We start from the raw sequence: 71,938 nt of genomic DNA on the forward strand, positions 1-71,938 counted from the left end.
CTGAGGGACCTCACGGTAGATCCCCGCTACTCAAACCCCGCTGGGAACTCGTCTGACTTTAGCTGTTGACAGTCAGGCTTTGACGCGAGAGCCACAAAAAATAGCAAGCAGTCAACAGATGAGGCGGTGATGATCCCCGTGACGGTCTCGGCATGAACTTTGCCTCGACAAGAACCTAATTTACATGCAGACACATGAGCCACCGATTCCTGGTGGTGAGCATTGATTGTCATTTCGTCTACACTCCTCGCGACATCACTGAGATCTCACGAGCACCAGTTGCATTGAACAACCTTAACTTTCTGTGGTGTGTGTGCATGTTTAGCATTATGCTACTTGCTAGCAGGTGCTGCCAAACCTCGAGCTGATCGTTAACGCAGGAAATTATCCTCGAGATTCCTATATTCGGGATTCGTTCATGTCAGGGGGATCGAAAGTGTCTAAGACCTGTGGGTGCTCAGATAGAAGAACGTGTTTGAAGATTTCCATGTGTGAATTAATTTTGTTGTTGCTCGGCTTTGTGCTACAGAATACTATGGGTACTCGGCTTTGTGCCACAGAATACTGTGAGTGCTCGGCTTTGTGCCACAGAATACTGTGCGTGCTCGGCTTTGTGCTACAGAATACTGTGGTAGTTCGAGCGCGCACAGAACCCGCATGGCTCGACGCCACTGACTCATGTTGATTGGACGATTAGAATTACACTGAGCGCTTAGTCTATCTCAATCACCTCCTCAAACTTACGATGGAAATGACTGAATATGCTGCAGTAATGGCCGGTGCAGTTGCATGGGTTATTTTTCTACTCCAACTGTGGGTTAGAGTTAGTCTTCACGTTTACCGTCGCATAAACACGCGACTGAATTTCAGTCCAGTAGCAAAATCTGAAATAATAAAATAATGATCTAATGCCCTTTTCGAAAAAGGATATGATTGAGGGATAGGCAAGCACTAATGTAGTGACACTTGTTGGACGAAGATCTTCCAGTGCGAGAACGAACTCCCAAGAAAATGTTAAAACTACTACCAGGAAGTTGTAGTGATCGGGAGATGGCTTTTATATGAACTTATATATGCCCCTCTCTCTTACTTTTCATGAATATTTTTATATTATACAGCGAAATCATCGAGTTCGACTCACTTTTTTTCACAGACATTGTGCATCGTTAAATAATGTACTGAAGAAAAATATAATGAGCATTGATAATAGTTCTCGGCTTATCCATTACGTTATGACCACCAACCCGCCAAGACTGTATTAGCGCCAGGGCGGAAGCGGGGTAAGGTTGCTGGAGTATTCATGTTGTCGGAGTTGTGTTTGTTTCGTGTTCTTGCTCGTGCTTGCCATCTGTCTTCTATTTTTGAAGTGAAGATGGTAAATGCTTGAATTTTCATGCTACGTTTGTGTCGTGTTGAAGGTCTTCCTGCTCTCTGCGGAAAGACTTGTCAAACAGGAGACAGAATCACATTCGCGCCTCGAAGTCGGAAAACCGCAGAAATGCTAAAGCGAATGATCATCAACGTCAAACCTTGTGAACGGCACAGATACCACACTTTGTCTTATTATTTAGGTGGTCATGATGCAATGGATTCCCCGAATCGAAAAATCAGAAAGCATGAAATTGATATAAAGTCAATAGGGTGCTCACTCGTTTCTGTCGAGCTTCCTCGACCTTTCCTCGACGCAGCAGTCCGAATGGCCGTAGGTGCACTCTTTCGCCTTGATGCTGCAGGCGCTTCCAACACCGTCATCATCGCGACCGAAGAAGATCATTCCGTTACTTGGAGCGCTCATCACTGAGAAGTACAATACACACGCACAATATGATCCATCGTTGAAGATAATCTACTTAACAGGAAGTTTACGGAGTAAAGTGTTGTACAACTAGATGACAATACTGCTAGAAAGATTTTGGGTTCCGTACGGCGGCAGGCACTGCACATCAATCTCACTGAATCAGGGTTGGGGTTTTGAACAGGTCACGTGGATTTTACTGTCCGAAACCTCGAAAAACCAACATATTGAAAATTTAAAAAATTATCAAAATCCAAATTTAAAAAAAATTGTAACTGGGTAGAAGCACAACAAACTCTCCTTAACGTATAATATGGCGTCAAAACAAATACATTTTCCTTTGGTTATATTAACTAATTACCCCATCAAAATTTTTAAAAATTATCTTGAAATATCCAAAATGTGAAAGACTGGTTTGTCAAGGTTTCGGAGAGTACTTTAAAAACTCCGGTAAATGAAGTCAACGCTCGTCGTAATGATCTCCCGTTATAGCAACCATTAAATTACAACGACCAGTAGGCCAAGTCCCAAAAGTTTTTTAACGGCTATCCTTATATTTTTCTTACGATATAACGACCACCCGATATTACGTTCGTTTTTGATGAAACGATGGAGGCCGTTATAACGAGCATCAACTGTGTATTATAATACCCCCCCCCCCCACTCTCCAAAAACTGTTAAGACTTCCTTCATTTCCAGATAAAGGATTGCAAAATTGAACACGGTGCTTGTGTATTAAGAGTTTACGCGACTAATATCAATTTACTATACAGATTTTATCAGCTTTAAACCACTAACACTTACGGTTTTTTGGAGTATACCTCACAAAATATACCTTTAGCATCATTAAAAGACGCTACTGTTTTCATGACAATACATTTTCGGGTCCTGAAATGTTCCTATTGATTATTAGACCGGAATTACACTATAAAAGTTTGATGGAAGGTACTTTATAAGACTTGAAAGGAAAAACCCATGATGTTGAGACGGCCGAGCATGAACCCCCCTCCCCCCCCCCCCCATGAAAAGGAAGCTCAGTAAACTCTATCCCAGGTAAGTGCGGACCCCGGGTGATGTGTCGGGAGCGTCGATTTATTGTATAGATTCGCTGGATCGTCCCGTATTTTACACAAACCATATGCTTTTCCCATAGAATTCGATCTTGGGACGGATTATTACCTATATTCTGGATCCGACCCTTACCCAGGGGTTCAAAAATCAATCTTATTATTAAATTTTTATTTCTTTAAATTTAGTTTTTATTAAGTTCAACTCTACAAGTAGAAAGGATGAGAACGGTGGGAGGGGCTGGATAAACCTGGACTGCCACGAGAAGAAAACATGATCCAAAGGGTGCCATGGGCAGAAAAGTTTGAAAAACACTGAGCTAGACAAGGGATGCACAACTTTTTCAGTCAGCGGGCCAGATATGTGATACTTCTGCCGTTCTCAGGTCTAGAAATTGATCCCTTATAGGGTAAACTTTCTTTTTTTCTTCCAAACCCAGCACAACTCAGGTCTATCGCCATGGGCAATTTACTACACTAATGAGTTGCGCCGGAAGTCTGCGTGCACCCAGGGCCTGATGTACCTAACTGTCTACGTATCTAGTGTTGTGTCTAATTTTTCAGTGCTGCCATCTATATTTCAGAAGTGAAGTGAGTGAACTGTAATGGCTGAATGTTTGTACTGATTGTAGGCCCGTTGCTCTCTGTGGCGAGACTTTTTAACGGAGAGATCGACTCCTCGAAGTTGGGAACCACAGTGTAGGGTGATACCCAGGATTTTGGTCGTGGTTCATTCTCGTGATTTCGGCCATCCCGACTTTTATAAATGTTTTCCATCTCAATGCTGGCCATACTTTCCCAGGAAAAACTACGGGAAATCGGGATCCCAAATACGGCAAATCGCATATTGCCGCCAAAAACGATGCTCATGGGGTAATTATGGCGGCAATATGTGATTTACCTCTGTTAGCAAAGTTACCGATATTACTGATCAAATCACTTGAAATCGCCAATGACGAGGAATGGAGCACTACTGTGAATCGCAGCAGATTAGAATCAATGCAATAAAAAACTTTTCAAACATGACAAATATATGAGATGAATATTCATATCCACACAATCATGATTATCATAATATCTATAATTGGCGGAGATCCCGATACATGAAAGAAGTATAGTTATCTTGTTTTGCTACTGATCAACTTGTTTGCTACAAAACACCTATGCGGAACATCTTTCGCGGGCTGGATGGAACCCCCTCGATAGGTCACGTTTGGCCCATGGGCAGGAGGTTGTGTACCCCTGAGCTAGACGATTTGATAAGGACCCGAGAGGTTGCTTATCTGAGTCATGCACATAGGATGGGATTTTCGGTGGACCCCGCATTGTGACGCCAATTCGTATGAGGTGTTTAATTGGAACGTTGACCAATGTGCTCGCTAGCACGAAATTAGACACGGGCATCGAGCACTCTGGGTGCTTCTCGGAGCAAAGTGATGCTCGCGAGCAACGGATTGAACATGCCTGTCCTAGAGTCTATCTCTAGGAGGTAGTAGTATCTAGCAGGCTTTGGCACGGTCCTGTGAACCTCAAGTCACGTGACATCGATTGACACCCTATTTCCCCCCCCCCCTCCGTATTATTATGACATACCGGTTCAGCTCAGCACCTAAGCTACTGGGCATCAAATCGTTCGCGCTTGGCTTCTTCAGCGTTATTCGGAATCCCATAAAACTGAATTTTAAGCGCCAAGCGGACAAAAAAAAGAAACCGATTCCCGGTGAAATGGCAGTATATTAGCGACCCCTCGGAGAAACTCTTCGCAATTAGAACCTGCTAATTTAGACCCTCACGCTAATTTTACCTTCACTGATGAACAGTGCCATCTTAACTCATGGGCCCGGATTGGGGGGGGGGGGGGCGCTCATGTAAATGGCGTAAGATAAAAACATTTGAAATGGGCAAGCAGATTGCTAGACAGGCATTTCTGGTCGGGTAGGAGGCTTCAGAAAAATCACTTAGACCGGGGGGCCCATCATAGCCCTGACACAAAAAAGATTCATACACATATTGCAACTGCAAGAAATGTCGCCAAATACGGAGTCTTTCGTTTCGAATCCACAAGTTTCGCTTACTGGGGAGGGTTATGGGGTGATAAACCGCCAAGAACGATATATTTAAGGCGTCTTAGGTTAAGGTAGTCACTATCTAATGACTCTTTTAATAATACTGACCCTCATTTCACATGCCAAAATAGGGGAATTTAAGAGGGGAGCCCAAAAGAATGTATTTACCGAATAAACCGAATCTTAGGCTTAAATTATCTCGACCCTATTCATAATGACAACCATAATCGGAGCCTTCGGTGCTCGACCCAAAAAATAATTCAGACATTAAAATTTCCTACGTAAAAGCTCAAGCTGAGCACCTCTGAAAGATTCCTTCTTTCCCCCCCCCCCCCCCCCCCCGGTAGCTAGGGCCGCAACTAGATGTTTGGTCAGCCGAGGCAAGCGCGCATTTCGGCCCCCATATTTAATGATGAAGGAGGGGTATTGATTGGTGAAGTCTACGCCTCCTCTGGTTTCAGTGGCCTGGGCACCAGGTCCGCCTGCACCCCCCCCCCCGTAGTTGCGGCCCTGCCCAGGGTCCACTCAAGTCAATATCAGATGTTATTAGCACGAAAAACTTGGCGATTTTTTTGTTTCCAATTCCGCCATTATCGTCGTGAAAGGTCCGGGATCTTGCTCGAAATTCGAACCTAGGAGCGGGAACCTACTAAGAGCAAAGATGGAACCTAAACTACATTTATAACCAAAAGATTTAACTCTGTGAAAGATATTATAACGTGTAGGGAAAATATAGAGCTTACTCATAACCAAGGCCAGGGTCAGCAACCACGGGCGACTCATCTCCGATTTCTTGTCGTGCCGTCCTTCGCTGCTCCTCGTCGATGTCTCCTCGAAGTCGAAACGGATGTCTGTGGTAAGGATGATGTAGATCTGGACTAAATCGGGACGTCACTGCTCCGGTCGTAAGTGAGGAAAGTACAAAAATCAGACGAGATGGGAGGGAGGGGATAAATGGAATCCAGTAGGAGATCTCGAGGAATCTCGCGCACATCTCTCGCCAGGAATTAGTGTGCACGCCAGCCGTTCCAAAGTCTTAAAGATTTCTTTATCCGTAAAAAGATAGACTGACCATATTTTATAGCGGGGAAATCGGTATCCTAAATACAGGATTTTACCGATTTTGACAACAAAAAAAAAATTGTCCCAAAGTGAAAAATGAAAACTGCAAATATTATGGATGGAATTGCCGAAAATTGAAAGAATTTTGCAAATAACAGGCAATTAAAATGTATTTCTCGAAAAAAATAAAAATGAACATGTGAGCTTAGGCAGAACATATTTGCTCTAAAACAGAGTGATGCACAACCTCCGTCCCGCGGGCCAAGTGTGGTTTCCCCCAAGGGATTCCGTCCAGGCTCCGAAAGGTTACGGTAAGTAAAAGTATCGATATGCTCAACATGATAAATGCCGCCTAATGCTTACAATATAAAAATCCTTCCATATAAAAATACGGGAAAGAAATCGGGATCCATAAGGGAGGGATATCGTCAGTTACCGCAAAAAGTTACTAATTATCTCAAAAAAAGTTGTGGAACTCAAGTAGAGTTGCAAATTACAGCCAAAAAAAAAGTAGTCAAAGTTGTCAATTGAAGCCCTAAAAGTAGTCAAAGGCGAATAAAGTTGCTAATTACTGCCAAAAAGTTGTCAAAGGCAAATAAAATTGCAATTTATCGCTAAAATTGCTGAATTGTTAATGGCGTAAAATGATGGGGGGGCCCCTGCAAATCGCAGTGGGTCAAAATGTAATTCACCAAAAAAAAACCATTTTTGACAAATACATTTATATGACTTCATAGGGTAATAATTACCATTATATAATTTCTAAGCCATGAAAACAATCTCAATTCTTGACTTCAAAAGAATTGGAATCGGGTGGGGGAATGAAGGCTCCATCTCTATCAGTGGTCGGTAGGTGAAGAACTTGTTTTCGATGTTCTCCGCCCACCCCGTATTCGAACAGCACCTCCTAGAGATAGAAGGCCTCTCCACTGTTTGCCATAAACGTAATTCGGACTACCTAGCAAGTTTGCCACATTTTGAAACACAGCTTACTATTTAATTTCTTCTTATTTTGGCGTAGAATCTTCTCGATTGGCTCACAAATACCGCATAGTAATTGGATGTGGGGCATAGAAAACGCCAATTCTGAGCCCGATCATTTCTTTTCCTCACAACGATGATACTGGCACGAGCAGGGACTCTTCATAGGCCTTCCTGGCCATTTTGTATGCCGACAGGCGTCCTAGTTGGATGGAAATCGGCTCTGCATTCTATTCTGGTGTGGTCTGGCACGAGCAGGGAATTTTTTTTCCCTGAATATTCTGAGGGAAAATGGACTAATTACTGACGTCACAAGTGGAGTGCGGAGGCCTTCAATCGAGGAGGTGCTGATTCGAACCCGTGAATCTCAACGGTAACTTTCATGGTGGAAGCCGAGCATCTTACCACTGAACTACTCAAATATGTCGCAGGCCTCTCAAATCATCCAGGAATATGCCACTTAGTTCATTTTTTCAAAATTAGGTTTGAGAGGTCATGGACTACATCAGAGGACCACATTTGGAACCGTGGGTCATGCATAGAGCATGCATGGCACAGACGGTCTCTCGATAACTCATGCCCACAGAACAGGCATGAGTCTAGACTCTAGATCAGGGGGGGGGGGGGTCTTCAACCTTTCTCAAGTCGCGAGCACTACCTATGCCAATCATTAAACGAAGAGCATTCCTTACGGAAACTAGGGCATTCGTATGCCTGAAATCTGCTTAATTGTAATCCTCCATTATACAATTTTCGCTGGGTGTTTTAACTGAAGAGTTGATCAAGTGCTCGCGAGCATGAGATCGATCACGAGCGTTAAGCACTCTTTGTGCTTCAAAGCACCGTGGTGTTCGCGAGAAACAAGTTGAAGATGGCTTTTTTGGATCATGGGTTTCCAATTAGTGAGGTTTCGTGGAAGCTTCTTTGGGGTTCCACATAATCAAACGCCACGGAACCCTTAAAAATCCCGGAACTCGGTGCGGAGAGCTCTCGAAGAAGAAAACTTTCCTTGTTGCTGGAACTCGAAAAGCTGTTCTTTGTTTCGAATTTTAACGAGATAATGCCGTTTAAAAAATGTCAGGCCACTCTACAGAAGTTGGAAACTGTAACATTACGATAAGATTCTTTCACAATGACTTATGACAATAAATATGTAAATTTACAGGTGGTTCCTAATCCCCTCTTTTATTTTGCTCTGGGGCTATATGACATGGCACTAGGGTGTACTCAATTATTTTTTTTTGGATGAATATTAAAAAATTTGTTTGAGTTCCGTATTCATTATCATCAGGGGTTCCGCGAGAAGTTTAACGTTGGAAACACCTGACCTAGAGAGTGTGAGCAAGCTTATGAGTGACCAAAAGAATGACCAAGGGAGCGACGGACGAAAACAGTGACCTAGAAGGTGTGAAAGCATGTGAACGACCAAAAGAGTGTCTTAGCCACAGATTCATATTTACGGTGAAAGAGGAGGTGGGGGGGGGGGGGGACTAAGCGAGCTCTAGTCTAGGGTGGCTACCTCGTAGGGGGGTAGCCCAGTTTGATAATATACTCGCCTAAAGTACCAAAGGATGTTTAGAGGTGTCGCGAGTTCGATACTCGCTTCGTCCTTGTCAGAAAACTTTCCTGACACGGGGGTACAACAGAAACGGCGACATGACCACAGAAACAGATTGCTACCTCGGGGAGACCCACACCAAAGGGGTTAGCAAAAATCGGTGAGTATAAAACAAGGCTGCCGTTCGGAATCGGTAATAAACTGTAGGTCCCAGTCTAATTAGCCCTCGTGTGCAGGAAATGACTGTTGGTGTGGCAACAGTCATTCTCATGAGAGAAATGAGAGGTCAAAAGAAAACTAGACTTGAACGGGTGGAGGGTGATAAAATTTGTATCGCCCAACAGGCAACAATACCATAAACCCGCCTCCGGAGGGGGTTTTCGGACAAAATCCTAAACGGAGGGACTGAAAATTATGTGGCCCTTGTGAATTTCTAGAATTTCCGCGTGGAAAAATGAGGCATTTTTGCCCTAGCGGTACCTGATAATGGAATCACACAGCACGTAATTCCATTATCGTGGAGTGTCTCTATGCACTCGAGAAGCCCCACCCCACCGAGCCGTGCCTGGTGGGCTCATGCGTTAAGACAGTTCGGGGGGTAATTTATTAAAGAATCACAGGCAAAATCTTTCTTTTTCAATTCAGAAGCAAACAAAATGTACGAAACAACACTCAATGTCTGATTATAAATAGCGTGGCCAGACGTCCCGTTTGTTTTGAAGGGCCATGTACTGGTGTCCCGACCAACAGAATTTATGTAGGTGGTAGTGTATCAGACTGTGAACCTGAAGGTCAAGGTTCGAATCCATCTCGTTGAAGTTATCGATTTTTTCAGGGTGAAGAGACATAGTTGGTCTGGCGGTGTCCCGACCGACTTTGCAGTTTTCCGAAAAAATATTCAGTCGAACTTGGTTGATTCGAAGTCCAAAGTCACTTGCAAAAAAAAAAAAAAGATGAATGCGAATTATCCAAAAAATTCGAATTATCCAATCAGGGTTGGCAAAAATCCGGGATTTTTTTGAAAAAACTCAACCCGCATGGTTTTTGGGGTATTACGGGTTTATGATACTGGATCATTAGGAAAACAAGTTATATATGCTACAGCCTACATAAATACAATATAGGCCAAGTAATATATGGTAATTATTCAAGTGATCATTACATCAGTGGTGGCTCATTACAGGAAAAGTTCCGGGAGGAGGAGGCAAAATCATTTTGCATCTTGTTGTGATAATGGATTTATCATGGGTTATAAAATGGGTTTTTTCAAGGGTTTTCCCTTCTAATCACTATAATCTTGCATTGAATACATAGATTTATTAACGTATTTCTTTAGAGTATGACAATGCAATAATCATCTTTAGAAAGCATACAAGTGCAAAGTGCAGTTTTAAGAAGTAATTTTTGATGGGTTTTTTCACCTTTGGTCTTTTAGAAAAACCTGCCCGGATTGGGCAAAATCAGACCAACCCCATAAAATCTATACTGAATCCGTATAAACTGACTATAAATTGAAGCTTAATCATCAACATTCGCGTAGGATAATAATTTTCAATTATTAAAATTTCATCACCAGTTGTACGAAACTGTTTTCCAAATTTTAACAGTTTGTAATTGATCTTAGCTAATGTTCTGGTATCAGCATCTCTGCAGATTTTCTTGGCCATGATCAAAATAATTGTTTATTTACGAAAACAATTCACGATCATACGTTACGAAACCATTTCCCAAATTTTTCTCATCATTCTTATATATTATCAAGGAAATATATACTTTCATTAACGTGTTACAGTCTGAACTTCTCATACTCTTAATGACGATAAAAAAAATCCAGATTTCAAATGATACATCTGGTCCATTACCTGAACAACTTAATCGGTATCAAGTGGTGAACATTGTGGATGCACCGTGGTAGACAGAAACTCGGTTGCCTGATATACAGTCGGCCCCCCGTATTCGCAGATTTTTTTCCTTTATTGGAATATTTCTTTAAAATACTCAGCAATCGTCGTTCACGTGTTTTGTTTACAAAATTTGAGTTGTGATTGTATAGGATGGCTCATTCTTCTAATGCTACTGATAATGCTTTGAAAAGGTAAATAAAAGTGAAAACTTGACAAGAAAAATTTGATATATTGGCGGCTTGGCGAAGTCAATACCTTCTGTGGTCCGCCATTATGGAATCAACGAATGTTCGGTGAGGTATATCAAGAAAATGAAATCTGAAATTCGTTCAGCCGCAGCTGTAGCTGCACCTGTGGCTGTCAAAACTTTGCATCGCCTATGGGATCCATGTGTTTCACGTACGGAAAATGCTGTTTTTTGTGGGTACAAGACTGACACAACAAGGTATTCCAATTGATTGTAATATTATAACAGAAAATGCGAAAAATTTTACTCTTTCATAAGGAAAGGGCTGATGAAACGTCTATTTCATCAGAATCTTACGCAAGTAAAGGTTGTTTCATAGGTTTAAGAAACGATTCGGATAGCGCAATGTAAAAAGCACTGGCGATCAAGCCTCTGTCGACCAGGAGGCAGCTAGAAAATTTCGAAAGACTTTGTAGAAAATTAATGAAGAGAAGGGTTATGCACCTCAGCAGGTGTTTAACGCTGACGAAACTACACTATTTTGGAAGAAAATTCCGCAAAGAAGTTAAGCAAGAGGAAGAAAGCGAGCTCCTGGTTTTAAGGCAAGTAGAGGTAGACTTACTATGTTGTTTTGCGCAAATTCGTATGAGTACATGATAAAGCCCGCCACCATTTTCAAATCCGCGAGCGTTGAAGGGAAGGATAAACCAAAGCTCCCAGTATTTTGGACGAACAAGGCTTGGACTATGAAAATACTTTTCCTGGATTGGTTTAAACGGTTTTTCGTTTCGGAAGTCAGGAGGTACCTTGAGAGTGAATACATGCTATTCTCAAAGTTCTTTTGATATTGGGTAGACGGAGGAGGAGTTGATGCAGCTAACTGGTCCTGAAACTGAAGTAGTACCAGATGAAGAAGTAGTTCACCACAAGTAACATAGTGGAAGGGATTCGCAAGCTGAAGTCAGCAATACATTATTTCCATAACATAAATCCCTCTATTTTACGTTCTTCACATGTAGAAAAATTAGTAGAGGAAACCTTGTCAACATACTCCAACATACTTAATGATATGAAGAAGACACGGCAAACAGAAAAATCAAAACATTCTTTCAGAAAACATTGCCAACAATCACTGCATTTTACATTCCCTACCTACATTCTACCTCTGCGTCACCCTGCTCTTTCTCATGATATTCAATAAACGAGATATACAATAAAAAACCTATGGTTTCTGTTATTCGCGGATTCCCGTATTCGCGGTCACTCCCGGAACGTAACCCCCGCGAATACGGGGGGCCGACTGTAATTATATTTTGTGTGATAAACCTATCTCCACAAAAGAAACGCCCAACAGTATAAGTTAGCCACGGCTCTCAACAAATTGTCGGTCCCAACAATGGAATGCAACGCAACAACATATAACACTTGTTGAAAAAACGTCCTATATAAAGTCTTGGCGGAAGGTTAGCAGACGTGGGAAGATCCCGAGTTATAAAGTCTCATCGTGTGACAGCTTCGTAAAGTAGCGGTAAGGCGACGCGTTCTAATGAGACAGTGCGATGGAGAAAGTTCAACTTCGCCGGAAAGGGTCCTTGCGTACGGGGTAGCGGTTCTTTAACCGCGTTAGGCATACGCGTTGCCGCCCGGCAGTTGCGCAGACCATAAGTACGGTCGGCAGCTTGAGCAAAGTAAGGTCGTACTGAGGAGTAAACGTTAGTCGACCTGAAACTAGAAAGACGTTGCAAGGCCAACGTTGATCGACTTTCGGTTGCACCTTCCCGCCACGTGGATGGCTACTGAGCGTCGATCCACGTGTTGAACCAACAAATATCAGAATCGATTATAATTAATAAATACCTTCCGGGTGAAAGCACCGTGTTAATAAAACGTTTATTAATATCACACTACATTGACTTTTTCTATGCGGCACATTGATCAGAAATCGGTCACCCATTTGAATCGAAGAATCGCAACAGTTGCAGTTTTTATTTTATAGGTGACAGCAGTGGCTCCAGTTCAGTGATGCTTCTCTTTACTTGTAATATAATACCGTACATGTATACGTATTTTCAATATTTTCTAGAAGGCATATTTTTATTGACAAAATTTTATTTTTAACCTGTTTATTGGTCATGTACAAAAGTATCTGACAAAGGCATCACTTTTTGATGGTGAATAAATTCGCAAAGTATGGATGTTTATGGTCTGAGAATGTGCCCGGAAGTTTAGACACTAAAAATTGTCGAATTAGGCACTAAAAAAAGCATTTATAATTTATAGAAAGAAATATAACTGAAAACCAAGGTAGTGGTTCTCAACCGGTGATTCGCAGGGTCCTTGGGAGCTCCATGTGTATTGTGTACTCCCCAGGGGCTCCACGGCCACTCGGGAAAAATAAAAATAAAAACCAGTAAATTTGAATGAAAAAAATTTGAATGATATATATATATATATATATATCTCAGACCCAGAGAACAGAATGGGAAAATTTAAAGGAGACCTTCATCCAGCAGTGGATTGTAAATGGTTGCTGTTGATGATGATGATGATATATATTGAATAATAAAAATAAATCAATAGTTGATGAATAAATGAAAAATAGACCTACATAGCCATAGGAAAAAACAGGAGCCCAGAAAGGACTCCGCGAGTCAAAAAAGATTGAGAACCGCTGAACTTAGATATTAAGGGTCCAAAACTTAGCTAAAAAATTGGTTGCCCTTTAAATTATATAGTTTTAATAACTACAAAATAAAATGCTCCTGGACCCTCCGGATTAAGTCAATTCCAAGGCCACCATTACCAGACGCGAAGCCCGTAGAGAAAATGATCTGCGGGGCCCCTTCGAGTTGCGGATTCTCGCTTTATTTGTTGTATTTTATTTGGAATAATCACTACCCTTTTTTATAGTTGAAGCATAGCTACCTTTTTATTTATATTACAACATATACGGAACTTCTCCAATCGCTAAGGCCCTATGTGGCAACATTTGCCTTTGACCTTTGAAGACCGGACACACCCCGCTTCGCATCTCATAGGCAGCATCTGCCGCACACCTACAATATGATACTAGTATAACATGAGAATTCAATCATTTCCACATCTTTACTTCAGAAAATTAGTCGGATGGCAGCATGAACACGAAACAAGTGCAACTCGACAACACGAATACGTTAGGGCCGCACATACACTCAGAACACACATTCCGGCATGTGCCGATTCGTTCGAAATTCCGTATAGGAATGTGCACGAGGTGCATGTACGGTTAAGTAGTAGTAGTAATAGTAGCATCTGAAGCATACCCCTCTCTCCTCCCCCGAGGGTGACTAGTCTATTTAATCGAATACTAAATTAAGTATGTATGTAAAATAAATGGAGGCCACATGGTTGTTTGCAGTGCATGTATGGTGTAAAAAATAGAATCGGAACAACATGAGCCCTGTCTGCTGCTAGCCCGCCTTGTGTGAGCCATGACGACCTCTTGGGACAGTCATCGGTCAGCTATGCACACATACAATGCAGTCCAATGCTTGAGAGAGACATGTTAAGTGGAGAAACAAATTTCTAATTTCCTTCTGCTTTTCTAACATGGGATGCGTTCATCTGAAACAAAATCATTCACGTCTAACACTAAAGTACTAAAAGTCAAAGCAAAGCTAATGCACGGCAACAACAACCTCCCTATCTGAGATCACTCTTATTGGAGCTTAAATAGAGCTGGAAGGGGGGGGGGGAGGCTTTCCGATGAAAATTAACACCGAGAGTTGGAAAAAATTTTAAAAAAGCAATTCTTTTGTTCTCATTGCCCAAAATATCCAAGTTTTTACAGATTATAATATATGGCCTTTGAAATTCACTAATAAACTTAAAACTTTGTTAAAATAGGCATTTATGGCAGGAAAACTTCGAAAAAGGTATTTTTACAAAAAAAGTTTGAAAATAGGCAAAAAAAAGGCATTTATATGGTATTTTGCGTGAACTTCCGGGCTCTAATAATGAGAATGTTCCCGTATATATATACAGATTGTTTTGCTGCTCAAAAGAAAATTCCTCATATTGTATAATTTAAGGTAGCATGTTATTTTGTTATTAGGGGGCCATTCAAGTATTACGTAAGCAGATTTTCAACCATTTTTGACCACCTCCCCCCTCTTGTCAGCAAAAGTCAGCAAAACACTGACCCCCCCCCCCCCCCTGCTGTCAGCGGCTTAGAATATTTCATATCTTCAAAAAGGGGTGGGTGATGACGTAAGCAACCTTCAACCCCCCCCCCCCCCACGATGCTGACGTAATACTTGAATGACCCCTTACGCAAAAACAGATATCGAGATACTAAAATTTTGTGCACACAGAAACAACAGGAATCTGTTCAGGTGAAATGACAGAGAATGTGCCTGGGAAGGAAAAAGAACGTTAAAGGGCACATTTTTCATGTGTAAGAATGAAATTTTTCCTTTCCCCGCGAGCATCTCGGTGCTTACCATGGAACCCACAACCTAGACTCGGGCTCCCTAGACTGAAATCTTTCTTGGGCTTCCTCTATAATGAATTTATAGCGAAAAAAAAACAACAAAAATAGTAAGATTTGTCTCGGCCGCCCGTGCTCTAGAGCCCTGCATTCTTACCCATGGGAGGAGGGTCATCGGTGCTCACTTAAACCATTGAGGATGGATGCTTGATTTCGTACTCGGGAGACATTCACTGATAACTCAGATGAACACCCTCCTTCCCCCCCCCCCCGTAAATTCTGTTCAATCACTCGCATCATGATTATTTCAAGTTTCATTCACAGTTCTTGTACGGGTGCTTTTCTTTTGTTGATGGTTACAATCGTGATATGATTCGTACTCTTGATTCGTGAATATGCCTCTTAATAGGGTCCAACCTCGTGGCTACGCATCGACTTAAGGGGAATCTTGATCTAAGGGGATCTTAAGGGGATAAGAACATCGTAAGCATTCCAGGTAAGTGATGTTCAGGGGTCCCTGTATATGGTTGAAATTCACAACCTACCTGTTTATATACTTTCTCTTGAAAATCGTACTGCCGCATCTCAAATAATCATGAGACCCTCCTACGTATGCATCAAGGCCCCCGGGTAAGGGACATGCGTTTAAAAAAATACTGAGATTCCTAGCTCTTATCACTATACAAAATATTGAAAATTCTCATTTTCAAAGACAAAGGAGGGAAAAAAAACATCTTAGGCCGGGATTACACAATAAAAGTTTGATAAGAGATATTTTACAAAACTTGAAAAACACAAACAATAAGCACATTGATTACATTCGGGCGAATGCAATCAATTGGCTTATTGGTTGCATTTTGCAAGTTTTATAAAAGAACTTTAAGCTAATATTACACTATAAAAGTTTGATAAAAGTACTTTTATAAAAGTTGAAACATGCAACCAATAAGAGCATTGGTAACATTCTAGCAAATGCAATCTTACAACAATGCAATCTCAATCAACCTTATTGGTTGTATTTTTCGAGTTTCATAAATGAACTTTTATGAAACTTTTATAGTGTAATCCCAACCTAAGGCCGGGATTACGCTATAAAAGTTTGATAAACGTTATTTTGTAAAACTTTAAAAATGCAGCCAATAAGACTATCGGTTGCATTTGCGCAAATATAACCGGTACGATTATTGATTGCATTTTTAAAATAACTTTTATCAAACTTTTATAGTGTAATCCATGCCTTAGAATAGTTAATTTGAATTCTTACAGGTGGCAGAACATCACCAAAGCTATAAATTTCTCTTAGGCTGGGATTACACATTAAAAGTCTTAGAAAAATTCCTTTATAAAACTTGAGAAATGCAACCGATAAGCCCACCGGTTATTTTCCAGCGAATGTAACTGATGCACTCATTGGTTGAATTTTTCAAGTTTTGTGAATGAACTTTTCTAAATATTTTACAGTGCAATCTCAGCCTTAAACGCGAAAAAACGTCCATGTCTTATACTGCAAATAATTTTTTAAATTTATAAATCACTCAAAATACGTGTGATTATAATTAAATTTAATGCCAAATTTTTAGGATATCTTAATGGGACCATGGAAAAAAGATTTATGAAATTTTAAAAAAAAGTTCTATTTTATGACCACCAGGTGAGTAAAGTGGAGCTTTTTACTGAATTTTTCTTTTTCTCCTGATCCATGTATCGTGTATACCAAGTTTCAATGGAATACGTCCTCCAGAACGGGCGCTACATAGGTCGGAGTAGTGTAAGTGTACTGACAGGTGCTACATTGATCTGAGCAGTGTCAGTATACTGGAACTACTGAAAAAACACCTATATAGCGCTCATTCTGGTAGACGCAATCCATTGAAACTTGGCATATACGCTATATGGACCATGGGAAAATATAAAACTCAATAAAAGAAAGGCCAATTTTTCATCTGGTGGTTGAAAATTGAACTTTTTTTTTTAAATTTCATAACTCTCTTCCCATGGTCTCATTAAGATATACTAACAATTTGGCTGTATCCGGGTGAGCAGTTTTTGAGGGAAAACTACTGAGAGTACGGAAACTTTAATTATAATCACCTTGCATATAATTAATATTGCACGTGTCTATATTAATGAAAAATAAAGGATATTACATAGTTGAATTTGTCTTGAGATTTTCTTTTGGTATTTATTTGACATTTTGTTGGATAAAATCAACGGAAATGCAGTTTTGAAAAATTAATGCTTTCTTAGTGAAGTTTTCAGGTAGAAGGTTTTTTTGTTTCAAATATTTTGTCAAGTTTTCATTAGAAAGGTTTTCCCTGATTGATGCTTGAGAAAATAATGATGAATTATATAAGTATGAACTCATCTACTCGAGCGCTCATTTCTTTGCTTATTCTTTTTCTGCAACTATAAGAAGAAATATAATTACAAGCGTCAAATATATAACATATCGGAGTTACAAACAGGGTTAGGGGCGCGGTTATGATGTTGCTGCCGAGACAGCATTAGGGACACTTTATTTTGGATAAATATTCAAACATTTGTTTGAGTTCGGTAAAAACAGCCTTATTATCATCAAAGGTTCCCCGTAACCGCAAGGCCGAACGCATAGTCATGCGACCACGAGTTACGGAAGAGCATAATAGCGACGAGCGACGAAAATAATTTGTACTGTTTTGTTCTACAACTCACATACTCTCTCGAGCAGTGAGACAAATAAGCGGAAGAGACCACTCAACGAGGTCAGCGACAGCGACTTCCGTTTTGTTTTTACCGCGAAGTGAGGATTTGTGCTATCTGCTGATTGGATCGTTCCTTCCCCCCCCCCTTTCCCTCTCCTTCTTCTGTGAAGGCATCATCATCACACCCTTTACATTTCAGAACCTCTCCGGTCATTTTCGCTCTCCTTCCATGGGCAGACGTCTCTTAATCCATCCCTATGCATTTTCTCTTTCCTCGTCGCAATTCTTTTAACTCGTATCTCTTCGCTCAACTATAACCGCAGCCTTATAACTATCAAGGGTTCCGCGAGAAGCTTTACGTTGGGAACCCCTGCTCTAGAAAAATTCAAAAATTTGGTTGTGAACATTGACAACAGAAACTCAATGGGCTATGAAAGCAGTTTTTATTGTTTATGTGAATAAAATTGCCTATAATTCAGGGTTTTATAGAGGATTGGTCTGGCCCAACAGCAACATCACACTGCCAAGGATTTCTGGTATGATGACATTGCATATCTTGTCCATCAGCTTTTCGGCTGGATCCAGCATGATCTTCACGATGTCCAAGGTCGGTTTGCCACAGCGCTTCTCGGTCTCTACTGTGTGGCATTCGACTTTGTGCTTGTGCAACCTAAAATTCATCGAGGTGAAGGAAAAAAAGAAAGAAACAGTATGAAAAACATTTTAGTGGTTTCGCCATCTATTTGCGAGATTAAAAACGATCGAACGTAACATTTATAGCAATTTCGTTATATTGTGATTTCTGACTTTCGCTGGCTAAAATTTGCGAATGAAGATCGGAAACAACTTCAACCTGCCACTCTGCGGTGGTTACCAGATTATCTGTCATGGCTACCAGATCCGAAAAGTAGGAGCACCCGTGGCTGACGATATTTCTTTGAGACGAAAACCCTGTTTAGTGACTGCTCCTAAATCTTCTTCGTTAGACATTGCTATTTTGGCGTCTCTTAAATTGGCATTCACTGTTAAGACCATGGTGGGGCATAAGTGGATACAGTAAGGGGTACGGGGGCAAATCACCGAAAATATGCATAGTAAACGGGGGGGGGGGCGAATGTCCGACTCCGCCCACCCACCAATGCCAATAATACAATTTTCAGTGGAAATTATACGTGGAAAAGAGTGGGGGGGGGGCATCTCTCATATCGCCCTTCCTCTGTATCCGTATCCGCCTATATGTAAGGCTGACACGGCCCCCCCAGCTTGCGACCATTATTACCATTTCTTTTTTAACGCTATAAATATACTGTAAGTCTGGCCTGGAGGGCCACCAAAGATCCGAGCCTAGAAGCCCACTGCAGAATTCGTGAGAGACATGGTCAAAACAGAACCAATAAAGAAGATTCTTCTACCCGCAAAAACATGGGCTCCACATCCTGGAGCTAAGCCTCCAGGCTGAGATCTTTGGTGGGCCCCACTAGCACACTTTTCACTAGCCCTTCTATTGGGAATTTAAGCATATCCAAATCAAAAAAAGATGATAATTGTCCCGGGCTCGGTAAGCCCCACCCTTATGGGCCATACCCAAAACTTACTGTTATTCAGGGTTGTTGATAGACCGAAACTGAGGAAATGGTGGAAACAAAAGACTTGGCGAAAAAAAATCGATTTTGTGCCAAGGTAGAGCATACTATAGTCCGTTTCAGGTTAACTTTGCAGTGAAGGGGAAGCTACGAGGGAACCGCATCACTCGTTGCTATGGGAACGAAAGCCTGTTAACCTATGTATCGATGCTCGGCCTCGGTAAGGTATGGCCGATGCTCGCCAATCTCACTAAAAAAAATATTTTTTACGTGTAACGTAATTGCACAGTTAAATTAGTAATAATTATAGAATTAAAAGAAACCATTGCCGATACTTTCAGAAATTAAAGTGAAGTTTTTGAAATCATTTGTTTTTTGATTAGAAAGTGTTTTAAAATTTATAAAAAATAATTATCTTCTATCAGCGTGTCGTTTACTCTTCATTGATGTGCCGTAAGTAACACTAAAAATTTCAAAAAACAGTCATACGTTTCTGCAATATTTCCCTTCCCTCAGCTGAAATTTATTTACAAAAAAAAATCAAAACAATATTATGAAAGCAACGTATAATTTTAAAATACTGTATATTAACCAGGGCTCTCAAAAACTTGGGGATTTTTAATTTTTTCTTCAATTTAAATGGAAAAAAATTAATGTTAAATAAAATTGAGAAGAAGCAGATTAACTGTATTTTCACGTGTAAATGCAGGAATAGCACCAAATAATAATAATGATACGGAAAAGTTTAGAATTTTTCTACTCACTTTTCTTGCCGAAATTTCCGTCGCTCGACCTCCCACCCCTTCCCCGAATGGTATACGTCGATGCCACTTGTTTGTTTCCACGACAGTTTTAGTCTTTTGTTACGGTTGAGGTGCTTATTTGCATGGTTATTACGGATGATTCTTATCGAGTTTTGTTTACAGCGAGTATTCAAAAACCAAAAACATAGTATTCAGGAATGGAAGAGCAGAGAACTTTAGCGTGGCTATCTCTGGTGAAAATAAAGACACAACTGTCACATAAAAGATGAAAGCCCAAACCACTGTGGACCCCCCCCCCCCCCATTTATTTTATCTGAAGAGACACTAAAGGCAAGGGGCATCGAGAGAAACAGGCGGGTGTAAGACGGCGTCCGTTCGTGTGAGTGGAAGTCGCGACTCTGTCAACACTCTCCGTGATCGGAAACTAAAACTATCCCATAAACATGGCAAAAAATACCGTATATACTCGTGTATAAGCCGACTCGTATATAAGCCGACCCCCACACTTCAGGACCACCAAAACAGCAATAAATTGAAAACCCGTGTATAAGCCGACCCCAAAAAATCCGTGCATTTTAGAGAAAAAATTACTATATTTTCATTTAAAAAAATGAATACCTCGCGGAAATTTACAATAGAAAATAATTCAAACTTTTTAGTCCGTTTCTTTTAAGTCACCAAGCTCATGATAATCCATCAGATCATTATAGGGGGTGCGGCATATTCGTTTTAATCTTCATCTGGGCTGTCTAATTGCCATTGTCACTTTCAAAGAGGATATCATCTTCAGTTCCGTCCATAGCATTGCTGATGCAACACTTTTTGAAGGATCGGATGATAATTTCGGAGGAAACAGAATCCCACGCCTCATGTACCCATTGGCATACTAGGCCAATGTCAGGTTTTTTCAAGTCACCACTTTTTGTAGTTTATCATCGGAACTTATCCATTCGATATACAAATTCCTCAAATAGTCTTTGAGAGGCTTGTTGATGCTCACATCTAAAGGCTGTACAATCAACGTTAGACACCACCAGCCACAATGATGTTTTCGATTTCTTTGCCTCGGCTTTGACATCATCAGTTCTGTGGGGTTTGAACATATTCCATACCAATAATGCCAGTTTCTCGAACACTGCTACAAAAATGACTACTGATTGCGGGGGTTGATATTTTCTCATCCAAAACTGACCCGAGTATAAGCCGACCCCCCAACTTGGGGAACAAATTTTTCCACGAAAAAACTCGGCTTATACACGAGTATATACGGTAATTAAAAAAAAGGAGGATTTAAAACTTCTGCACTCATAGAGGGCCTCTCATAACATTATCGGTGCTCTCGTGGAAGAAAAACACTTCTTGTAATCTATGAGTGAATATCTGAACTCACTGAAGCCTATTTTTGGGAGAAAATAAAACTGATTGAATATTGGATTTTATGTAAGCCTATAACTGCATGTAAAACAATGAAAAATTGTATCGTTATGGAAAATTCAACCAAATGACGAAAAAATAATATATATATAGTATACAATTGTGCAACGGAAAAAACACGACAGTGATATTGGCGGGGAAAATTCCTAGGATATCGCGCCAGAGTGTCGTTGCCGTTGCTATGGATTTTTGATAATGGTAACCAATAATTTTTATAATTTAAAAATTTTAAACAAGTACACATCGGTTCAAAACGATGTTTTTTCAGTATTTTTTTCAAAATCATAGAAAAAAATTTAAATATTCTGTATAAAGGTTCATCTTAAACCTCCGACATATGAGAACTATATTTTGCGGCGAAGGAATACACTCTCTACCTTTCTCTTCACTGCAAAGTTAACCTGAAACAGACTATAGTACTAGTTGGCCAATCTTCAAAAATCCTCCTCCGTATCTCACTATTATAAAATAGACGGTTTTCCAGAGGGAAGGCTATACCGTTATCTCCCCTCCCCCACTCCCGTCAGATAAATTGTCAGAATCACAGAGCAAAATCGTGGCAAGAAAACGGCGCCAATTTAGGATTTTTGGCCAAAAGTCTCTATTTTTGGCCAAAATAACATACCTTACAACGCAGCCTCTCATTTCTTGCTTTATTTCATTTACTGAAACTAATTTTTTTTCTTATTTGAAATTGATTTTTGTGTGCAAGGGCATCTTCAAACTGGTGCTCGCGAGCACCTCGGTCTTCAGTAAACTAGAAAAGCTTTCTCGATGCTTCTGGCTTCTGTAACATTTACACAAGCCTCTTCCCTCCAAATTAAACCATTTCATTCAAGAACTTGAACTATGTTCGTTAATGTTCAAGTTTATGGCAAAGTTATCATATAGGTGCTCTTTTTCTGGTGCCAGACTTTAACAGTCAGTGCTCGTGAAGTCAAATATGTTTAGTTTTTTTGGGCGTGCTCGGTTCTATACTATACTATACTATACTATGTTTAGTTTATCGATTTATGGCATAAGAACATGGCAGATAAATAAAGCTAAACGGTAGTCCATGAAATTTTTCATTACTCGCAGTGCTCCTTATTCATGCTGACGGCGTCCTCGAAGTCGAGAAGCTCCCCGCATTTCTTGACTTGGTCATCGTGATTCTTGTTGACGCACGGTGCGCTCGCCAAGTACCCTATGGAAGAAAGAGATACACCCAAAGATAGGAGACGATATGACTTCAATCCATCTGCGTGTGAACCTGACCAATCTTCAACTTAGCGTAAGGTTCTTCACATGGGCTAAAATGCAGAATAAGGTGCATCTTTAGCGATAAGGGTTATTTTTATCGCCAAGCTTGTTGGCTGAAACAGTTTTGTTATCACTGACGTGGTTGCAAGCACTCACGGACATCCAAGGAAACGGAAGGGGGTGGGGGTTAAACTTGCATCAAACTTGGTTTAGATATCAGCTATGATTAACCAAGGTAAAAGGTAAAAACCCAAACTTTAATATCTCTCCTACACTGAAAAACAATTTTACCGAATACTGTTGGCAGTCTGATTCGAAGCGGAACGCATAATCGGTGGAAAATCCGATACGTCATTTGAAAATAAGTCGCCAAGTTGGCATTTATTTCACTTATGAAATGATACGCTATAATAGATATCACGAGTAGGCGAAATTGTTTTGTATTTTAACAAAAAAATATATAATTGCGCCGTATTTGGTGATAAATTTGAGGCGGGTGGGAGGGGGCACCGTATTCTGCATTCGAGCCAGTTCATGTTGATAATGGTGAATAATAGAAAGTAAATATTTGTTATAATCGAGAATCGTGACAAACTTACTTCTTCTAAGCTCCGAGTCGTTGGAACAGAGCTGATCCAACAGGGCATGTTCTCCCTTCAGATAGTTGCCGATGTTTTCGAATTCGCCATGAGCGCAGCGGCTCACGAAAGGCTTCATGCAACTCGCTACTTTCTGAGCAGACCTGATCGAGTCCGATGGAAATAAGAGAGAGAAATCCATTTATTCAGAACGTAAAGGAAAACCATAATTCGAATAAATAGCCAGAATTTGTTGTTAGCTGTTTTGAATCTCACGAAATTTCATATGATGTAGCGCAGTTGCGGGCAGTGACATTCGAGGACAGATCAAATTTAGTGGCACTTGTACTCGTGGACAAGTCGAACTTGGAGGCACTTGCGGACAACATGCCACTTTCCTGTCTTTGTCATGGTATTTTATTCCTTTCCTTCCCCCCCCCCCTCCAAAAAAGGATCAATCCTATAAACAAAATTTCTGGTACTTACATGCAACATTCACAAGGTTTTTCGCTGTATCAGCAACAGTAGAAAGTCACCTATTCTGTGTGTATAGAATTGATTTTTTCGGTCCGTGTGCGTGTGTTTTTTCCATACAAATCTACAATTTTAAACCACCCTCTGTAAAATTTAAAATTAGTGCATAATGGCCCACAAAAATCTTTTGAAACACTTTATGCGAGCTCGAACATGTTTTCTCCCGCATTTTTGTTATTATGCAAGTTTTTGCAACATGTTTCCTCCCCAATTTTGCAGCCGAGCAACGCCGGGTATTTTTTGCTAGTCAGTTCATACATCACAAACACTTCTTTCGCGAGGCCTATTTCCATCAACCTGGTTGGCACTGGGACCCGAAATTTCTAATTCCTGTATTAGTGAAGTATTTTCAAGAAGAAAAAAAGAATCCCAGAAACATCAGTGAAGGGCTACCAACTGCTATAAATTAGGCTACCTACCAATAGCGCCAGTTTTTTCTGCTAAGAAATTTTCTCCAAAAACATTAGCTCATTTCATTCAAAAGGAGGCCCCCACCTTTCAAAGGGCGCGTTTTTTGAAGAAAAGAAGTTTTTGAAGATAAAAATATTTCTTAAAAATAGATTTCACTGTGTATGAATTAGTAGATTAATTATTATTACCAAGGCCTGTTTTTCACATGGGTAAACGAGGCACGTGCCCAGGGCCCACATATTTTCAGAGCCCCAAAATTAGTTGCCTTTTGTATTTTAGGCACAGCCCATATGCTTCCTCCCCACTCCATGCGTACGCCTGTCTCAAAGCAATATGACGTGGAGAGCTCCTAAAATTCATATGCGACCAGAGCCCAAACTTATGAGAAACAGGCCCCGATTATTCATCTCCCTTGACAATTCGCAAGTTATTTTTAAGCTACAAATACTCACTCGCAGTGCTTATTCAGCTCCTGGTCATTTGCCGGCCAAAATCCATCTCTGATTGGCTTGTTGTCGTCAATCAGAAAAGCACACGGTATGATATGGATTAGGGAGCAGTCATCAATTTTGGGTTTGCAGTACGCCAAACCTTATTTTTGAAGTAAACAAAAGAACAAAGCAAAAGACAAATTATTATTATAATACATACACATTACGTGATTCATATCAAACCCATCCAACCAATAACCATTGCCGATGCTCGTTGAGTGCTTCGTTTTTGATCAGGATGGTAAGTCATTTTTAGATACCATTCTGTATAGGGCCTGGATTACACTATAAAATATTTTAGGCCGTCAGCAGAGTTGGCTCTGCTCATCAACGATTCCCACAAATGGGGATGCTGGGCTTTTTTGCCAAGGATGCCCTCATAATCACAAACATTCCCCCATATGCAGGGAAAATCTGCAAGAAACATTAGTCGAAGTAGAGGACTGGTGTGAAATCAACTCCCTAGAGCTAAACCACACCAAGAGTAAATTTGTCTGGTTCACGAGAATGATAAAATTTACCAAAGCGCAGTATTCCTTTTAGATAAGAGCATTAGACCAGTGGGTCTTTCATCTTTCCTGTCCACTATACAGTGTAGTGTGTTGCATTACATGCACAACCTTGTCATTCTCTTCACACGCCCTTCGAGGCAGTCCATAAGTCATCCGATTGCCCATGAGGACCAGGAAACGGCGAAAAAGTTGAATTAGGTAGGTAGATGGATTACACTATAAAAGTTCGATAAAAAATCTTTTATACAAAACTTCGATATTGCAACCAATAAACGTAGCAGTTGCATTCCTTTTGGTTATATATTCGCTGTGATATTGGTTGTTTTTCAAGTTTTATACAAGATCTTTTATCAAAATTTTACACACTTTGAAATAACCCTATTGGTAACATTCGCTCAAACGTTAGCGATACGGTTAATGGTTGCATTTTCAAGTTTTGTAATCAAACTTTTTTATAGTGTAATTCCGGCCTGAGGCTTATTATGAAATAAAAATTTTGTTTCATTAAAAAATCAATTAATTTCAATATTTTTTATTTGTATTACTACGAGTGTGGAGGGGGGGAGGGAGCTCCAAAAGAACGTTAATGCCACTAAGTACGGCTGTGGATGTCAATTATGCTTATTAGGCCGGGATTATACTATTAAAGTTTGATAAAAGATATTTTACAAAACTTGAAAAAACTAACAGTAGACTTATTGAATATATTCCCTCGACTGTAACCGAAACGTTTATTGGTTGCATTTTTCAAGTTTTATAAATGAACTTTCATCAAACTCTTATAGTGTAATCCAGGGCCGCAACTAGGGAGGGGGGGGGCGGGTCTCGTGCCCCGGGCGCTGGACCCGAGGGGGCGCAAATTTCATCCTGAAACCTCTCCTTCAACATTACAAGGGGGCATCTAAATGCGCGCTTGCCCCGGGTGACCAAGCATCTAGTTGCGGCCCTAGTGTAATCCCGGCAATAGAGTGGGTCTGTTTTTATGCCAAGAAACATTTCACTGATTACTTTTTACAATAGTTTTTAAACATCACAAAAAAAGAAAAATGACATGAATCACATTTACATTATAAATTTGTAGGTTGAAACATTTTTCGGTGTGTCTCTATTAAAGGGCTACCTCTTTGAAGGGTCAGTTTTCAGAGAAACGATGGGGGGGTGGGTGACCCTCTTAGAGAGGTTTTACTGTATTTTGTGCTAGTATCATTGAGACACTGTAAATGACAATATACATATTCTCTCAGAAAGGCCTTGAACCTCGAAGATGCATCAATAGTTTGCACACACATTACTGATTTTCTGTAGTGTTTGTATTTTCCTTGTATTTTGAAGCTTTGGAATTGAAATCAAGTCTAAAAGTACTGAAATGTATCACTAGAGGGCGTTGAGATGGTGTTATCTGGTGAAGCATGTTCTGTTTATTGCACACTCGAGCTTTATTCCATTGCTCTGTGTCTGTTCGAGGGATATGAGCATCGCGAGCATATATATCACTGGAGAGAGTATGACGTGATCACCGAGTGACGTTTTTCACAGAGTCACGTGATCTTCCTACAAATGATTCTGGGGGACACCATTCTCAGCACTGCCAAGGCGGAGACACACACACAGTCCCCCGTTATTTTCTATGTCATCCACAGGAGTTTAAAATAACAAATGAAAGAAATAATTTCAGCTTCGATGAGATAATTCCAAAATTAATGAGAGATAATTCTTCGATTAATTTCAAAGAGATAATTCCAATTAATTTCAAAGAGATAATTCCAATTAATTTCAAAGAGATAATTCCAATTAATTTCAAAGAGATAATTCCAATTAATTTCAAAGAGATAATTCCAATTAATTTCAAAGAGATAATTCCAATTAATTTCAAAGAGATAATTCCAATTAATTTCAAAGAGATAATTCCAATAATTCCAGAATTAATGAAAGAGATAATTCCAATAATTCCAGAATTAATGAAAGAGATAATTCCAATAATTCCAGAATTAATGAAAGAGATAATTCCAATAATTCCAGAATTAATGAAAGAGATAATTCCAATAATTCCAGAATTAATGAAAAAGATAATTCCAGCATTAAAGAAAGAGTTAATTCCAGCATTGATGAAAGAGGTAATTTCAGCATTAATGAAAGGTACTGAGAAACTGAATTTTCTCTCTGGATGTTAGGCCGAAACTGATATTTGGAAAGAAAAGTTATCAGTAAAATATCAGTTTCGCCATAACAACCAGAAAATTCAATTTCTCAGTATATTTCAGGCCGGAAAAATACCATCTCAAGAATGAAAGATAATTCCAAAATTAATGAAAGCGAAAATCAGGAATTAATGAAGTGATAATTCCAAAATAAATGAAAGTGATAACTCCAGAATTAATGAGATATAATTTCAGAATTAATGAGATATAATTTCAGAATTAATGAGATATAATTTCAGAATTAATGAGATATAATTTCAGAATTAATGAAAGAAATAATTCCAGCATTAATGAAAGAAATTATTCCAAAAGTAATGAAAGAAATTATTCCAAAAGCAATGAAAGAAATAATAGTTAATAAAGGAAATAATTCCAGAATTAATGAAGAAAAATGCTAGAATTAGTGAAGGAAATTATTCCACATTAATGAAAAAATGATTCCAGTATTAATGAAATAAATAATTTAATTTTTTTTATCTTTAGATGAGTTCCCAATCCTTTTTTTAATCTTTAGAACGGAATATTTAGAGACCGAACTGTACATTTCTATGGGCAAACGAACGTTGTTTTCACCGAGTCACGTGATTTCCTTGCATTCGATGTCGCTACCGTCGCGGCGGCTGGATGATCCCTCCAGTAATAAAAGCTCGATGAATATATATGTTTATATGGGTTTAATCCCATGTATATATTTTCTGTTTCGCAATCTATATTGCTACAATAAATTGCAGTGTTTGGGGAAGTTTGAGTCGGAAAAGTTGGGAGTGGGAAATATAAACAAACTGATATTCCAAGGTCAAATCAAAACATTGTTAGAAGCGGATTTTGTTAAAGGTCCGTCATTTCAACTTTTTCCGGGGGGGGGGGGGGGCAAAGAACACGTACTCAATGTATGTATATATACATACATATATATTTGTGTATATATATATATATATATACCATTTTTAGTGTATTTTCAAAAGCCGGGCCCGGTGAGGATGGTACTTATTTGTTAATCGGCTCCCGTATAAGTTACAATAATGGGAGGAAAAATGTTGACAGGCAGTGCTTCTAGAGGAAAATGAAGGAACTGAACTGCGTATACTATAAGCAGAAAATAAGAATAAAAATACTATCTATAATATATATATTTATTTATTTATGAAGACAATGACTCCCAAACGGTCCCGGTTTCTTGACTCAGTGGTCATTTACCCGTGGCTTTTTCTGCATCCCCCCCTTCCCCCCCCCCCCCCCTGCTAGGGCCGATCTTACCAGAAGCGAGGTTCTGAGCAAAAAAATAATCGCTCGAGACAATTTTCTCTAAAATTCCTTGCATTATTTAGATTTTTATAAGCATTTTGATAGATGAAGCACAGGCATCTTGTCTCATCATTATTATTATTTAAAACATATATAATTGGTTAATTTTTTGCAGTCCTATGTCGAGTCCCAGGGTCGCAACTAGAGAGGGAAGCAGGCGGGTCTGGTGCCCCGGGCGTCGGACCATGAAGGGCACAAATTTCACCCTTTGACCTCTCCTTCAACATTACAAGGGGGTGCCAAAATACGTGCTTGCCCCAACTGGCTAAGCATCTAGTTGCGGCTGTCGAGTCCACCTCGACATGGGACCGCAATAAAAAGTAACGGTACCTTAGGGGTCATTCAAGTATTACGTCAGCATCGGGGGGGGGGGGGGAAGGGGGTTTCGGATTTGCTGACTTTTGATGATAAGGGGGGAGGACACGGTTGAATGTTGCTTACGTCATCAACCACCATTTACGAAGATATGAAATATTCTAAGCTGCTGACAAGGGAGGGGGGAGGGGATCAAAAATGGCTAAAAATGTGCTTACGTAATACTTGAATGGCCCCTTATTGTTGGAACGTCCCCTTACGATAATATGAAGGCCTCTGTGAATTCGGCTTCTTGGGGAAATCTCATAAGCTATACAAAAACCCACAAAACTACAAACATATAGGGGTCTTTCTCATTGCGGAGGCGGCGTTATAAAGTGCGAACTGCACAAATACCAACTATAGCAGATGCTATAGTTGTGGCGTACCAGCGAAGTGCAAAAAAACCTCTGAACTGCTGAGTGGTTAATGCTTTATCTTAACAGCGCAAGAACGGTCCCCGCACACCCTTTAGAAGAGTGATTTTGCCGAGAAGTAGAGATATAAAAGGGACAAGATTCCAATGGTCGTCGCATGGATCGCTGCAATGATCTGGATGGTATATTGGCAATATATTTTACACATAAAAAAAAGCCGTAATGGTGCCACAGAAAATGGTTGAGGTTTTTACTCACCGGTTAGGCACAACAAGAGCACTACGGATTTCATGACGAAGAGTGATTATTGAATGCTCTGCGGGGGTATATTTTGCTTTCGCAATATCCCTGGGTTCTGATTACAGTATTAGGATCCGATATCTTTTTGGATTTTATCGCACGGAAAATTCTCCAGATGGAGTATATTGCGCAATTGAAGGAAGTCTGAGCTTATCGTGTTTTTCACTTCAAGATCTCTTTATGCAAACATGAAGAAATTTCAGAAGGAATAGCTTGGGATTAGCTGTGATTATAAAAAACACGGGAGAACACGTGAATCGTCATCTTGATTATTTCTCTAAAACTTATAAATCCTAAATCTTATTAGCGATATTTTATGTCTCAATATATACGAATACAAACATAACGCGATTTTTCAGAGACAAAAACGGGATATCCATCCAGGCATCGCCAATCACGCCCATGCCATCAAAGTATACCTGTCAAAATTGTGTAAAGCAAACAACCCGGGATGAAAACCAGGCGTATTCGTCGAGTAGGTGTAATTTGGGCTCCTTGATACACCAGGCGGCTGACTCATCCACCATCTTTGAGCGCAAGTGTGACGGCAGTTTTATAGCTGCAGCCTATGTTCCCTATCCCCCCCCCCTTTTTTTTTTTTTTTATGATTAGACGTCACTTGGAGCGGTAAAGTCAGTTTTTTGTTCAAAGATAGAGAACGGTGAGTTCGGCCCCCTTTCTAGGCGCCTTAAATGGTTTGGGTATAACTAACGCCAGAACTAATGTTCTCTCCATGTTTTGTGCGACTGCACACAGCGTGAAATACTTTCCGCACAGAATAAATATCATACAAAGAATGCCTATATTATATACAGTATGTGGTGTCAAACTATGTTTATGACATTTTGACAGGGAAGTGGACTCATCATCCTCCATCTTTGAATACTACTACTACACCAGACGTGCAAATCGTCCATATTCCTCTGTGGAACTTCTAACGAATTAGTACGTGTTGGAATGTGTGTGTATGTATATAGTGAACCTTCCGTGAAATTTTTTTTCTGTGTAATGCTTGTTATGTGTAAGTGCTGCCATCTGCAATCAATTTTTTTTTAAACTATGAGTTTTTCTCAACTCATATATATATATACATATATATATAAAATTGATTTTCTGTCTGTCTCTGTGTGTGTATGTTCTCTATACAAATCTACAATTTTAGATCGATCGTCACCAAATTTTGCATATATACTAAATGGGACCCGACTTGAATGATAGGCTACTTTAAAAGTTTGTCAGAGCAGGACAAATGCCCCAAAAGAAAGAGCTCTTTGAAAAACTCTTCGAACTTGTGCATCCCATAAGGATATGACTTGCTATATAGTATCAAAGAGCCTCCAATTTGGGATACAGAATTAGAGATGATCAAACAGTGAATATAGGAATTATTTTCTGCTTTTAATTGTGCTGTAATGGCCCAAAGAATAAAAAAACACATCCGTCTGAACATATTATACAAACCTAGGCATGTAAATAAAATTTGTACAAGGCAAAAAAAATTTGAGTACATTTTGTATACTGTCATTCAAAGCATAACATGAATGAAAAATCTACTAGAATGTGGGGATAGAAAAAATTCTCTCCATCAAACTTTGTGTTATTTCATTGTCTTTTTTTTATTCTTTAAATGTAAAAACTTTTTCCTTTTTTGAAATTTTTCGTGCTTAAATTGATTTTGAGATGGGTTGTGGATGTTGTAAAAGGCATTGTAACTCTTACTTATAAATGACGTAATGTAATTACATCTCAATTGTAGTTACTCTCTCTCACATAGCTGGTGACAAATTTGCAAAGTTATTCAAAATTTTTTTGGTTAGCAGAATGGGTTTGAATTTGATTCAATTATTTCATACTATTATGTAAAAATAAAGAAAAGCAATTTGGAAGAGTTCCATTGAAATGTAAAAACGGTTCATTCAGTTTGCTGATAATCAACATTCATTGTCCATTCTGTTTCTTTTTAAAAATATTTTGGTCACAATTTTCACTAGTTTTGAGGCTGTGATCAGTGCTGAGCGCTACCTATGTTTTTCCCTGATGCCAACTAAAAATATTCCATGTTTCTAAGTAACCGAGATATTAAAATTCAAAAAACAGAGAAGTTGGGAAAAAAGTGGCATTAAATACGTGTAAAAAGATTAATCTGCATTTTTAATACTGTTTTTTTTTTCATAAATTTCCTCAGTTTTTTTTAACTCGAATATCTCTGTGAATATTGCACTTAGAAATGTAGAATTTTTTAGTTGGCATCAGGAGAGACAGGGCAACAACTTTCCAATTGAGTTCTTTAGCACAGGGTGTCCGTATAGAAAGTTAAGTTTTATTTTAATAACTATACAACCCCTTGCAACATGAATAACATATCTGAGTACTACACGTTATTTGGATACTTTTACTAATAAGAATTAAGATCAACAGTTCATAGTAAAATGCCATATGCCCTGTTACCTATGCACCCTGTATAGTAGCTGTATTGGATTAACTCCATGTGACCAAAGAGAAAAAAAATAATATAGATATATATATACTAGTTTTTCCTGTCAAATTTTAAAGAAGAAAGATTACTACATCATTGAATGATGGGTTGCCGCAGCTAACGCAGCCGTAATTATAACGAAAAACTATGCCACTTGGTGATAACCCAAAATCATGCGTTTCTGTTTTTTTTCAGATCTCCAGCCACTACTACTACTACTAAACCAAACATGCACCTTGTCCAAATTCCTCTGTGAAACTGCTAACGAATTGGTACATGTTAGAATGTGTGTGTGTATGTGTAGTGAACCTTCCGTGAAGTTTGTTTCTATGTAATGCTTGTTATGTGTAAGTGCTACCATCTGCAATCAATTTTTTTTAAAACTGAGTTTTTTCTCAACTTATATGAGTGAATAATTGTAACATTATAGGCCTGTTGTTCTCTGCGGCGAGACTTTTTAATAGGGAGATCGGCTCACATTCGCGCCTCAAAGTTGGGAACTGCAGAAAACCAACTTCAGCCGACCACCACTGCGGCAACGGTGGGGTTTGAACCCGAATCCTCGCGATGCGAGTCCATCACTATGACCACTCAACCACCACAGTGGCAATCTCCAGCCACTGAAATTTGAGCATAGGCTATGTCATGAACCGGGTGATTTCGGGCTTTGGCCATAACATATAGATAAAACACAATAACAAGTGTTAACTGTTCCTTGAAATCGATATGCACATGACTGTGACACAAGAATATTTTTGACATTGAACAAAACAAATAACGTTGATAAACCTTTTTTTTTCTTCAAATGCATTTTGTTATTCCACATAAAAATAATTAAGATTGATTTTGCATGCTATACGATAGAAAAACATAACATTTGATTCATCCATCATCATCCATGTGCTCCAGTAATAAGAGATCCTGCTCAATACTATCTGAACACCTGAAAAAGAAAGGAACAAATATTTCAGAAAAAACCAGTCTTCATGCACGAAATTAGTACAGTGGAATTCTCATTCGAAAAAGAGATCGGACCAAATTTTATTCATCATAGATCTAGTTCAATATCAATGTTCCTTCTAAGCTATCCTGACAAAATTTCTGAATACCATTGGTGTGGAAGTATGGTTAGGTGACCATATTCCATCGAGCAAAATACTGAGACTTTGGATCTGAGTGTGTGCCACAGCCCCCTAGGGACATAACCAATTTTTGTTGAGAATGTTGTGGTTGAGCTGCCTGATGATTGCCTGTATAGTGCTTTGAAGTTGTTTCTATTTGGGCACTGTTCTAGGGAACTGTGGATATATGCTGTCGTGGTGGGGGGGGGGGGAGAATATTCGGAGAACGTATGTATATGGCATGCGCCTTACCATCTTACCATGCACATCGAAAAAAAAGAATTGGAGCAAATATTGGTTAAGGCAGCAGTTCTCAAACTCTGTTTCCCGCAGCTTCCTTTGCATTAATCAACATGTCTGTGGCTCCCCAGAATAGTTCCAACAAAGACCTGCTCCAAACACCAAACATATACACTTTAAGAACCACTGAATTTAGGTAATCATGAATCTATATGCAGGGAATTTAATTTTTTTTTTAAATAAAGGAAATTACTAAATCATAATTCTGTGTTTAAAAGAAATCTATCATAAAAATTTGCGTAATTTTACAGGAATCTCTCAACGATCGCACGTACTCACTTTGAGCCATCAGATTTCATTTCTGTGTCAAATGACATTTGACTGGCTTGATCTAAAATTTGTTTAGGGATTCCAGCAAGACGAGCCACATTGATACCATAACTTTTCGAAGCCACACCACTGGTGATGCTGTACAAAAATGTGACATCGCCTGATGAGTCATTCGTGCCTTCTAGAATAAAAACATGGTTTATTACACTTTTTTGAATTTTTATATTTGAGACATGAATTTCATGGAATAGAAATTTAACAAACGTTTAGATTTGATTTAGGAAAAGTAAATAGAACTGTTTTTTTATATTGGACCTTTGAGAGAATTATCATTTTAATAGTAAAGGGTTAATAATTGATATGGAATTGTTCATAAAATGTCCAAGGAGTAATTGTAGGATTTGAATTTCTTATCGTTTTCCTTTGTTAGATTAAGCAACACCTTTATAGGCAGCAGAGTGTATTAGTTGTTGCACATATTGCAAGTGCAGTGAAAGTTTCACTGAGGTACTCCTAACAGCTAAAACTAATGTGGTTTTTGTGGTAATAAATGTTTAATTTTTATTGTATGAATCAATTGTATACCTTCTTCATTTCTGACATAAAAAGCTGTGTGGCATGTGCAAACATTCTCTGGAAATGTCTCCTGGAGCTCGCTCGCAATTCGAGGGTAGTGTGTCACAAATAATGTGATACACTTCACCTGACAAAAAAGCAAGGAATAAATAAAATCATTAAAATTAATAAAACATACAACCGACACGAAATTCAGTACTTTGGCAAACTGATAGTAGTTGAACATCGTGCTCTAGAGCAGTTGTTCTTAACCTCTTTATTTGATCGCGCCCACAGTAAATTTATATTTTAGCTTCACACATTCTCACATATTTCTCCTTTCAATAATAATTACATGAGGAATCAATAACTTGTATCATAGAATAGAGGTTTCCAACTTTTAGGTCGGGCAGAACCAGGGCCGCAACTAGAAACAAAAATTTACTTCTTTTTTCGGGGTCAGTACCCATTTTGGTGCCCCACCCCCATTATTTTGAATCGGAAAAAGAGTAAACCCACACCCTTCCTGGTTCAGCACCTAGGACACCAGATCCCCCTGCCTTTCCTTACTTGCGGTTACCTTGGTAGAGAATGTTCTGTGGAAGCCAAACAGAAACAAATATCTCTCCAACATAGCTATTTTTATAAAAGCACCAATGAAAAGTTTTACAGCTTTTGATACTATACACTCCTGAAAGGCTCTTGTGGAAATCGGTATCATAGAAAATCTTCTACTACTGTTTATGGACCCAGACCAAAAAATTGAACCCAATTCCCCTTCCATGGCCTCCCGCTGGATAGCGGGTTACTTCCATTGAGAGTGGAAAGGGTCAAACTTGATTACGAACTACCATAGAGCAGGGGTGTCTAACAGCAACATAGGAGCCTGATGTGCTTGAGCAACTACGGTATTTTGGAAATTTTTAAAAAAATTTTGATTACGGAAAATTTCGACATAAAGCTCAAAGACAAGCACCCACAAGTCTAAAATACTTCTGATGTTCCTGGTGTCTAACCTTTTGGGTTTGGGGAATACAGTGTATTGGATAGCATTGGGAGAAGAAAAACTGTTTTGGAGGCACAAATAATAGCTGAGGAGAGCACCTTAAAAGCAAATTCATCACTCAGAGTCCATAAGAATGAGCCCACTTGTTTCCTCCCTCCACATTAGTTACAAAAAATATCCTAGAAACACTTGTTGGGTCATGTTTAGATATCCCCTCCCTGCTATAGAATATAAACCCCTTTGGGTTCCGCAAAAGGTTGTACAGGGATCTTTCGAATGTGTTTCAGAATGAAGCAAAAATTTGTATATATATATATATATAGAGAGAGAGAGAGTGGTTATAACAAAGCCTTTGCCCCTCCCCCCCCCATATTCAAACTTGAGGGTCCTTGGATAAGTGATAATTGAAAAACACTGCTTTAGAATAATAATTCTGTAGCTGTGCCTGGCAAATGAATCAGCGATTTTTAGTTTTGGTTCGGACTCGGATATATGTGTCTAGCTATTTTTACACATTGTACAATTGAATCTGAACTAAAATCGATAATTGAGAAGATAATTAAAGAGAAGAATGTACCTTAGTTATCATGTAATGTAAAACAGCATGAGCGATCGCAGCTCCATCATGAGTACTGGTCCCTCTACCGAGTTCATCAAGAATCACCAGAGAGTTTGACGATGCAGATGAGATTATATTTGAAGCTTCAATCATTTCAGTCATGAAAGTGCTCCTCTTGAGGAATATGTTGTCTTCAGCACCCATTCTAACATATATACCATCAAACAAAGGTAGAGTAGCGGACGCTGCTGGAACGAATGATCCTATTTGTGCTAATATAGAAATAAGAGCTACCTGGCGGACATAAGAACTTTTTCCTCCCATATTTGGGCCAGTAATGATCATGCATCGTTTGTTATGGTCCAGATGCGTGTCATTCTCAACATACTGTGTGGTTTCACCAATCAGTTTGCAGATGATCGGGTTTCTTCCACAAATAATTTCTAGTTCACTCCCATCACCTTCGGTTACTACTGGTCTACAGTATCTTTCTTGCTGTGCGAATTTACATAGAGAGAAGATGCAGTCGATCTCTGCAAGATGCGAAACAGCTCTTTTATATTTATAGAAAAATGCACTAAAGCCATCTAGAAACAAGTTCCATGCTTCACTAGAATGAACTGCCAGCTCTTCAGTGCACTGCTGCAACTTCATGCAATACTCGTTGACTTCTGAGGACCTATAACGTGAAACCTGCTTTGTGGAACTTATTTTCAACCAATTTTTGGGAATGTGTGATAACATATTATTTTTAACTTCAATCAAGTACTTCTGGCCCATAACTTCAACGTACTTGAAAGTGAAAACACCCAAAGTCTTGGCGATACTGGTTCTCAAGTCATCAAGACTCTTTTCAACACAAAATATCCTTTTCTTACAGTCTACAATTTTCGGAAATCTCGCAACATCCAAGAAAATTTCAGTCTTGTTTCCTTCCCTGTAAGAATGAGAGAAATAATTCGTAAATCGTATGATACACGCATTAAAATATTCATGTAAAAGAGGAAGTGTGAATGTTACAAATAATGATTTTCATGAGACCAAAGTTAAATGAGAGCTATAAATTTTCATGAGACCAAATAGCTTAGCGATCCCATTCACGAGGGACAGCACATTTTAAAGAGTTAAACACATCTTTATTTATCAGTGTGTGCATAAGAGAGGTTCAGACAATGCATGAATAAAATGGTAATGTTTTTATGGACATAAACATAAATATTTAAAATTCATATATATTTATAAATATATTTAATATTTTATGTTTATAAACATAAATATATAATAATATTATAACAAACATAAATAATAATAAAGAACTTCAGAACTTTTCCCATGATAAAAGACGTAATGTAATGAAATCATAAAATTTTATGTCATGCTTAGACTCCAATTTAGCAGTCACATTTTAAAAATTTTAAGTGTCCATACTGATTTTATAGTTGCAATAGCGACCTGGCACCTGAGATTTGTCAATCCCTGGTCTACCACATCCCCAAAGAAAAATTTGACTTTTCAGTGACTTATTTGGTGACATTTACAATTTAATACTCATTATTTGATGAAATTAGCAATTTATCACTAGTTATTTGGTGAAGTTGAAGACATTAACACTCTTTATTTTGGGGAATATCTCTTTGATTTGCAAAATGAAACATTTCGCGATATTGTGCACAATGACTACTACTAAACCACACATGCAACTCGTCCATATTCTTCTGCGGAACTTCTAATGAATGGGTACATGTTGGAATGTGCGTGTCCGTGTTGTGAACCTAATGTGAAGCTTATTTCTCGTGTAATGGCTGCCATAAGACTCCTATTTTTCGAATTATGAGTGAAGAATAATGATTGAAGATTTTACTGTGGTAGGCTGTGCGCAATAACTATAGAAAATTAAAATCCTTGTTTTTGCTGCTTGCTGTGATGACTTTTTTTTAAAATAGAAACAGATTCGCATTCACGCTTTAAAATCTGAAAAATAGAGAAAACAATCTTCAGTCAACCACCACTATTGCTACTTGACTGTACATACACCTTGTAAACATTCCTCTGGGGGAATTTCTAATGAATTGGTACATGCAGTAACGTGTGTATAAGTGGCCCTAACATGTTTATGTTGTCAGAAATATGCTTATTTAACACCTAGTTATAGTTGTGCATACACAAAAAGTAGCAGTTGGACATGCTCTGAACTGAATGGTAGAAAAAATTTGCACCACCATTGCAAATCATGTATTTACAAATAAAAAGAAAGAAAGAAAAAGCATAAACCCTCCTTCTGAGACACCATAGAACTCCTTATATACTTATGACAAAAAAAAACCCATCAAAATGTAGCTCTAAATGTAGGCTCTTATCTGTAGGAACCACTCTGTTAAACAAAATAAAAATAATGATTAAAACTTCAAACAAAACCAGGCTTGCTGCAACAAAATGTCAGCATTGTACAATAGATGAAATAACTATAAATAGAGCATTACTTTGCTGCCTTTTCGTCTATGTTTTTGACAAAAATTTCTATGCCATCAAGCAACGGAGGAATACTGAGTATGGTCTGTCTGAAGCTATGATCACCTAGATCCGCTTTCAATGCTTCTGATACATTAATTATGGTACTTCTAATTTCCATCAGAGTTTTTGAAAGATTGAGAAATTCAATGCATGAACACTAGAAAATTTCAATAAATACATGTAAGTGTTAACAATTTAAAAATATCTGTACTGAAACTATGTACATACAAAAATCTCAAAGAAATCATCGGAAATAACCTAATCATTAACCCTCCATCAAGTGCATATAATGTGTGAGATGAAGCACAAACTATTTCTCCCCCAATCTGAATTTTTCCCTGATCCACAATAGCTTTTATGATTTCAATAACCACAGTATCAAATCGAACACATAATTGAAATGGGTTCAAGCATTTTACCTCATTTTCAATTCCACGAGGCAGATTTTTGCTGATCTGAAGGATTAGTTGCACCCGATGGTGGGTTAAGGACTTTAGGGGGTGGGGAGTGACCCAAAAGTGAAAAACAAATTCAAGTTTTCATGTAAACAATGTATTGATGCTAACTTTATCAGTGTTTTACCCTCTGATAGAAAGCCGCACATAACAACCTTTCCAAATCAGGGAGTTTCATCAGCATCTTGCGCAGAATATCCCAAACAGGAGAATCGGAATGAATGATAGCTGCTATAGAATCCAATCTTTGATTAATTTTCCTGGAAAAGGGCACAATGAAAACTTATAAATCTCGTACAAATGACTTGGCAAAGTAATGAATCATGCTTATTTCAGATTAAGATGCATATGTACAGGGTGTCTCAAAAAGATACACACAAATTCATGTATTAATTCATTACAAACAAAAGAAAGGTCTAAATTAAAAAACAAATCGCTATCGATGCAGCATACCTGAAGAAATAATTTCTTTTATTAAGTATTCAAACATACTGAGATCATGAATAATGCTCGATTGATGTAACATTAGTGATTCATTGGAAGAATCTGAACCACTACCACAACTATTAGTTGTGCCATACTGGCACACATTTGGATGCAAATCTAGTATCATTTAGACATTATTTGTGCTACGCAATGGTTCTCTGCCCCATGGAAACTCATCATGATAATCCTATAAAAGACCTGTTTGTTGTTTATGAATTTTTATATATTTTTTGGGACAAACCTTGTATACTCAGACAAGGAGAAAAGGTAATTTAAGTGTTGTAATTTCCATAATAATGCTACACTAATAAATAAGCCACACTAAGAAAAATGACCGGGTGGGGATTTCAGTAGAAACGCAGCAACTTTTTACATGCTGCAGCTTCATATAAACCACATATAATTTTCATTCGAGAGCTGAAAAAAAGTTGATTTTGAATTAAAATTGAATGTTGTGTGTTTAACTTACTGTTTTCTTTGAAAATTTGATGGTATGATGCTACATCTCACATCATTGTCATTTTTCTGAAGTAAAAATTTGATTTTCAAGTATATTAAAAAGAAACACATAAGATTTTGTTAAAAAATACATTGGAATCCCACAAAGTCAGAAAAAAGAGGTAATTGAATAGAGCGGGAAGTTGAATTAGCCGCATAAGCCCGACATTAGCTTTTAAAGCTATATAAGCCACACCATAGGATGTCGCACAACATACCCAAAGGAAAATTCAATGCCTTTTCCATGATTCATTTGGCGAAATTGGTGATTTAACACTTGTTATTAGGCGACATTATTGGTGATTTAACACTTGTTATTAGGCGACGTCATTGGTGATTTAACACTCGTTATTTGGTGATTAAACACTCATTATTTGACAGATTAGCTGTTTTGCTCGCAAAATGAAACATTTCATCAAGATCTCACGCAATGAAGATTGAAAATGGAAACCCTGGTTATTTCTACTGCTTGCTATAGTGGCATTTTTATTATTATTATGAAATAGAAACTAACTCATATTTGTGCTTTAAAGTATGTAAGTTACAGAAACCTATCTTCAGTCAACTACCACCGCTACTACTTGACCATAGCCTGATAAGGAACCCAAGATTTTCAGCGATAAAATCAAGCACAAGAACTTGCCAGGAAAAATCCAGAAGTAAATTCCTAAAAAAAAAAGTGACCTTTTTCTCACTTCCTTACTTTTCTACGATGGAAGACACTCTGTTTGTCACTAGAAATCATGGCACATCAAACAGAACCATAACTATGGGTAACAGTAAACCTTCATTATAGTGGTCGTGATGGGAGGCTTGAAAAATAATATCCATAGATCTGTACCGATCTATTATTTTGGTATATAAATAGGAGGAAGCTTTTTCATGACTTTTATATGAAACATAAGCAAATTATACAAATAAGCAAAAATAAATGTAGAATATGTTAGATAATTCAACATACTCTACAGCTTTCAGTGGTTTCAGAAGCCATGACTTCAACATTTTCGCTCCGAATCTAGTGGATGTAAAATTGATGGTCCAAAAGAGACTTCCTCTCTCGGTGAAATCCACAGAATTGCTGCAAATTTCTAGATTTCGGATGGTGATTGCATTCAAAGACATGAACTGAGTTGAGTTACAGAGAGGTTGGAATTGCCTGGAAATTCAATCATAACCAGTTGATAACAAATAATAAAAGAAAAACTATACACAGTAAAGTCTATAGGCACTAAATTTTTAAGGAATGCTCACACACATTTTCATTAATCTACTCTAGCATCAAAAAACATTTCTCAAACGATTTTCTATGAACATTTTTTTTATGAATGGAATTGACTGTATAATGCAAAGCAAACACAGTAGAACTCCCTTTTGCAGACACTGGCGGGACAAAAAAATATGTCCATAAAAAAAGAGATGAAACAGTGAAGAGGGGGTTTTACTGTATTTCTGTATGTTTACACACATACACACACTGTATGTAATCATCACAATCTTTGTGATATCACTTGATCATTTTTGTCAAAAAACGATCGCTTTACTTACACAAGCTAATTACATCAGGATCTGCAGTTCATGGCTGATTCCAAACAGCTCTTTGTTTACACCTTTTCAATGCTCCCAGCATAAAGAAGAAACCTGAAGCTATGGTCAGGTATTATAGCTAATGTTACATAAATTTTAGATCTGGACTTCCAGAAATAAGTAGGTATTTGAAATGATAGTACAGCTGAATCCTGTTATATTGTGAGTATCTGACAACATGATTTATCCCTATGTGATAACCTCACCATAATAACGTAAAAAGTTGATTATATAAATTTGATGGAAGAGTGGGATCATAATGATGCCCTCAATATACTGTACTTGGTTCTTTAGTATATTAAGGCCCAGTATAAGGGTGTTTAACTGTACATACACTTTTTTGAAATGGTGACAAAAACCTGAATCAGAGTTACCTCCATTCTTGCAATATAGATCCCAAATCAAACTCCTTCAGGTAGGATATCAGAGCAGACAAGCAGCATAAAACAAGTGGTGGTAGAGACAGCACGTCTTTGAGGTGATTGCTCTCACAACTATGAGTATTATCAGTGACATAATTTTTCGTGGAAAAGAACTTTGAAACAGCAGGCAATGCAGTGGAAAACTCAAAAATGGCATCTTCTTTCCTCTCCACTCTAATATTCCCTCTGGTTAACGAACTGTAAAAAAAATGAATACAAAAATGTGTATATGTGAACATCAATTTCATACATGATTATGTAGAAAACTTTAGGAAATGCATCTTTTGATCAATTTTCTAAACCATACTAACTAATAATGAGGTTTTTTTTCTTTCTTTTTTTTCAACTGCCCCTGCGGGGAATCAAACACAAGTCCTTTCACTTTCCCTGAACGCCCTAGACCACTAGACTACAGAGGCACAGAATCTCTCAATCTTTCCTTGGAGCTAGTGTACACTGAAAGGGACCGTACATGGACGGCCGGACCAGACTCAGGCCAAGTCAAGTTTACAACTGCTAACGTTACCACCAGATGGTGACTTATACAAGGATGACGTCACTCTCCGCTACCATACGAAGGGTTTTTTTTTAACAACAGTCGTTAAAAAAAAACCCTTCGTATGGTAGTGGAGAGTGACGTCATCCTTGTATAATAATGAGGTTACTTATCTTTTTTTCTTCATGCAAAAGCACAAAATAAGTTCTTAACTATTTTACCTTCAAAAATATCTTTCAAACTCACCTTGCATCGCAGACGTTTGTTATTAGGTTTTCTGTCTTAGAGCTTAGATTCGTCTCAGGTAACAACAGTTCCACTGGATTAACTTGAGCAAAAATATCTTCAAGTTTAGAACGAGGTGCATCATCCTCGAAAGAAGCGAACATAACATTCCCAGTAGAAACATCGACAACCTAAGTGTGTTGATAAAATTAAATGTTAAATATCCCTTGAGATATATTTTCTGTAGATGATAAATATTATTGCGTCAGCTTAATTTCTCGTAGATGGTGGATGTGCATTAGTTATGCCATGGGTGCACAAACTCCAGCTGATAGGACAATCAAACCTTTTTAAAAATTATATCTGGCTCATATAGAATCAGTATAAAATATTTAAAATAAGCATAAAATTACATAGAGCTGCTAATATGAATAAGTTGAAATGTTTTGCCTGTCAAAAATTGTAAATTACCCCCCCCCCCCAGTACCTTAGCGTTTCATTTCACACAGGTTTCATTGCACATATTATTATAACAAACCTTATAATATAATAAAACAATATGGAAGACATACCATAACTCCAATGTTGACAGCATGTTTTCGCTGCCCATTTAACTCTTCATCGCAAACAGTCAAGAGGTTGCCAGAGATCATAGGAGCTTGATACGATAGCAAATCATCAACTGCAGGGTCATCATCAAAACTTGCATAAAATCAAGGATAAATGTAAATGTGCCATGGAACATCAATAAGTCTCATCTATACAAATACAGAATCTTTCAGAAAAGCAAAAAAACGTCAATAAAGGATATCTTCTCCAATTAGAGTTGATTGAGTGTACAGAGCGTGAAGCTTTCTAGAAAATAAAGTGTTCTTTGTGTCTCCAGCAGCTTTGGTAGCTGCAGTCTCTGTCTGATTCACGACACCAACTTTGTAGCCTTTGGAAACCAGTCGTCGGACATGAACTGCCAGACGTTGAACAGGAAAACTCGAGGTGAACAAATTATGATTCATGAAACATCCGAAACCCAGTTCTTTGGAAGCAATCTGTTGAACAAAGTAAATAAATACAGTAGAGTACACTCACAGGATACCCCAAATATAACATTCACTGTCGATATAGCATATAATTTCATAATCCCCGATTTTTGTCTCATTCACTTCTATATATTTTTACCTCTGTTATTACATACCCTGCTTTACACTGTGGCTATAACATATGGAAAAGTCTCCCTCAAGCTAGAAAAATAATTCGGATATGGCATAATTCCTTCAGCTAAACATTACTAGACCTTAACGTTGACTCTGCACATGGGTTGGGAGGGAACCACACATGAAAACTTCTTACCACTGAATCGCAAGGAAATCACAAAGAGTAGTCACCACTCTCTCTAGAGGTAAGACCTTATCTTCAAGAGGTGTTGGCACTGACTATCGTCTAATAACCCTGGCATTGTGAAAATTCTGTGCGTAACTGGTGTTGTGGTGTGATCTGGATCCCCAGCACATATTAAAGCATTTAAAAAGTTGAGAAAAATAGTTTTCATAAAAAACAATGTGTTTTTTACATGATTATTTATCTATCAATTCACTAAATAATTTCCCAAATTTCTTTCAATTGCGTTACTAAACTAAAACAATCAATAAAATCATTACTAAGACACGCATTCAAAAGAAATGGAGAGATATGAGTTTTTTTCAGGATGATGTCACTTTCCGCTATCCATGCGGAGGTTTTTATCAGCTGGCTGATGCGAAGATGAATTTAGGAAAGAGAGAAAATTCAAATTTTGCGGAGATTCGAACCCACATCCTTTCACTTGCTGGATCAGTGCCCTAAACCACTACACTACAAAGGCAACAATTCTCAATCTTTCCTTAGAGCTTGTGTGCACGTGCTGAAGATTAAGAATCATTGCCTTTGTAGTCTAGTAGTCTAAAGCACTTACCTGGAAAATGAGAGGATGTTTTCAAAATGTACCTGGGCATCTTCCCCAAAGATTCTATATTTATATCCACACTCTATGAACAGAATGGCATCCGGATACTCCTTCTTGAAATCAAGGTATTGTAATTCCAGCGGTGTGTACCTGCAAAATATAAAAAACCCCACATTTTATAAGTGATATACATAGGAAGGAATCAGTATTGTATAAGTCAAGATACTGTTCTACTTCAATTAAGATAATGATCTTGACTCTTTTTTACATCAATTTATTTAAGACTAAAGGCTAAAATAAATGTCACAAGGTAGAGGTCTGTGTATGTGAGAGAGAAAGAGAGCCTCAAATGCATCTGAGAGACATCTTCAGCAATCAACAATAGTTTATCAAGCGAAAAGGAGGTACAATGCCCTCTGGTGGTGAGAACATTTGCATGGTTCTTTCTAAACATAAATCATTTACTTAACTATGTGTAATATGTATAACTGCCTGCCACTTTTCATAGCGATTTGACTATTCTTTCTTGTTGCATGATTTTTTTTTTTTCACAAATTACAATTTAGTCATAAATGCTTCATATTTTTAAAAATATATGATTTTCGATTGAGATTCAATCAGATGTTTTTACCACGTCTAAAGCTGATCCCCCTATTCAACGAATTGGTACATGTTAGAATGAGTGCGTATGTGTTGTGAAGTTTGTTTCCGTGCAATGCTTGTTATCGTACTGCCATCTATTTTCAAAACTATGAGTGAGGTGTAATGATTGAAAATTTGTGTCACTGTGTAGGCCTGTTGCTCTCTGCGGCTAGACTTTTTAATGGGGAGATTGGCACGCATTTGTACCTCAGAGTTGGGTACCACAGAAAAACAACTTCAGCTGACCACTAATGTGGTGTCGGTAGGGGTTTTGAACCCCGGGTCCTCATGATGCAAGTCCGTCACTATGACCACTCAACCACCTCAGCAACATAGAAGACCGCTGACTAGGGTTGCCAGACGTCCTCATTTTTGGTGTCATTTTAAGGGTCTTCAACAATTTTTATGGTTCCTCTGTTTTCTATTCTGCAGGTTTTGAAAGCGTTCCAAAATACCATCGAGAGCACTAAAAAACAAGGTTATATTATTTGAAATTAAAGACACACTTATTGTAACTAGGATGCCTCAAGTAAAATTTCTTTTGCTTACGTACTTCTGTTTTTGAGATTTCTTAGAAGGATCAACGTTATTTTGCTCTGTTTCATCAACTCTTTGATGATCTTGCAAAGATCTGTCAGCACAGAAATTCTCTCCACAAGAAGCCAATGGAAAATCTTCAGCTTCTTTTCTAACTGTGCCAGTATTTGTGATCGAAGTTCCCATTTCAAAACAGAACTCATCGGATATACGAACGTCATCTTCATCTACAGATGTAATAGTTCTACATGCAAAATTTTCAAGTTTCTTCAGAGTTTCTGGGAGAATTTTCGAGTATTCTTCAGGTAAATTCCCTGATTCTGGTTCCTGAATTTGTCCTTCTGGAGAAATTTTGTCCTTTAAAAGAAAAACATATAATTATAACATAATATAACTTATTATAACAACACTCTATATAATATTAACATTCGAGACATGCAAAAATGCAAAACACAGAATCAACGTATCAATTAATACAACTTATTGAGTCGAACTTTCTTTTTCTGACTACTACTACACCACACACTCATCTCGTAAACATTCCTCTGAGGAATTTATAATTAATTGGTGCATGTAACAAAGTGTATCACGCCTATATCCTGTGTGGCCTGTACAAGTTCATCATGTCAGAATTTCTAAATCGGTGATATCCAACAGCATCTAGCTTGAACGATTGGATCATTATAAATAAATTTGATAAATCAAACGTCCAATTATATGCACATAAGTCAATTGTCCTACTGTAATCATCAATATAAGAATTGAATCTTGAATTTGAATATGAACTGTCCTCCACTGTCAGAAGCAGCCTCCTCTCTCCATGACACTTCTCTAACTATGAATGCAGGCACTGCCTAACTCATGGAGAATCTTCAATTTGTTCCTGCAAAGCTGTCATCATTGGTGGCAGCCCAAAGTTCGCTCTTGATCTAGACAGTAACTGCGAGAAGTGATCATCTGGATGGAATCCTATCGCCTCTTTTTGTTTTAGTATGAGAAGGAAAATATAATTGGGATGCATCTCGTTCTGTTGCCTCTGTTTTATGCCCCCGTTTGCTGCGAAGAGTATGTAAGTTAGCTTCCAGCAATCTCACTAGAAGCTGTAATCACATTTTTGTTGGCTATCAATCTCACGCTTATTCCAATAATGAGCTTTATTTTGCTCCACTATTCTGTAGTATAATTCATTTTCTGACTCCTGGCAACTTCAATCTATCACCATGTAATCCGCTTTTGTTTAAGCCAAATTGCAATATTTTGATGAGAAAAACCTAATGTCTAAAATTCCTATCTCCCTCTCTCATATCCAGTAGCGAGACCCCACTTTACATCATTGGGAAATTTATTTTTCCCTCCATGAGTGGAGATAGACTTGAAAGGCTTGAGGAGGGGTCATGATGATGCCAATTCATATATATATGCATATACATTAGATCAATCCGCTCCACCACCTGATGCTAGGGGAAGTCCTCCCATGTTTCCCCTCTTAACCAGGCAGCGTGTAAGTGGGGTCCATGCCCTTAAAGTGGATTCTTTCTCTCAGATTGTACATGTGAGTAACGTCATTCCTTTAGTAGTTAAGCTTACAGTTGTTATCTTCATAGTACTTTGACTCAACAAGTGTCATTTCAGCCATAAAGTCATTTTTTGATAAGAAATCGGAAGTCTAGTAGCCTCTAATGCATGTTTTTACAAGATTCTCAGAATATGTCTTCAAAGATTAACTCCAAACCAATCACTGGTCTCAACAAAGACAAAATCACTGTTGAAAGGTAATTTAAGCTGCTAAAAATGGTTCATGCAAAAAGGTAACCCACAAAATAAGCGATGAAGTATTTCTCAGCAGCCGTTTTGTATATACGAGACTCAAGCGTGTATGCAAGAGAGGGAATTTGCATTGCATTATTTTTTAAGAAATCATTGGCGGGGGGGGGGGGGGGAGGGGTCCAAATGGCATCAGTCCCAAAGTTCTGGCGATTATGGCGGAGAAACAAAGACAACATTGGACCCATTTAAATAAGCATTTAAAGCAAGGACTTGGCAAGTCTGAAAAAAAAAAATTAGCGACCACCCCAGACTCCTAAAGAACCAAGCATGGTTTGTCGAGACAAACAGTCCTAAATGAAATTCATCAGACATTCCCAAGACCTAATGATCGATTTTCCATGTCGAAAGACACGCTACCCAGAAATCACAATATTTTGTGTCATCCTTAGACTTGTAAATTTACCAATTACATATAGAAAATTTTGGGTGGCGATACCAATAGGTTTCTAGCTACCATGGTAATTTGGCTCCTGGGATTTTCCAGGCCCCTACTTGAAGTGTTAATGTTTAGTAAATTCAAAACAAAATTTAAAAAAACGAAACTACATCCCCCTACCCTTGAGAAAAAAATGTGGAAATAAAATCTTGTGCACACTACTGTGTACAGCCCTAGTCTATTGCCACAGAGACGATTTACTTACATTTTACCTCCAAAAAAAAATGCCAAGTCAGAATTAATTGATGCAGACCCCTACCGTGAACTTATGTAAGTTTTGTACACGTAATGTGAGAACAGCTTCGGTATAAGGGGCAGCTTGGCGATTTTCGGCGACTTTTTTTTCGGCGCTAAACATGTCCGACGACGCGATCAAAAGTCGCCAAGGCCGTCGTACACATTACGGGCGCCGAAAAAAGAAAAAATCGCCAGCATAAGACAAGACAGCATCAAATTGATCGGTTCGGATATTACGAACTTTATCTTTCCCGTCTGCATGTGCATGACACAAAGAAATGAGATGACACGCGGCCATCGTGATGATGTCCGTTCTTTTCCCTTAAGACTCACAAAATGATGGCCCCCTCGTCATCACTTCCCTGTGTGTCATACATGCGAACGGGCAAGACAAAGCTCCTTGTGGGGGGGGGGGGGGGGACGAACCGTTCAGTTTGATGCTAAGTCTTTCCCAGAAAAACACTGGAAACCCAAGCGGAAAGTGATTCCGAAGTTCACATAAATTCATCATGGGGGGGGCTCGAGCGAAAGTAATCTTCGTTGGCCGAAACATTCGTATGCCGAAGTATCACTGTAAAAAAGCACGTACATACCTTCTCTTCGATAGAAACCTCCGCATTCGACGCAGCAGTTTGAAGCTTTTGAGAGCTTTTCCGACCGAAATACTTTGAAATTTTTGATTGTGAACAACTTGAAACGTCATCCTCTTCACCCTTTAACTTAGCGCGCTTTCTTGGCATGGTTGGATTAGAAGAGCTCAATTAAAAGATAGACGTGATTTTATGAGTCTAGGGACATGATGGGGATATTGTTTACCAACAAACCAACAGCGAGTGCAATCGAATTATACAGGGCTTTTGGCTCGAGAGACCATCAAACATATAGTTCACTAGTGGGGGGGGGGTCATTAGGCAGAAACGGATTCCAGACTTTAAATTTAGTAAATTTATAAAACCATAATTTTTGAAACTTCTTCTGTTGACTGAAATATTCAGAAAAAAAAATTTTCTTTTAGATATTGATTTGATTTCGTCAAGACGTTGATGCTGCCATCTGTTGATACTACATTAAAACAGACATTATGACATACGTTTGCTGCCATCTAGCCATAAGAAAAAGTACTTAAACTTCTACATAGCTTGCCGTAAGGGTACCGAATCGAAAAAAATATTTTATTTCAATCACATGTTTAACTTTATGCATAACATTTAGCTTCAATCGCATTATTTTACGGCAGTGGTATCTAATCAAACTTGGCATGTGACTCCTTCGATTTTTTTTTTAAAACTCGATACAATGATAGCCAATGTACGGGGGGGGGGGGGCATAATTTTGGTAACCCCTCCCCCTGTAAAAGCAGTGCTTGTTATATGTAGTGCTGCCATCTGCTACCAGTTTTTCCCACTATGAGTGAAATGTAATGATTGAATAATTGTATCATTGTAGGCCTGTTGCTCTCTGTGGCGACACTTTTTAATGGGGAGAACGGTTTGCATTTGCACCCCTCCCCTTTCAGGAGACCAACTTCAGTTGACCACCATTGTGGCAAGCGAAGATGGCAGCACTGAAAAATCAGACACTAGATACACACTCAGACACTTCCGGCACAACTCACTGGGTAGTAAGTTGCCCATGACAATAGAAATGGTTTTGCTCGATTTGAAAGAAAAGATAATCCAAGGATTAGGCGGCAGACTCTATAAGAAGCATTACCCACAACAAAACTTCACATTAAGTTCATAACACATACACGCACAACTTCCAGCAGAACCTATCTTTTTTCACCACCTGCTTATCTCTCTTTGTTGAGACAGAGTGGCGGATCAAGATCTGGTGAAGAGAATAATCAGATGCTAAAATTTTTCGAAATTCTTTCTCCAAATCTTTCATTTTCACTAAGACTGAGTTTTACTGCTCATCTCATTATTCCTAAAAATGAGAGTAATTTCTTGCCCTTTGGTTTTCAGACCAGAATTTTTCACGCAGACCCTTCTATATTAAATTCATAGTATTGTTATCTTTATAAAAAGAAAACATTCATAATCAAGCTCCCAGGACTGGAGCCCCCTGTCAGCCTTCCTTAAAAAGAGGCCATTGATTTTAGCAGTCATGTAATGACTGGTAAGAGTGTAGGTAGTCCCCCAAAAAAAACTCTTCTGTCGTTTTCTATTATGTTTCGGATAATCTGAGTTTTTAGGAATCCGAGGTAGTCTGTGTGCCATTCACCTAAGATTATTAGATTACTACAGTGTTGAAAGGATGACGTCACTCTCCACTACCATACGAAGGTTTTTAACAACTGGCTGTTGTGTGAAGATGAATTTCTGGAAAAAGAAAATTCAACTGCCTTTGGGGGGGGCCTCAAACTCACGTCCTTTCACTTTCCGGGTAAATGCCCTAGACCACTAAACTACAAAGGAAACAAATCTCGCAATCTTTACTTGGAGCTTGTGTATACTGAACACACTGAGCTATATGTATACTTTACTTATAGCTCAGTGACTGAACAGGACCGTACATGGACGGCCGGAACTCTCAGGCCAAGTCACTGTTGACGCTGCCATCAGATAGCTACTTATGAAAGGATGATGTCACTCTTCGCTACCATACAAAGGTTTTTAACAACTGGCTGTTGCAAAGATGATTTTTTGGAAAGAGAAAATTCAACTAACTATGTGGGGAATCAAACCCAAATCCTTTCACTTTATGGGTGAATGCCCTAGCCCACCAGACTACGCACCACATCTAGACTATATCTTCGCACCACAGCCAGTTGTTAAAAACCTTCGTATGGTAGCGGAAAGTGACATCATCGTTTCATAAGTCTCCACCTGGTGGCAGCATCAACAATTGTGAGCTTGGCCTGACTCAGGTCTGGCCTTCCATGTACGGTCCCTTTCAGTGCACATGAGCTCCAAGGAAAGATTAAGAATTTTGTTGCCTTTGTAGTCTAATGGTCTAGGGCGTTTACTGGAAAAGTGAAAGGATGAGAGTTCAATTCCCCGCAAAGGCAGTTGAGTTTTCTCTTTCCAAAAATTCATCTTCACACCAGCCAGTTGTTAAAAACCTTTGTACTATAATGATTTATGAAGCAGACACATACATAGAGGTGGGGAGATTATGTGGGTTGTGCCTAAAATACAAAAAGCAGCTAATTTGGGGCCCTGAGCTGCCCTTCTTTTCCTACAGGCCCACAATGAAATAAGTGGCAAAAATCTTATTGCTCAGTACTTTCAAAATTTCAAAACTTTGATACCTAACAATTTAGCGAATTGTGTCACATATACATGGTGTACTTTTAATAAAATGATCATAAATCCAGCTTACAGTATACAATAAATAAGTCTGAATAACAAATGAGGACAGATTTATTAGACTTGTATAAATATGTTAAAATGGACGGATTGCATTCGATTCAGCAAAATACATACCGGGAAAATTCAAAAATAATAGAAAAATATATACATATATGCACTATAACAGAAGATTTTAAAAATCAAAATAAACCACACCAAGATAGAAAACATGTTTTTCCCTCGCATTAACGTGTATAAAACCATTTGAATCAATGAACCACATTATATACAGAAAATGAAAATTCAATTATATTACAGACCTTCTTAACTCTTACCTTACGCTTATAAAAATGAGTCGCATATAATGGAATTCATGAACGAGAAATATATATATATATATATATATATAAAATAATCCCACAAACAATGAATATAACATTATGAAAATCACTTTTCAAATTAATTCTACACGTCATTGGAATGATTCAGTCGTAAAAATGTGACAAAACATTGAACACCTATACATGATACAACACTTGTAAAAGCCTGATGCATGTACGGTATGTTTTTTCTTCGCTAGAAAATTAGATTCTCATTTAATATTTAATAACCGCTATGGTGCTCACTATGGATTTATATGCTTCAGATGAAGAATAATTAACCGAAACAAGAAACACAATTGCACCAATAAAATCACTGTATAATCATTGCATTTTGTGGTCATATCCAAAAAACAAATGCAGACCGTTCTAAAACTAATGCAGGATTTTAATCGCATGTCATTTTAGCCTTGTTGGATGAGCAGAGTAAGGAACCTAAGCCAGAGATTAATAAATTCCTATGAGGATGGCTGTACCATTCTACTCTGATCTACGTACTTATCCTCAAAAATCATAGTACAAACCAAGCAACAACGCCACAGCAACATTGAAGTGGTGAGTGATTTCTCTGTGTGTTTTAAATAAAGTCTGTCTTCTGTAATATCTAATAATTTGTATGTTTTAAATGAATTAAACCCAACCTACTTTGTGATAATCTCACTGTCACTACCCTATTCCTTGATTGACTACCCTATCCTTAATGAGACAGACCTAAGCAGGTATCAATGTGTACCGCACACACTCATCCTGATTAGTTAAGATCCAGCGATGTATGAGGTAGAACTGTGCAAACCACCATTAAAACACAATTATTGCAACACTATCAAAACAAGATTTTGTGCAAGAGATTATCGCAGGCATATTACTAGTCTAATACCCTTTGTATCAAATTATTCTAGCTATCAAGCTAGTCTCATCTTTTATAACTGCAATGCAGTTCAGCTGACATGCACTGGCATACACTAATTACATATTCAGAAGTTTCTCTCGTTCATGAGACGCATGAAAGAGACAGAAATCCGAGCCCTAATCATATTTCTTGAACAGAACTAACCATTCTCGAAAATTAAACTTAATTTTTGCCTCTACTGTCTGTTTTAAATATAGTTTCTTCCCCCATACCATAGTTGATTAAGACAAGCTTCCCCTCCACCCTTGAGTGATTTCCCCACGATAGCTAATTTTATTCATAATGTAAAACCGTGTCTATCATATCGACCCAACGATACATCTCTACCAACATATCTCTTGCATAGGCCTCAGCCTAAATATATTGTATAAATAAATAAATGTGTTCTAACAATTTCAACAAGCTTTTGTCTCATCCAACTAGCAATGTGTGTAATGCGAACCAGCTAACCCAAAGAGGAAAATGAAGTACAATATTAAAATTCTGAATTACTTGTAGAACACCACATAATGATAAAAAAGAAAAGCGTATTCATCAAATTGAGCAAACAATTTTTCATTTACAAAAACGACGGAATACGAAAAAAATCCCTGCACTTTAACGTAGCTTTGGGGGGGAAATGTTTCAATATAAGAAAAAATTATCAAAGAAAATTAAAAAACCAAACTTAAAAAAAAAAGAAAAGAATATTAAAAATCAGATCTTTATAGCGGCCAAAAAAAAGTGGTCATAAAAATATACTGTAAGTTCTACTACCAGATCTTTTTCAGACATTCCTAATCAAGATTCTTAAAAAAATAATTTGAGGCATATTTCCCTCCAGAGTATTCTAATTCTTACATTCTTTCCCCAGTTCTGGGAGAGGAAAGAGTCATACATTAAAAAAACTAAATTTTCACAACAGACTCCAATTTAATATGGATTCTTTGATTTAACATTTTTTAAATTTCTGTGCATATATTTCTGTTAATTTCAAAGTTCATACGATTTTTTTCAATTTAATGAATAGTATTTTTCACCCAATTCCTTGAAATCGTAGTGTTGGACTTCATATTTAAAAAATTCAGATTTACATCATGGGATAATGCACAGTGTTAATAATTAATACATAGCTTTCCTCCCAGAAAAATCATTACTAGATAATAGAGCTGGACAAATCCCAGGCGCCAGGTCATCATGGCAACTGGAAAATCTGTATCTGTGCCTAAAATTTTGTATGTGTGATTGCTAAATCAGTCTAGGCGATGGCTCAATATTTTGATTTCACCACAGTGTATCTTCCAACATAGGAAGGGGCCGGTTCGCTCCTCCTTAGAGATCGACCTGCAGGCCACGGGCTCCCCCAAAGCCACCATATTGACATCGGGCTTAGTGCGGAAGCCTGATCTACATAGCACTACTGGGGTTAGAACTCCCAACTCAAGCCATCACCAGATAAGGCTTCGAAAGTAGCTGGGTTACACGAACATGCCACAGATCGCAACCATATAGGAAGGGGCCATCACAAGTTCAAGAAAAGTAAAAAAAAAACATTACTTAAGACATTTTTCCTTGTGAAAAAACCATGCTGGCTCCTACAAAATTTGGTTGCCGTCCAAATTTTTTTCTGATTTGTCAAGCTATGCTAGATAGCTTTTCCTTGAGAAAATATCATTCAGCAACATGAATTAATTTCAGATAGCTTTACGTTTAGTCCGAATATGCATACAAGAGTAATAATTTATACACACATGAATGACAATTTGGTTGTAGACACAAACTTTTTGAATCATCCCACGTCATATTTTATATTCGAGCATCATTAACACAAAATATCCCTTATATATATATCACTTTATAATACAAGTATGTTTGGTCCTGTCGAAGTATAAACAATTTTTTAAATTTTTATTGGATGACATGAAATTTGATTAATTTCAAGTGATTACATTTGTGCCTTTAAATTTATGTTAATGCGACTTGAGAATATTGTGTTTGTACACAAAATAAACACTATGTCAAGGAATTTTATCTACACCCAAAACCACAAGTGCATGACTTCATTATAGGCCACTTGTAATTATTTATCTATTTTAACATGTCAAACGCTGTTTCATCATGGCTCATATGAGAAAATAAAATGGACGGATCACATGTATCGGAAGATCAGATGGGTTTGATAATCTTGTGTCCAATAAAACACAGCGATCATTATCAAAAACAAATCTTGTTACCAGGTGAAGGCAGCGTTGAAAACATGACTCAACAACAGAAGGCCAAAGATGATCACAGATACTTGCAATATTGAGGCTCCGTTGCAGCCGTCCTCTGCACAATAGCATTCTTCCCAGTAGACACCATTTTCTCTGTAACCCCAATCGCAGCCCCAGTTCACGCCTCTTTCTGATATCTGAGCGCAACGACGCATCACAGTTCTCCATCTACCATCCCCTGGGAAAAAAAAGAAAAAAAGCATGACAGGAAGATATAATAGCAACAACTACAACTCAAAAGGATTTTTTTAAAGAGTTGAAAGCAAATGAAAAAAAGGCTTTTAAATTTTGTGATATTATTCTAGAACAAGGGTGCACCGTCTTTTCAGTCTGCCAGATAGACCTCAAAGCAGAATATGCTGAAATCAGTGATGTACGTCACAGAACAGTTGGTGCTACTGCAGAACAATCTGAAAGAATTTTAAGAAAAAGTGCATAGCACGCAGAACATTTCCAGTCAGCAGAGGGCTCATTGCAGAACAGTGAAAAACATTCTGCTTTGGGGCAACTAGATACAGTGAACTATATCTATTTTCAAGCTATGAATCCATCCCCCGTTTCTCACTGGGGAGAAACCGACCTCTTACTTGAGCTAACAGCCATAGTTGGAGGCGCTCTTCAGAATGGAAGATCATCCAATGCAAACTGATAATTTGTGATGAGCAGTGGTGGAACTACTCCGGCTACTTGAACTTCATCTGACTGATTTGAATTTTCGGCTCAAATCGGAAACAGGAAGAGATTTCATATTGGTGAGACTGCTCATTGTTATTTATTGTGAGCAGTGATTGGCGTGTTTTTGTGATCCATATTTGTCGATCATTGAATTTTGCATTTGGAATGTAAAATGTAAACAAAAGAAAAAGGGAATTTTAATTATCAATAATAAATAGTTTTTGATGAAAATATACAGATATTAACACACTTTTGTTGTCTGTGGATTATATAAAGACCTTAGAGATAGAATGATCTTTGTTGCACTGTGAAGCAGATCATTTCTAGACTAGTTTGAGAACCGCAGGGCTATGCCATAGCTGCTCACTATACCTTAACTCTCATTTCTGTTTTATATTAAATACGTCTCATGAAACCCCCCCCCCTTAGCAGGACTGCCACAGAATGTTTGGGCATGCACATATTTTTATGCCCCCCCCACTCCCAATGGGATGTGAAAAAAGTGGTTAAAATTAGGGATAGGATAATAGCAATATTTGACCGCATACAGAATATTTGGCAGCTGAATATCAATTTTCTTAAAATTCATCACAGCCGCTGTGGTGGTCGAGTGGTTATAGTGCCGGACTCGTGATGCGAGGATCCGGGTTCGAACCCCACAGTGGTGGTCGGCTGAAGTTGGTTTTCTGTGGTTCCCAACTTCAAGGCGCAAATGCGAGCCGATCTCCCCGTTAAAAAGTCTCGCCACAGAGAGCAACAGTCCTACAACGGTAAATCATTCAACCATAACACTTCACTCATAGTTAGTTAAAACTGGGGGCAGATGACAGCACTACACATAACAAGCATTACACAGAAACAAACTATACGTCAGGTTGCACTACACGTACACGCACATTCCCGCATTTACCGTTTCGTTGGGGTTCCGCGGGGGGGGGGGGGTGCATGTGTGGTGTAGCAGTAGTAGGTAGGGGCTCGGGGATCCATGATGTTCTTAAGTCAGCCACCTCGTTGGGCAATTTGCCTGTTGTGGCGTTGTATTTGTATTTGTATTTGTTTATGAATAAAACCGATGTTTTTAATTAAGGATAAAATTATTGGTAATTATAAATGTTTGAATTCTAATTATGCAATTTATTATTTAAATAAATATTTTAAAAAATGATAATTGAAAGACTTCCATTGTCATGATACTGACAATAAAATTGTCAGCCCTTACACCCCACAATCGTGTTTTTATTAAACCCAGATATTGTTTTTGAACAAACCTAGAGAGTTTTTTTGCCCTGACTATTATATTACTCAAAAGAGAGTCAGGGTTTATATAAAAAATTTATAAATTATTTTCAAATATTTATAATTTAAAGAATATTAATTTTTAGATCAATTATTTTCAATCCTGTAGCTGGTCCAATGTAATATTTTTAATCTGCTTCTTATTTAGTCTTAAATGCTTTAATTTTAATCTCCATGCCCTTATTAAGTATGAGAATGTTATTGTTCCAATTTTATTGTCTTTTTTTTTAACAGCCATGTTATCCCTTTTTAATGTGTTGGCGATTTTTTTCTTTGGCAAGAAAGACGTCCGAAAGTATGACTCCATTTTACTCTTGACGACTTCTCGTCATGCTTACAGACGTTTTTCTCGCCAACAGGGCTTGTGCTATAGCTGTTCCAATCCATGCATAATTTTTCAGCATAACAATGACACAAGATATTGACTCACATATAAAACCCCTGGGACTCTGCTGAATGCTTTTATAACAGAATGTGCCCGGTGAAACGGCTTCCTCTCCCAGACAATCCACTAGAGAGTTTCGCTCGGTGTCGAAGGATTCATATGCTCCGCAATTATCTTCTCCCTTGGCTTCTTGGTCCGAGCTGCACTGGTAGCACTTGATAGATTCACCTGGGTGAGAATTAACAGTGATAATAATATGTGTCGACCGTTACACGTTTACATGTGAAGTCAATAAAGGAATAAAATACTCACAGCATATACCACTATTCAACAATCTTAACCAACCAAAATGTATTTAATTTTGAGTTGACTAAAACTGTCAATACTTAGTTTAAACAGGGAAGTATAAAAAGATCAATCATGTAAAACCTGCCCTTGATAATATTACTCAACCGTTATTATATTAAAAAATGTTTTGATAAATTTCCCTTTGATTACTTCAAAAAATATAAAATTCAGCTTATGGCAATTATATATATGTTTTTAAAAACTTGATAGTAATACCTATTGGCAATAAAGCCATTAAAATCACAAAAGCTGGACCAAACTCCATAATGGGATGCCCTAGAAAATGTAAACACACAACTGAATAGTGATGGGCGATCCGCTCATGAACCGTCTAGAAGAGCGGCTCTTTTCAAAGAGTGAGTGAGCCGCGGTTCTTAAAAAAAGAACCGCAGCTCTTACACTTCCATCGCATACAAGAAACTACCAAGAACAAGCAGGCTTTTGAAAACGTTGTGAAAAGAACCGTGGCGGCTGACGGCTCATATTGCCGACTCCTGTTGGCTACAAACGAACCGTGACAAGCCGAGAGCCGCAGAAATGAAAGTGAACCGTTTCCCGTTGAAACGCTTCTTGTAATTGGTCAGAAATGACCCGTGAATCGCTTCTTTTTTCGTTTGTGTTGCCTGCTCCTATTGGCTGCAAATGAACCGTGAAGAGCCGTGAGCCGCACAAATGAAAGTGAACCGTTGCCCGTTAAAACGCCTCCTGTAATTGGTCGAAAATGAGCCGTGAATCGCTTCTTTTTTCGCTTGTGTTGCCTGCTCCTATTGGCTACAAATGAACCGTGGAAATTCAAATGAGCTGTGTCTTGTTAAAAGGCCTTCTGTGATTGTTAGAACTGGTTTCTTCCCATGTCCCACACCTTCCCCTCTAAGAAGTAAGAACGCGTTGGCCACTCTTTCTCCCCCTCCCCTTTTGCTTGTTACATATATTTTTATTTTTTTACGTTTTTCTTTTTTTGCTCTTTCACCTCGGACTGGGTCACTACCTCCTATATACAGTACTGTATATAGGAGGTAGTGACTGGGTGCACCTGTTGGAGAGGGGACGGAATTATTTTCCTTATTATTATTGTTATTTCAATTGTTAACCAGTGCAGTCTTATGAGGCGATCCCCGGAGGATCTCAGATGTAGAGGCCTCGTGAGAATGAGATAATAAAATTTTCAAAAGTTTTGTGGAATTTTTAGCCCGATAGAGCCGGGCCGCAACTAGGGGAGTAGGTGGGTCTGGTGCCCGGGCGCTGGACTAGTGAGGGAGTCGGATGCACCCTTTTAACTGCTCCTTCTACATTACACGGGGGCGCAGAAATGCAAGCTTGACCCGGCTCAAAAAGTTCTAATTGCGTCCCTGGATTGGGGGGGGGGGGGTCCCAGGATTGCTGTCAATACGGCCCTGCTGTTCACCTCGGATTTGTTACCCTTCTTGAGCTGATAGAAATCATTTTACCCAATTTTTCTTCCTTTTGATCGATATTAATTTTTTTTAGCTCTTCCACCTCGGATTTGGCGCCCCTCCTCGAAAGGATAATTTGGCGCCCCTCCTCGAAAGGATAGAAATAATTTTCTTTAAATTTCTCTTTCTTTGGTAATTTAAAATTCTTTTTCTCGCCTTCTCACCTCGGAGAGATGTGGACTTTCTCCTAGAGAGGAGTGAATCCATTTTCCCTAACTTTTCTTTGAATAATAAGATTTTCTTTATTTTGCTCTATCTCTCATCACGGATTTTTCGCCCCTCAAAAAATCATTTCCCTAATTTTTTTCGACTTTTTCACTTCGGATTTGATGCCTTTCCTAAGAACAGACAGAAATCGTTTTCCTTCATTTTTTGTGGTTCTTTAATTTTTTTTCCATTCTTCCACCTCGGTTTTGTCTCCCCCCCCCCCCTCCCCTTACAGCGGACAGAAATTATTTCCCCAAATTTTTTGCGTCGTTCTTTAAAATTGCACCCTTGCATCTCGGATTTTGTGCCCCTCCTAAGTGGACAGAAAGAATTTTCGCTAATTTTTTTTGCAGTCAATAAACTTTTTTTTGCTCTTTCTTCACGATTTCGGCGCCCCTCCTAGAGTGGACAGAGATCATTTTCTTCTTTTTTGTTTTTTTTTAAATATTCCCTCTTTCACCTTGGATATGGTGCGCCTTTTGGAGGGGACACGAAATCTTTTTCCTTATTATTATTTGCCTATTCACCAGTGCAGTCTTACGCACGGGCCTACCCGGGACGTCCCCGAGGGGGGGGGGGTGTTCGTGAGGTCCCTCAGAGGAAGTCTCATGAAAATTAGATGTTACATTTTTTAATAGTAGGCGTAGGCAAGAGGTAGGCCTAAATTTTTAGTCAGATGGAGAAGGGCCGCAACAAAAGGGAGGGGGAGTAGGCGGGTGCGGTACCCGGGTGCTAGATTAGTGGGGAAGCCGAATCCACCTTTTAACTGCTCCTTCCACATTACACGGAGGCACAGAAATGTAAGCTTGTCCCGGCTCAAAAGGTATCTAGTTACTGCTCTGCATTGGAGGTGGGAGTACCAAGATCAGGGGCGTCGGAAGTGTTTCGAACCTGTGGGTGCCCGTCTTGAGATTCATGCAGGAAATTTCGATTTTTGAATCAATTCTGTGGGTGCTCGAACCCGTTCTACAAACTTCCGTGGGTGCTCGAGCACCCACAGCACCCCGGCTCCGACGCCACTGACCAAGATGCTCTCAAAACGGCCCTGCTCTTCACCTCGGATTTATTGCCCCTCTTAGAGAGCTGACAGAAATCGTTTTCCCTAATTTTTCTCTTGATCAATATAAATATTTTTTCGCTCTCTCACCTCTGATTTGGCGTCCTCTTAGAGCGGCGCCTCCTGTGGTCGTACGGTTGTGCAACCCAGCGGCCCTTGCATAATTTTTAATTGAAATTTTAATCGTGATTTTTAATTGAAATTTTAATCGTGATTTTTAATTGAAATTTTAATCGTGATTTTTAATTGAAATTTTAATCGTGGTTTTTTTTAATTGAAATTTCACATGCATATATATAATTTGTATTATAATTTCATACTCATAACTTTTTTAGTCACAATTCCACATATAATTTTCATTGAAATTTCTGTCGTCTTCAAGTTTCATGCATAATTATACTTATATTTCACTCACAATTTTTAAAATTACAGTTTTACACAATATCCCATTTCACCCCTGCAATATCTCACATATTTGTTTTTTTCTATTGAAATTTCCCTCATAACTTGAATTTTACTCCATTTTACAAGTCGTCAAATCATTCAGAATTTGTTTTTACAGTGATCCCGCTTATAACGTTTTTCAAAAAATTGTCATGAGAAAACGTTGTAAGTGAAGAAACGTTTTAAACAGGAAAAATCTTCACGAGAATTACTTAATTTTGATACCACGAAAATAAGTCGTACGAAGCGGTAGAAAATTGTAAGTTGGAATGTTATAAGCGGGATCGACTGCATTTTTTTATTCAGGAATTTTTCCGCAGATTCATTCTATGTTTTTATATTCTTATTTTTGTGGGCATTTTTGACCAGTTTCTCCATGAGTGGGTGATATCCCCTTCCCATGAAATGACGGGGGGGTGGGGGGGGGGTATAGCTACGAATACAATATAGCAGTATTTCTCAACCTCTGGTCCGCGACGATGGCATAAGTGGTCAGCATGGACACTCGATAAAATTATTCACCCTTTGAAATAGACGTTAATAATTACAATACGGCTTCAAATAAAATTATACCTTTGTACAGAGGTTCCCCACATCATCGAGGGGGAATGCAACAAAATTGCAATCATGAACACGAGATATCACTACATTTAGTCGAAAGTCGCAATTCATTGCTTCAAGTGTAATTTGCTAATTACTGCTAAAATTGCTGAATGGTGTGGAAATAAAGGGCTACTGCAAATCACAGTAAACAAAAATGTATTTCACGAAAAAAATATTCAAATATGACCTGATGATCATATTTCATTGAGAAAAATAAAATTCGGTATAAACTGGCATCTTAAATAATAATCTGTACAAAACGGGACATCATCAATTGCCATCAGAAACATTGTCCGAAGTAGGCATAATCATCGATCGTAATTAAAATTCCAAAAAAATTGCTACAAAAAATTAAACCTGATTTATGTCGGCATTACAATATAAACGTTTTGTAAAAGTGCTTGTATAAAACTGGAAAAATACAACGAATAAGCTGATCGATTACATTCGAGCAAATGCAATCGATCAGTTTATTGGTCGTATTTTTCAAGTTTTATACAAGCACTTTGACAAAACTTTTATAGTGTAATACTGGCCTTTTATGTATAAACCTACACATCATCAACACATCAACACACTCGCGCCCCAGATTCTGAAGGGGACGGTCGTGTTCTTGCTCGCTCCAACTAGGGAGCCATTTCTTTTTTCGTTACAGGTCCCGACATGGCTAGGACTAAAAAGAAGCCGAGGCAAGCCGCAACCAAGCCAGCGCCTGCTGCCGAGAAAAAGCACCACTGCCTACTGCATCACGAATCCTTTGACAAGAATTCAATTGCATGGAAAAAATTCTTCTCGGAAGTGGACTGCACTCGGCGGGACTTCAAACTTCGCTCCAGAGAGGAAACAGCGAATGACCCCCATCTCCAGAGCCAAGCCGTGATTCTTCTCATAGACGTAGCGACGAGCATCAACCCTAGGATCACCACCGAGATCCGATGCGAACTTGAGCGACAATTCATGGAAATTGTTCAGTCTCATCGAACCTCGTCTTATGAGAATGACGTCGTGGTCAGGCTACGAGATCTCAAGGGGACTTCCTGTCTCCTCTACGAGGACGAACCTGCAAGTGAAACCCTCACGGATCAGGCCTTGCCAAATCCGCCCGAGGTCATCTCTAATTTCAGATCTCCAAGTCCGGGTGCTGTTATACAGACACCCGAGGTAATCGCTGACAAAAAATCAACGCCTCTCCCGGACTCTGAATCTTCCCAGCCCATGGAGCCACGAGACAAGCCTGTCCCGTATGCTTCTCCTGAAGGACGTATGGCATCCACTCAACCAGACAGAGATCCAACGATCCCGACTCAGGACACGCCCATTCAGCCCAAGATCCCTGCCACGTCGCCCATTGGTCCAGCGGCCTCCTACAGCCAATCAGAGCAAGGCTCCGAGGCCATGACGATCACGATCGACAGCAAGGGAAAATGGTTCGGCATAGACGCTCATCTATCCGAGATTTGCTCCGAACTTTTCTCCGCGACCGTAATTTACGGTCAGATAAAAATTTCTTTTCAGGAAAAAAAAGACTTTCTAGCGGCAAAAGACTGGCTACACAACGAAGGGCTCACGCCCAAGCCAAAGGAAAAACGCTCCGGCTTTTTTTCAGTGCTTCTCAGAGGTCTAGAGAAATCATCCAAAGCTACCGACATTAAGACGGCCCTCGAAACCCTAGGTTTCAAAATAAAGAAAGCTGAACTCTTCCGCAAGGCAAATCCAACCAAGCCAGGTGTTTGGAGAGTTACGCTCCCCAAAACTGAAGAGAACAGAAAAATTCTGCTTCTAACGAACATTCATCATCTAAACGTTACTGTGGAGCGGTTCATCCGGAACTTCCACACATTCCAGTGCCACCGGTGCCTCGGATTCTCGCATTTTGCGGCAACCTGCACACTGCCATACAGATGTGTCAAGTGCACGACCTCCCACGAGCCGGGAAAATGCTGCAAGGTGCCGGGATCCGATCCACCGGAGTGCGCCCTGTGTTCTGGACCGCACCCAGCGAACTTCAAAAAATGTCCAGTCTTTCTCGACATCACGTCGCAAAAGAAAAAAAAGAAGGACAAAACCAACTCTCAAGGAGGAAAAACCATCATTCCCTCCCTCTCTTTTTCCAGGAGCAGCCGGCACTCATCCAAGTCTGTGCTCCCAGCGAAGGTTCTGGCCAAACTTGAACTTTTCTTAAAGGACAAATCGACATCTCCACCATCGGCCACTACCAGGGGACCCCCCGGCCTTAGGTCAACGGGGCCACCCCCATCCAAATCTCCGACAGCTAACTCCAGCCGAACCGTCTCGCCAGTCCGCCCGAGAAGTGAGTCGAGATCGCTTGGAAAAGTAATAGATGACTTCACATCCATAGTTAGCGACATGGCTGCCGACAACATAATGGATGGACTTGCGCTCGACGAACTTCGCATGTTTTTCCATCAAGCGGAGCGACTGAAAAAAAGATGGACGCTGGAGATAACTTAGGCCTATTCTAAGTTATCAATCTTCCCTTTATTTTCCTGGTATCCTCTTTCCAAAAATTCAAAAATCTCTACAAAAAAACTTAATAATTTAAAAAAAAAAAAAAAAAAAAAAAAAATTTCTTTTATTTTTAACTAACATTTACTTTATTTCTTAACACTTTTCCCTATCGTCTAGGAACTTTCCCTTCCCATATTTTATCTTTTCAGATCCTAGATTGCAGAGAGGTCCAGCCAATCCAAGGGCTCCATCCAGCGGTCCAATCACAGAAGACCAGTCTCTCCGGCTTTCTTCACCAGCTATTATCTCTTCACTAAAACTACTAACCCTTTGGGGTTGTGACGGCATTCTTCAACTCCGGAATTAATTTAATTTAATTCCGAGATACAGATCCACTCTTCAAAATTTACCACGACGCATATTCCTGTCGCATTGTTTACTAAATTCTCTCCCCCGGCACTTTTGTGCAACACTGCAAAAAATTACGAAATTTAAACTTCATTAGCGGATTCAACCCAACTTTGACCATGGCCCTTGGGTCAGGAAATTTATTTCTTGGCCCATTGACTTTTAGCTGCCAGGCCTTTTGTAAGCCGCTGTAATAGCCCTGAGGGCAGGACTCGGCACAAAATCCTCGCATTCCGCATTATGTATAAACCTGACAAATATGCCAGATAAATATTTACAAGTTTTTTCCATAATTATCGTAATGTAGTGTAATATAATGAAAACACTGTGTGTGTGTAATACGGGACACAATCAGTGGCGGATCATGATTTTGGGAGGCCCCAGGCGCAACCTGACCTGGAGGCCCCCCCATCAGGGGCGGATTAAAGGTAGGGGCTGTCAACCCCCCCCCCCCCCCCGAGAGCAGAAAAATTAAATGGGAAAAAAAATGTTTTCTACGTTTTTGACTGAATAACAAACCAAGAAAATAAATTTGCTTAAAGAAGGGGGAAAATTCAGAATTTTTTCCAAAAAAAATCAGAACCGTCCTGAAAATTTGAACACATGGCCACAACCACCGCCCCCACCCACAAATTTGCGTTTATCCACCACTGCACCCTTTTGGCCCTAATAAGAACGAGATGGTTCACTAAAATGAACAATATTATGAAAATCATAACTTTTTTTTTATTTTTGCATCACCAAAACCATAAACACAAAAATAAGATAAGGAAATATAATGATATTCTCTGGTACTAGATGAAAAATAATCACACTCCCATTAAAAAAAAAATCACAGTAAAATTCTGCATCATATTTTTAGTAATCTAAGATGTCCGTCCTGGTGCCTTCAGCCACACGGCAAAAATGGAGATCCGTCATAGTTTTAGTAATTTAATACAAATACAACGCCACAACAGGCAAAATGCCCAACGAGGTGGCTGATAAAAAGATGCCCATAAAAATATGGTTGTCATATGTTTCAAAAATACAGCAACCCAATTAAAAATGCAATTAACACAAATTACAAACAATATATACACATGATAAAATATTATACAATGCCCATAAAGAATACTTATGGTTGTCTTATTCTAAGAATGGATAGCTTCTCGATTTACCCCAACATGTTTATCGTATTTCTTTTTAAACGTGTCAATTGTGTTACAATTTACTACCTCCGGGGGTAAGCTATTCCATTTAATAACAACCCTATTAGAGAAAAATTCCCTGCGACACCATAACCTTGCATTGTCCCTCACCAATCGATACTGGTGTCCCCTTGTAAAAGCAGTTGATTGGCGGATGGTTCATGGTCCATCCTATCCATCCCATTGAAAATTTTGAACACTTCGATCATATCTCCTCGACTCCTGCGTTCATCCAATGTAAACATATTCAAAAAATGAAGTCTCTCTTCATAACTCAAGGCCTGTGTGCCAATAAGGACACGCATAGCTCTTCTCTGCACCCCTTCAATCAAGTCTATGTCCCTCTGTAGGTATGGTCTCCAAAACCTTACAGCATACTCCAGTCCAGGACGAACTAAGCCTCGAAAAAGCGGAAGAATGACTTTAGGAGAACGCGAAGAGACCTTTTTGAAAATGAGACCAAGCATTCTATTCGATTTTTTGACAACCGCTGAACAATGTTCAGAAAACTTAAGTCGCTCGTCAATGAGAATTCCCAAATCGGTGACTCTAGTTGCATCCGGGATAGTGACACCATTCAACTCGTAAGAGAACCGTGGGTTGTTCGAACCAAAATGAGCGACCATGCACTTATCTACGCTAAACGTCATGCTCCATTCATTTGCCCATGCTGCAATCTTGTTTAAGTTGGTCTGGAGCAACTCCCTATCGCTTTCATTTCCGATTACCCCCATTAGCTTCACATCATCTGCGAATTTGCTAGTAATTCCATCGATACCCTGATCGAGTTTGTCGATAAATAGTGAAAAAAGTATGGGGCCAAGGACACTTCCCTGAGGAACTCCACTTGTGACGTCTGTCCAACCAGAGAATTCCCCGTTCACCATAACTCGTTGCGACCTATCTCTTAACCACGATTCTATCCAATTCAGCAAGTTGCCCCCTATTCCAATCTCGTGTAAACGCTTCAAGAGTTTGCCATGTTGGACCCGATCGAATGCCTTCTGGAAATCAAGGTAAACAACGTCGACATTTTTGCTCTTACCCAAAGCCTTAGTCACGTAATCATAGAAGCAAAGGAGGTTAGTTACACATGACTTCCCCTTCCTGAACCCATGCTGATTATCCGACAATACATTATTCTCGTCTATCCACTTCACAAACTGCCTTTTGATGATAATTTCCAAAATTTTCGAGAGGGAGCTCGTCAAACTCACTGGACGACACCACTTCTCTACTACCCTTCTTAAATATCGGAACAACGTTAGCCAGTTTCCAATCTCTCGGGACGATACCCTCAGCAACACTACTCCTGTATATCTGTGCGACTGGCCCCAACAATTCATTAGCACCTTCCCTGAGAACCCTGGGATAGATATCATCTGGTCCTGGTGCTTTGCTTGCAGATACATTTCTTAGAAGATTTAGGACCTCCACGTCTTCCACTTGAATATCGTTGAGCGTTTTATTACCCCATGCAACACCCGTATATCGAATATCATTATCTCCATTAAAAACCGACGCGAAAAAGTCATTGAAAGCACTACACATGCCTACATTGCTCTCTACTTTTGAGCCTCCTATCGAGAGGGGGCCAACTGTCCCCTTACATCCATTATTGACGTATCGAAAAAATGATTTTGGGTCAGAGCCAATGTTATCTGCCAACCTAGATTCAACTTGCTTTTTACTATCCCTTATCGCTTTCTTCAACAGTCTTCTTTTATCAGTAAACAATGATAGGTCACCTCGTCCACTTTTATACTCTCTGAATGCTCTTTTCTTTTCAAGATAAAGGTTCCGCACGCTATCCGTGAACCATAGAGGGTGTGATGTACAAACACGCTTTTTTCGAACAAAGGGTATGACGTCGTGCAAAACAGAGGACAGCTTCGTACTAAATTCTTCCCATTGACTTACCACCCCTACTGATTCCAACCGGTCTTTGAAAACTTCCGCTAACCTTCTTCGCAAAACATCAAAGTTAGTTCTCCGAAAACAAGGAACCAGTCTTTTGTTATCAACCTTACCCGAGGAAAAGTTACAGTGAAATCTGACGATACGATGATCACTGGAAGAAAACTCTTCCCCCACCGAAACATGTTCAACTAGATCCTCAGAACTAGTAAGAACTAAATCCAAAATAGCAGTACCCCTAGTGGCTTCTGATACATGCTGATACAAAAAATTTTCGAGCACCAACTTAAGAAAGTCTCTTTCATACTGATTTCCAGATGAAAGGTTCTCCCAATCAATACCCGGGTAATTGAAATCCCCTAGTATGAGAACCCTCTTTCGCTTACACATGTAGGAAATTTCATCATGCATTTTGGCGATATAGTTTTGATCCCTATTCGGTGGATTGTAACAAACCCCAACAATAAGCTTATGACGTCTTTTGTTCTCAAGTTCAACCCATATGGTTTCAATATCACTTCTCTGCACGTTACACTCTCTAGCCTTCAAACATGATTTCACGTATATCAACACTCCACCCCCTTTCCTATCAGATCTATTTCTCAAAAAAAGTATCGTATCCGGAGATGTGTAAGAAAGATTCATCCCCATCGTTTGCCCAAGATTCTGTAATGGCTATAAGATCCAAGTCCTCCACAACTATCATAGTTTCTAAAAAATCTTTCTTGTTACCCAAGCTCCTGGCATTTATTAACACACATTTTAATTTGCCCGGTGGGTTGTTGTCAATCGAGAAGCCATCCAAGTCAGAGGTGGGTAATTCCCCGTCAGTACTGTTGTGATTATCATTAACTAACCCGCATTCCCGACTACGTGGTCTGGGAGTAAAAAACCTGACCTAAGACTATCGTAAACCTCCCAGACCCCTCTCTTATTTAGATGGATCCCATCCGAACGAAGCCACCTATCGGTAAATGCGGGAAGCTCCAAGAACGTGAATATTACTGATTAATAAAGATTTGATAATATCTCAAATATAATATATTTGATTTGATATAAAGATACTGATAATATTTAATAGAAAAACATTTCTTCAATAGAGGGAAGAAATTATATCAGAGTAAATATAAGAATTATATTTTTAATGGAAGAAATTATTTCAGAATGAATAAAATTTAATGGAAGAAATTATTTCAGAATGAATTAAAATTATTGTCAATGAAAGAAATTATTTAAAATTTTTTTTTTAGAAATTGTTATTTTTTATTTGTTTATTCTATTTTATTTTTACTATTATTATATTAATTATTATTATTTTCTCTTTCAGCCACCTCGTTGGGCACTCTGCCTGTTGTGGCCTTTGCCTTTGTATTATTTGTATTCAGAGTGAATAAAAATCTTCTATATTATGCCCCCCCCCCCGTTTCGTTTAATAACGAAAAATGCCACAGTATAACATTGTGGCCCGCGTACTTTATAAAATGTTTCAATATGGCCTGCTATGCCTCAAAGGTTGGGAGACCCCTGCAGTAGACTCTCGCTAATCCGGTACGTATTAGACCACGTTGTGCCAGATTTTACCGAAATTGCTGGATTAACTTTGAAGAAACCCATTGAAATAATATATGAAATTTCGTGCAAAGACATAGTCAGGACTTGATCAGCAATTAAGAAATATTAGAACGTGTTAAGGGGTTAGGGCATCAGGAGAAAAGTGACACCACACCACCTAAATATCCTGGACTACTGGACGTGCTGGATTAGAGCACGACCGAATTCTCGAGAGACTACTGTAGTTGAATTGAAATGCTCAAATAAAAATTTATCAGATAATTTATATATTTTTAGTTTTGCTTACCGTTATTTTTGGAGATTCTGCAATCTAAATCCTAAAGGAAATCTTGAGGATCGGCATGAAAATGTTTTTCATTACAATAACACACATTACAATTACATTAACAATAAACACTTTTCGGTCTGACACAAAGATGTTGTCTACCCAAGCCTCCTTGACCAATCCAAAAATGTAGCTCTTTTTTTTAGAAAGAAGGAAAAGAAACCCCCCTTGATTTTTTTCAGCCGGGGAGGGAGTGTTAAAAGAGAAACAGAAAAATCACGTGATTCAGAATGCATGTCATTCAGCATTCATTTCAAACCCCACTTTTTTTTTGTCATATGGTCGTATGGTTCCAGTCATAGATTGCAAATGTATATGTTGTTTGAACCAGCTTATAGTATTTCATTCAAACAAGTGGGAGACAAAATCACAATAAGAGCTCTACTACATTCATTTTAATTAGTACGAGTGTCTCTTCCTGTCGATGTCGCCGCTTGCCATCCATTATACTGTATACAAAAGCTTACACCAAAGCTGTCGTATTATCGGCGCCCATAAAAGCATTTAATACTGTGGAATGAGACATCTGTTTATGCCTTCACTCCAATTTTCATTTCGGACAGACATTAGGACCTGCTGTTCTCACCCCTCCTCCTGCTTGTGCCCTTAGGGAAATACTGTTTGAAAATGACCCTCCCTTACAATGTCTCTTCTTTCTTTGTCGGGGAGGAACTGGCCCTTGAGAGCTGCGTCTTGTAAATTGTTCTTTTCTTTCTGTTCCCGTTTTTCTCCCATAACTCTTATACGTACAGTATACATAAAAAAAATAAAAAAATTGCGGTTAAAAAAAAAAGGGAGAGCAGATACTGTACTTAGTTCAAGAGATTTGTTGATGCGCATGTAAATTCATATGTAGGATGAAGCACACAACTATTTGGAGGCCCCCCGCTCTGCCGAGGCCCCAGGCGCGCGCCTCATGCGCCTGTGCGGTAATCCGCCACTGGACACAATTGGTCCGTAAATTTGTTTCGGACATTTTACTGGTCCTTGTTTTCAGGAAGGTTGAAAAAAACTGCGATGGAGAATATTTTCTGTGGGATCGTTCCAAACGTTTCAGACCTAACCAGAATGAAATTTTGCCTCCTGGTACTGGCCCTTACGGGTCAACTGTGGACTTACAAATTGTAGCCTCGTGGAGACTACGTGTGAGGAGAAAGGCAAGTGAGTATTTGTGTGTGTGTGTATTATGTGAGTGCGGTTGTGTAAAAGAGAAAAATTTTGTCAAATCCGGGTAACTGTCTGGTACTGTCACTTTTTAACACAATTTTGCAGATAAAACGCTCCACAACCTTCTATTAAAAATGTTTACACTTGGAAGAGAATAGAGAAAAAAAGGTGTCGAAAAGACAATTGGAGAAAGTTTCCATCATGTACTCACTAATGCGAGCTTCGACAAGTTTTTTTTTCTGGTCATTTTCAGGAAATAGAAGAAAAAGTGGGAGGTGGGTGAATATATAGGAGGAAAATTTGGTTAGTTATTGTTAGTGGGGGAAGATGATGTCAAGGGAGGGGGTGAAAATTTTGCCAGTGACAAATCAAAAGTAACAAAAAATTATGCGCTTTTGCTTCAAAAATATTTAATGAAGTAGCAATTTATGATATCATGGTTCAATGATGTCGGTCTTTTGGGGCAATATTGTTGTTGACACAATAAAAAATTTTATATACATGTTGAGCAAAGTTCAACAAATTCCTGGGTAAAATAATTTCAAACTTGATTAAGCATATATTTACAATAGGAGAGAACTCTTTCTCATTCTGCAGGGCCCTCTGACGCGGAAGAGTGCTTGAATTGTTGGTCTCGGTGGGAGAGCCATCCACGGATGACAACATTACAACTTAAGCCTTTTTACTTAAGCCTTTTTTGGTGCATCGAGGGAAAGCCATCGATGCTATTGTTGTACTGTAAACTAAATAATGTTGTATTGTGAACTAATAATAATAAATTTGTCTCTGCGATCCGATCATCAGCGCCCTTTGTTGAGGAAGAATTCATGGGCGATGATCCGCTGACAACGAGCGAAGTGCTATTCTCCTGTTGTCAGCAAGTGCGTTACTTTTTTGTTATTATTATTTCTTTTAAATGGATTTTTTTTTTCAAACATTTCGTACCTTCAGTTGGGGCTTTTTATATGTAGACAGCTGTTTTTGTTGGCCTTCCTCTTTTTGTTAGAGCAGCGTTTCTCAACCGGTGCTCCGCGGTGACTCAAAGAAAATAAAATAAATCAGTAAATTAGATTGATACATGAAAAAAAGAGGCATAAAGGGTTCCGCCATAAAAAATTATATATAAATCTGGCTCCTCAAGTCATACAG

General features: G+C 38.7%; 3 protein-coding genes across 3 annotated transcripts; all 3 read right to left on the reverse strand.

Moving 5' to 3' along the window:
• Positions 1 to 18,193: 18,193 nt before the first annotated feature.
• Positions 18,194 to 29,910, reverse strand: LOC149088817 (uncharacterized). The gene is made up of 5 exons (XM_089250291.1): positions 29,811 to 29,910; positions 24,768 to 24,906; positions 23,392 to 23,534; positions 22,625 to 22,736; positions 18,194 to 18,439 (listed from the first exon to the last, which is right to left on the reverse strand). The coding sequence occupies exons 1-5, from the start codon at positions 29,842 to 29,844 to the stop codon at positions 18,253 to 18,255; spliced, it is 615 nt and encodes a 204-aa protein (XP_089106417.1). The 5' UTR covers positions 29,845 to 29,910; the 3' UTR covers positions 18,194 to 18,252.
• A 2,287-nt stretch (positions 29,911 to 32,197) lies between these two features.
• On the reverse strand, positions 32,198 to 49,269 carry LOC149088818 (DNA mismatch repair protein Msh3-like). The gene is made up of 14 exons (XM_089250293.1): positions 49,028 to 49,269; positions 45,951 to 46,291; positions 44,797 to 44,905; positions 43,628 to 43,862; positions 43,389 to 43,519; positions 42,838 to 43,007; positions 42,048 to 42,293; positions 41,051 to 41,245; positions 39,233 to 39,365; positions 38,620 to 38,807; positions 36,158 to 37,076; positions 34,605 to 34,722; positions 34,029 to 34,200; positions 32,198 to 33,271 (listed from the first exon to the last, which is right to left on the reverse strand). Exons 1-14 carry the CDS (start codon positions 49,172 to 49,174, stop codon positions 33,211 to 33,213), a joined length of 3,165 nt encoding a protein of 1,054 aa, XP_089106419.1. The 5' UTR covers positions 49,175 to 49,269; the 3' UTR covers positions 32,198 to 33,210.
• Positions 49,270 to 54,492: 5,223 nt separating this feature from the next.
• On the reverse strand, positions 54,493 to 58,288 carry LOC149088819 (UPAR/Ly6 domain-containing protein crok). The gene is made up of 3 exons (XM_089250294.1): positions 58,193 to 58,288; positions 57,674 to 57,856; positions 54,493 to 55,450 (listed from the first exon to the last, which is right to left on the reverse strand). Exons 1-3 carry the CDS (start codon positions 58,239 to 58,241, stop codon positions 55,230 to 55,232), a joined length of 453 nt encoding a protein of 150 aa, XP_089106420.1. The 5' UTR covers positions 58,242 to 58,288; the 3' UTR covers positions 54,493 to 55,229.
• Between the last annotated feature and the right edge of the window lie 13,650 nt (positions 58,289 to 71,938).

This window comes from Pholcus phalangioides, unplaced genomic scaffold (genome assembly GCF_987345545.1).
Source record: "Pholcus phalangioides strain wild (caught in Gottingen) unplaced genomic scaffold, Ppha-v1.0 ptg000003l_1, whole genome shotgun sequence".
Taxonomy (NCBI): Eukaryota; Metazoa; Arthropoda; class Arachnida; order Araneae; family Pholcidae; genus Pholcus; species Pholcus phalangioides.

Excerpts from the sequence above, each read along its gene's own strand:
- LOC149088817 (XM_089250291.1), bottom strand. The coding sequence starts at position 29,844 with ATGAAATCCGTAGTGCTCTTGTTGTGCCTAACCG. Across the intron at positions 22,737-23,391 it reads CGACTCGGAGCTTAGAAGAA|GGTACTTGGCGAGCGCACCG; the intron begins GTAAGTTTGTCA and ends TTTCTTCCATAG. Across the intron at positions 18,440-22,624 it reads ATGAATAAGGAGCACTGCGA|GTTGCACAAGCACAAAGTCG; the intron begins GTAATGAAAAAT and ends GATGAATTTTAG.
- LOC149088818 (XM_089250293.1), bottom strand. The coding sequence starts at position 49,174 with ATGCCAAGAAAGCGCGCTAAGTTAAAGGGTGAAGAGGATGACGTTTCA. Across the intron at positions 41,246-42,047 it reads TCTATATTGCAAGAATGGAG|GCAATTCCAACCTCTCTGTA; the intron begins GTAACTCTGATT and ends TTGAATTTCCAG. Across the intron at positions 34,723-36,157 it reads TACATTACATGATAACTAAG|GTGAAGTGTATCACATTATT; the intron begins GTACATTCTTCT and ends CTTTTTTGTCAG.
- LOC149088819 (XM_089250294.1), bottom strand. The coding sequence starts at position 58,241 with ATGGAGTTTGGTCCAGCTTTTGTGATTTTAATGGCTTTATTGCCAATA. Across the intron at positions 57,857-58,192 it reads AATGGCTTTATTGCCAATAG|GTGAATCTATCAAGTGCTAC; the intron begins GTATTACTATCA and ends ATTCTCACCCAG. Across the intron at positions 55,451-57,673 it reads GAGTCCCAGGGGTTTTATAT|GGGATGGTAGATGGAGAACT; the intron begins GTGAGTCAATAT and ends TTTTTTTCCCAG.